Source organism: Bactrocera dorsalis, chromosome 1 (assembly GCF_023373825.1).
Source record: "Bactrocera dorsalis isolate Fly_Bdor chromosome 1, ASM2337382v1, whole genome shotgun sequence".
NCBI classification, from domain to species: domain Eukaryota; kingdom Metazoa; phylum Arthropoda; class Insecta; order Diptera; family Tephritidae; genus Bactrocera; species Bactrocera dorsalis.
In genome coordinates this window covers 83,332,245-83,404,333 of record NC_064303.1, presented here as the reverse complement: position 1 = coordinate 83,404,333, position 72,089 = coordinate 83,332,245, and the positions used below count along the sequence as shown (strand labels likewise).

Sequence of the window (72,089 nt, the reverse complement as noted above, 5' to 3'; positions counted from 1 at the left end):
TGTCTATGTGCGCTGCGTGTGGCTGAGCGGATTTTCAATTTGACGCTGGTTGTAAAAAGTTTGAATTTACCTTCCGCTGTTTAGCCAACTAAAAGCGTTGACATAACATAAACCGACATTGCAGCTGCAAGCACATACACATACGCGACTGGCGGATGTACAGCTGTAGGAGTGTGTGTGTGTGTGTGGCGTTGAATGGAAAAACAGAAAATTACAGCTATTATGGACTGCTGCAGGAATACGTGAGCGCCAAAGTTAGAATTAAGTAGCAATAGTGCGTTCGCTGCATTTTTGCTGCGCTCGGGCTTGCTGCGCGCTGCTTTTATTGAGCGAGCAAAGTTTTTAATTTGTTTCGAACACTTTAAATTCATTTCCGATTTTGTGTACTTAATTAATTTTAAATGCGTATTTAATAGCTTTGTGCCCGCGGCAGCGGCAGGTGTGCATGCAGAGGCGGTGAAGAGGTAAATATATACATACACATGTGTACACAACACACTTGCGGTTGGCAGCAACAAATACTCGTATATGTGGGAGTGTGTATGTGTGTTTGTTGCGCGGGTGCGTTTGAACTTTGCACCGTTGCTTGCTTTAGCGAATTACTCACGTGCTTAGTTAAGTCACTTAGTAAACTTAAGTTTGTGTATATTGAGTTGTGCGCTTTGAAAGTGTATGTGTGTGTGTGTGCATGAGAGCGCAATTGCGGCACTAGTGTTTGTTTCACACCAGCTTTCATGCCACTGAGAACACGCGACGCAGCAACACCTATTTGCGCTTTGACTTGCTCGCAGCCTACAACAACACCAACCACCAACTATATATTTATTTCATGCAATACAAAAATAAGAAAATGGCGCACTCTAGCATGGCCGTCCTTACCTTCACTCCTTGGAAAGGCTCTTACTCGGCACTTATGCGAAGGTGTTCCGTGCTCACACGTTGCTGTATGATTAAGGGGCTGTGCCTTCACCCCTGGTATTGTGTACGTCTGTTCACCATGTTCACCTGCTTTGAATAGCACTTTCTATTACGCGCTTTGATTGACTGTTCGGCTTGCAGCTAGTCGACTAGCTGCGCCTCTTTTAGAAAAAAATATTCGCCTTTACCTTCTTCCCAACTGAACGTGGCGTGCTGGTGACTTACTATTGATAAACACATTTACATGCACAGCTTCATACATATCTACATAGTTTTATATATAATCCATAGTCTCATATATATTCATATGAGCACTTTGTGGTTGTTTTTTAGGTCAAACGTGCTCTCTCTGTCTTCCACCGCTTCATATATATATGGAAAACCCCTCATTTGAATGTATGTGTGTTTGTGCAATTTGCCTTTTGTTTATTTATATTTATGACCAGAAAAACATATATTACTATGTTTGTGCGTATTTATTTACGAGCAAAACTCTGCTTTATCACCACATAATCCTATATGTAGTAAACATTACAACAAAGCTTGGCAAGTGTTGGCCGCCCACAGCCTTTTAAGACACCTTCTACTGCTTTGGTTGACATTTGTTGCCACTTCTTATCGTTCCGTTTCTTATTTGCAGACTCAGGAAGTTGTTATACTAAAAACTTTACTCCTGAGGGCTGTAAAATACAAAAGACAAGCGTTCGTTCAGACAAACTTAACCTCAACAACCGCATAGATGTGTACACATACACACACTTATGCGCAAATGTTTCTGTAAATACCATGCAGAAAGTGTTGGGACAAGTGGTCCATTTATAAGACATTGGATTAGTCCATAAAATGCTCCAATGTAATGCTGTAGTAGACCAATTGCTTGCTGTGTGATCTTTCTTAGGGTTTTTAAATAAAGGGAAATCCAACGCAGGATAATTCTTGCCAACAGGTGCAACTTTAGTGAGTAGACAATGATGAGGTAAGATGCTCTCTCGACTAACAAAGACCAAACTGTACTCGTATAAGTCACTAATTATTCCCGTCCTGCTGTATGGTGCAGAGACTTGGACCACGACAACATCTTATGAGTTGACGTTATGAGTTTTCGATATAAAGGTTCTGTGGAAGATTTATGGTCCTTTGCGCATTGGTAACGGCGAATGTCACAGTCGATAGTGCGATGAGATATACAGCGACATTGAGTTTAGCGAATCAAGAGACATCAGCTGTTGTCCCTGTTGTCCCTAAAGGGGTATATTCGGTTTTCCACAAAGTTTGTAATAGACAGAGGAAAATAGAAAGTAACCCAAAAAGGAATATACTATATTTGAATAATCATCATGAAGAGCTAAGCCGATTTAGCGATGCCCTTCCATCGGTCCGTCCGTTCTCATGGATTATTCTTCAATTCAATATAGAAATCTCCGAAAATTTTTCAAATCGGACCAGTACAGCATTAGCTGCCATACAAACCATCCGACAGACAAGAGCTGCGACAGTCGGGTCTACGTAACCGGAATGGACCAGTGTTTTTATCTGGCCAAGCACTGTCGACTCGGCAGAATTCTGCCGCTACAGCAACAACAAGCAATCAAAATCAAGTTCTTGTTTGGAAAATTTTTGTATTTGTGAATTATATTCTAGTCTTGCATCTAAGATAATGTTTTTTCCTGCTTTTTTTTCCAAACCTCGCAAAGATGAGATCTTAGTATGTCACTTTTTATCATGTTTGAATAAATTCACAAATCAGTCTTATTTTCTGACCGAACAAAGAGTAATTTTTCTGGGTACTCCTTGAAGTACTTTGACCTTCTGCATGTTATGTAAAATCATATTCCAAAATCTCCCAATGTTAATTATAACAACATATTTACATGAAATATGGATAACTCTGATTATTGTGGAGTACTTTTCCCATGCAAGCATGTAATACTCGCCGTTTCTGCAGGGTAACGTGGACATAGTCTATTATCTGTATATATTTATAATATATGTGTGTATAACTACTTTGTCCTTACTTTTATGGCTCGCCAAATGTTGATACTGTGCACAGTATTCCCAAAGAGAATTTCGCTACATATTTTACCGTTATTATTGCTGTGTTTATTGACCTTCTTTTTAGAAAGTAACAATATTGCTTACGAAAGTTACGTCATAATTTATGAATAAGGAAATTTCTAATTGTAAGAAATAATAAAAGTCTAATGAAAATAATTTATTATATAGTGATATAATATCGAATGGTGCATGCATGAGATGTTATGCGCTCCGTCAACACCTCTTACTCTACCGCGAGTAAACCTCTCGACCTCCATCCGTAAAACCTCGATCACCAGCTCCAGCAAATCGGAATAGGATTCTCGTTTGTCGACACCTATTTTAATAAAATTAAATTTTATAACATAAATTTAAAAATTATAATTCCATCAAATTAACCAAATTGTGAAAATAAAAACAAAATTTTTGGTTTTATCAAACATAAATTTTGTGTATTTTTACTCATGGTCGGTGCAAGCGATAACTAAAAAACTTCTAAAAGTTCGATAAATAAACGCGTCAGAGATATAAAATTGTACACTGGAATGAAAGGGCTTTATAAGAGTCGCTGGGCGTGGCACCTCCCACTTTTTGATGAATCTCTTGGAACGTGTTCAACCGATTTCAATCAAATTTGGTAAGTGACACTGCCCCATGTTAGAGTGCGAACATAGTGCGAACTATACCCTCAAATTTTTGTAAGCATAGTACCTTTGAAGTGTGCCTCTTAATGACCAAGTTGTCTATGTAGGACCAAAACTAATCAAGACCCCATGTACAAATGGGTCGACCTTAGCTCTTATTATGAACTTTTTATTGAAAATATCTGTGAATCTGTGACCATATATATTGGTCAGTAAGCAAGACATCCTAAAAATTTATGAACGTTTAATATTGTATATATGTATCTACTATAGTTAAATGCGGAAATTGTGTGAAATCGGTCTACGAATTTATCGCTACTTTTACAAATCATATGCTGAATATGTCGGTCAGTGAATGAGTCCGTGATATAAATGTAGTGCTGGTTGTAGCGTGACGAACAACTGACGAAGACTGTGTACTCACCTTAAACTTGACGAGAAAGCAATGACTTAACGAAACACGACAAACGACGGCTCGGACAATTTTGAAAGAAAAGACGAACGGACAGTACGAGTTAGACCGCAGCGGAAAGAAGAAGTAAAGAAGTTTGCAAAGAAGTTCTTTTAAAACTAAACCTAATTCTAAATAAATATTTTTCATAAAACCTAACACTGGTTTATTTGCTTGGAAAGGCGCTGACAAGGTGAGAATTCCTACATAACTATACTATATATGGTATACTCGTATGTATAATTGCTTGCAAATATGTTCTCAAGCATTGTCAAGAAGTCAGCTACCTCAGATGGTTTATCCGTTGAGTCTAATTTTCGTTGACTGGTTCGAGCATTTCGACTGTACTCTGACGAATGACATGAGTGGTGTTTTGGTCCAAGGCCTGAATTGAAGTGAATGAATTGTGCGCATAGACTTCACGTATCCTCGCAGAAAAAAGTCTAACGGTGTGATATTATACGTGGTTAATCGACCGGCACAAAACGTGAAATTATCTGTTTACCTAGGAGTTCTATCAATATTTGTAAATTTATTGATTGATGCGGAAATGACGACGTCTTGTTGAAGCCAAATGCGACAATTTTGCTTATTGACATACCCTTTGAGCAGACCTCATCGCTCATGGCTCGAAAAGTCTGATATTTTTGGAACTTTTCAAGAGCCCATAGAATGAAGCGATGTCGCTCGGGAATGTCGAGCGGCTGCTCTATTTTTTTCACTGTATCCAGCAGCATGTGGTTTATTCGGTCGAATTTTGTCCAACAATGAATGCTGGTCGAATAGCACGCTCAGTATGCCGCTAATGTTCACCATAAGTTGAGCGAATCACGCGAAAACATATTCTTTACAGAACACGAGTTTTCGTAGTAAAGTTGAACGATTTGTAAACATTGTTCAGGCGTAAGGTTTCCCATGATAGAATGCCAGAAAAAAAATTATAATCAAAACTTTTCTCAACTCAATAAATTAAATTTTGCCTCTACGATTTAGTTTACTTCATATATGAGCCCCCTAAAGCACAAGTGGTATAACTCCACTTTTTCTTTTGTCGAGATATTAAAGGGTTTGCTAAAAGTTGTATATAAAAATCAATATTGAACTTTTGGACTACTTTTTTCAATAAAACTTCAGAAAAAGGTCTTATTTAACTTAAATTGATGTTTTTGAAACTTTTTGTCCATTAACTCTTGTTTTATCGAGTACCGAAAATTAATTATACCATTTGTGCCATCTAATTTTTCATGTATTATCAATAAAACTTAAATTTATTTTATTATTGACAGTATAATAAGTGAAAAAAAATATTTTTTTATTCATCGTCACTTTCTTGAGATTCTTTCTGAAGTGGCCAACATCTTCAGCAGTCTCTTTAGTAACAAGCCCCTCGAAATAATTGTGGTGTACTGGAGGGATGTATATAAAATATCTTTTGAAATAGGCCGAGATCTTGTGTATAGCTTACCCTGATCAATGATGCAAACATTAACCGGTCGTCCTTTTTTTCCTGCTGGCTTGAAATCTAATGTTGAAAACGGCATATCTTCAGATAGAGTTTCCTTAAACAGGATTTTAAATGGCTTACTTTTTGTGTAGCGTATCTATTGCATTTTCAGCCACGATACAGGTTGGCCTTCGCAGTCTTTTTTTTCTTTTGGTGATTTTTTTTAGGATGTTTCCGACTGACAAAAAATTATCGATCGTCATAACTGTCACATGAAAGGCATTCTTTTTCCTTGACAACGCAATAGTTCTATACCAGTCGTCAGTTGTTGCGACTTACCAAAATTTTCAATAGATGCAAAGTCACAGTCATTGGGGAGGAATGAATGCATGGACTTTTGGTCCATCATTTCTACATTATTGTCTGGACTTTGGACATATTTCATCAACGTCATAACGATTTTCCTGTTACGGTTTTGACCTGTGCATGTGTCGCAATACATAACCACATGTTTGGCTGCTGTCGATCTAAATTTTGTGATATTTAATTAAACATGATGAAATTTCTTGTGAACCTTTAGAACCATTTACTTCGTCCCAACAATACATGAACCCCAATTTCGTTGAAAGTTCATGGCAACCTAAATTGTATACGTACATATTACGTGTGTAGTAGGCCTGTTGACACACCAATTTCGGGAAAGGCAGGGACTTCTCCAAATCAAAAGAGAGTCCACCTGAGTCCATCTAAAGAAATTATTACAAAAAAACACTGAGAATAAGTCTTTCTCCCATGAAATTCACTGCACGAATGGTGAATTTGTCAATTATACCACTTGTGCTGTCAACGAATAGGCGGCAGCATTCACTGCACTAGTAATTTCTGCTTTTTATGAGGTTGCTATGGGAACTAGAAGCTACCACGTTATTGCATTAAATAGAACACATTTTCCTCAATACAGTACCATAGCTAACTCAAAAAAACAAAAAAATGGAGTTATACCACTTGTGCTTTAAAGGGCTCATATATGTGTCTAATTTGAAGATGAATTTAATCTAATTTTCGATGACGGGAAGAAAAATGTAGTTGTAGAACTATGTGGGCCTATGACTTATAATATAAATTAATAAGATACAAATTAGTTTGTAAATCATACCAAACCTGTCGTATATCCGTGGCGTTGAGCCTTGCAAGTTGCAAGAATATGAAATGTTCGGTTACGCCTTTACTTAGCTCTTATTTTCGTGTTTAGAAAAACTTTCTCCGCTAATACTCCACTAAGTTGTTGGAGATGTGAGAGGCTGCCTTAAGCTACAGAAATCATGATTGTGAACAAAACCGTAGAAAGTGTGTAACTCCGAGGCAAAATATCTTCAGCAACTCTTTAAGTTCGATTTCTATTGCATCGTGGGTGAGTTTACATTACATTCTTCATTCATTTTCTAACCGATTTAATCGAAAGAGCTTCCTTTCTATACAATATGTTAATTGCAATCGGAATCAAGTGGAAAACTTGTCCAGTTCATGCGATAACTTCAAAAAATTTGGGATGAATATTTAACGAAGGTGTAGGTGTAAAGGAATTGTTTAAATTTTTCGTGCCACAAAGTCTATTTTGGTACTTAAATATAAATATGCACATATTTATTATAAACTTTAATGAAAAGTAGCACATTAAATTAAAAATTCTGAATTAATTGCACTTAAAACACATCGCGCACACACGAAAGCGCCGCCACAGCAGTCTTCGTCTTTCCTAACGCAGCGTTGGCCTTGCGCTTATATACCAACTGAAGTGCGGTTCGCTTTGTCTCACTTCTCCCGGGCGTTGGCAACTTTCACTGCTGCAGCGTCTGCGTGAACGCGTCTTTGACAGCTGCCAACAAAAGCTTTTCCAACTGCGAGCATTCGCCAGCGGAAACGGTGCCAAGCGCGGAAGTGCGAGCGCTTGCGAATGCATTTGCGGTTGCTCGGCGCTGCTCGACTACTGGCTGCTTGGCCGCACCAAGGCAAGACGGCGCATGCGCTGCAATGTGCTGCGATGTGTGCGCTGCAGTGCGCTTGATGCTCATTATGCGAGCGGCACAATAATTTGATTAATGACCTGCCTGGGGGTCCGCGCCGCGCGCACTTAGCACACAAAATGAGTGCGTCTTCTAATATTTTATGTCACTTCAAATGCATTGTGCAACGGCAAAGCCGCACACTTACTTAACATCCTTTTGTCCTTGCCACTCTAATGGCCTCCAGCGTCGGTTGGTTGCCTTTTGAGGTTGTTGAAATATTTAAAGCGGATTTGGTTATGTTCTATAATCCAAAATCTGTTGTTTATGTGGTGGTTCATTCGTGTAACAGAGTATTAAATACAAGAATGTTAAAATTTATATCATAAATTAAAAGCGAAAAGAGGCGTTTATAGCGTGCATGGCAAGGCAGCAGTAATGTCATCAGCAACACACTACTGAACTGTGCTTCAAAAGGGGTCAAGGAGTTCTCTGGAAACTGCATAACAAGTCTCTATAGGCGAATCTGCTTGCAGCCAAACCAGGTGATTCAGAAAACAATATTTGGAACGCGTTTGGCCGAAATAAAAAGGCGATATCCAGATGCCTAATCTAACTAATATCACTAACTAATCATCAACAGCAGAGATCTTTGGTGCCAAGCCAATGCAGAAAGAGCCGATGAGTTTTCTCAAAGCACCTTTACTTTTAACGATTTTATTGACGGTTATTAATTGCCAAAGTCAATATTAATTTAGACGCTGCTTGTTAGATACAAATCCCAATCGCTGAACGTGAGACTGTAGAAGTACAGAGGCAGATAAGAGCATTGGCACTTCACCAAGTTAAGAGAGAATTAATGCGTTAGTCTTTAAACGTAATCAGCATGATAGTCGAGATCTTTATTAGCCCAAGCTCTGCTATTTTCCTCCCCAATGAAAATATACTGAGATAATTTTGATTTCAAAGCCTAGCAAACCTGAGCATCTGGTCAATTTACATCCAGATCCGCGCTTTTCAAAATAAAGTCTTTCAAACGAAATGAAAGACTATATCTTCCTATGTTTCGAACATCGTCATAAACCTATGATAGAACATCATTCCCTCTAATGCACTGTTTGTCATTTTCAACCTATATATGTATATAAATATAACTGTCATAACGGACGATATCATTGTTTACTTTTCGGCCATATGTTTTACCCATCGTTATGTGGTTACGGCGGGAGACCTTTGTTCGTGAAGAAGTTTCAACGCAAGTGGTTTTAGGTTAAATTTGAATGCCACCATCGCTCTCGATAATAATGCCGGTTCCAGCGTGGAAGAAATTTTCTACAATTTCAAAGATATGACTGGCCAAACCGGAAAACCACTGACCGTTTACTTGACAATAGTAGATACCGTCCTCAATCGTAACCAGACTTAATCGCTTTGCTTAGCTATCGAATATAGAGAAAGGGTAATCTTTACAATGAATATGAATTGCATGGCGCTGCAATTTCATTCCGAGCCGACTAGCTGTGAGCGTACCACCACCTACGAGTAAAAATGTACTGTTATCTCTTGATAAAGTGTAAACAATAGTGGCATGTGTGTTATTATCATTGCGACACACATTTCAACATTCCGAGCAGTCTCAATATGCTTCATGACACTGGCGAAGGAGTCTGTGAAGCGTCGCTGCGCTGCGTGTAGACACACGCGTAGACACATATGATTGATTGCAATTTGAACAGAAGCAATCAATTCGTAATAAAATTAATGCAACTGAATTAATCACACAAATATGAAGCGAAGGCTGCAATCAAAAGGCAAACCCCACTACATATCAACACATACTTATACGCACACATATGTATACTTTTGTATTATATACAGTGACGAGCAATACTGTAACACGTTAAAGGCGCTTTTATTTCAACTAAGTATATTTCACCAGTTAGAGTTAAAACTCAATTTTTTTTGTTTGAAATGCTGTATATGGACATCATATTTTACCTCTACAGTAAAAGTGCTAACATAAAACAACAATAAATTACTGTGAATAGCGAAAATTAAGAATAACTAAAATGTTACAGTTATGCACGCGTGTCATGTGATCTTTTATTACCGTTATTTTTTGCAACTGCGATAAGCAGGCAGGAATTTTTTAGTTGTTAAGTGATAATTGAGTTGTCAAGTAGCAAACGTGACCATGCAGCCAGAAAATACGCAGAAAATTTTAAAATTAATAAAGGAGGAGCAATCTGTGCGTAAAATAGCAACAGAATGTAAAGTTAGCCATATGACAGTGCACAGGTTAAAACAAAAATATTTTAAAACCTCGTCCAAGAAAAAAGGTGGTCGGCCCAGAAAAATTAACGACCGACAATGCCGCCATCTCGCCCAATTGGTCACTTCGAACAATGCGGTAACACCCGCGGCAGCTCTTAAAGTGCTAAATATCGAAGCAAGTGAGTGGACAGCGCGCCGTTCCTTAAAAAAAATTGGACTCAAAGCATCTGAAAAGAAAAAAAAACCGATGTTGACAAAAAGACATGTGCAGCTGCGGCATGATTTTATTGCAACACACGATCATTGGACTGAAGAAGATTGGGATATGGTAAGTTTAAAACAAAAAAATTTTAATTATTAAAAATATTCACTTAATTTTTTTATTTTAAAGGTAATATGGTCTGATGAGATAAAAATAAATCGTTATCAGTCTGATGGACGTTCCTGGTACTATACACGAGACCCAAACACGATTAAACCAAACCATGTTTCCCAAACTGTAAAACATGGTGGCTGGTCAATCATGGTTTGGGGGTGTATCACCAAAAACGGTATAGGTCGTCTGGTACGCATTAATGGAATCATGCGTAAGGAGCAGTATCTGACCATTTTACAACAAAATTTGCCGATAGTCATCGAAAATTTGGGTCTTGCTGATGAAAAAGTTATCTTTCAGCAAGGCAATGACCCGAAGCACACGGCTCGCCTTGTACAAGATTGGAATAAAAGTTCAAAATTTTCGACCCTTACATGGCCCCCTCAATCACCGGATATGAATCCAATCGAAAATTTGTGGAGTCAAGTCAAGGCGCAGCTGGCGAAGTACCCTAATCCTCCCAAGGGGGTAAATGCGTTGTGGGAGCGGACTCAAGAAGTTTGGAATGCAATACCCCCCGATTTTGTATCGAAATATACAAAAAGTATGCCCAACCGGTTGAGCGCTTTAAAAAAAGCTAAGGGTTTTTGGACCAAATATTAACTTTTTGATTATTATGTTTTAACATTACATCGAGTGCAAAACTGTAACATTGAGCTTTGTTTACGTTATTACTTTTAAACATATTGAATTGTTATTAAATTACCATGATTAGTTACTTTAATAAAGATAAGGCTACAATTAATTGAAAACAAAAATTAAATCATTAAAATCCTTCTTTATTTTTGTTTTCGACGTCATTTTAGAATGGATCACTGTGGGGTGTTACAGTATTGCTCGTCACTGTATGTATATACTTGTATGTATATGCTGTGTATGGATATGAAGATTTGTATAAGTAGCAACTGTTAAGACTACTTGCTACAATAAATTTATGACATCAATATATAAATGGGGCAAAATGAAGAAACCTCGTGTCTCGGCAAGTGTGACGGCAAATATTTAATGCTTGTATTGGTATGTGTATGCATGAAGACACATTCTTCATACGGCGCTTCGGGCTTTTTCCTTCGTCAGCCGTAGGCCGTCAATCAAAATTAACCGTTTGTGTAGCTGTGTGTGCGAGTATATGTATGTGGAGGGTATATAGGAGTTTGTATGTATGTTTGCTATATAAATACATTTCATATTTGTTTGCTTTCCTTTGCTCGGCGTGTGGCCAATGAATGGCCTTTCACTAACGATGATAAATGTCTGAAATTTGCATTGAATGCCGCCTCTTCTTTATGACAATCATTTTTGGGAATATTGCCGAAATTAATATTTTTTGCCACCAAAGCGAAAACAGAAAAAAAGAAATCACATGCCATGTGAATGTTACAAGTAATAAGTGTTATAAATCAATAATTTTTAGATATATCTATATTTTATTTAAAAGTCATTTATTAAATGCTCGAATACTTGAAGATTCTTCTTATATTTTGCGCGTTTAAGAGTAATGTTTGCGTTCGCACTTCACATTATTGCCACAATAATAAGAACTTTGGTAATTTGGCAAAATGAGTAATGTACTGATAGCGCAGTTCTTATATAAATTTTGTCAATAAAAAACTAGAACTTACTCGAAAGCATTTTCTTGCTAATATTTTTCTCAATATCGCCTATTAAGATAGGTAATATACACGATTGGGAGTCGCCTTGTCTGAAACCTCGTTTGTTATCGAACGAGAGGTCCTTCCCGACCTTGACGTAGTTTTTGTTGTTGTTCAACGTCAGTTGACACAGCCGTATTAATTTTACGGGGATACTAGATTCAGACATAGCAGCATTAAGGCAGATCCTTTTCGTACTATCAAAAGCAGCTTTAAAATCGACGAAGAGATGGTGTGTGCAATCCTTCGTCCCGCCGCTTTGATGATTTTCAGACGAGTAATTGCTTATCCAACTTCTTCATGGTCACCATTCCTTGGTATTATTCTTTCACTGCCATTCAGCAGACTGGACAAGTGTTCAATCCATAACTTTCATATGTCACTAGATCACCTCTGAGGAATCTGCAAGAGTATGCTCCAGTGTTGAAACCTTCTGTTAGTCGTCGCATCTTTTCGTAGAAATTTCGAGCAGTATCCTTGTCGGCCAGCTTGTCAAGCTTTTCGTACTTAGAACAGGAGTGCTAGTCGAGTAGAAATCGTTCGACTGTCTGTTGTGATTGCAGCTTATCGCGGTAGAACCTTCCATGTGTTTGTTGACGTGCGTTTTTTGTTGCACGAAGGCAGGTGCGAATTTTGGCTGCAACAAGATAGTGGTCCGAGTTGATGTTAGAACGTGGAGACGTGTCTTCCGTCTATCACAATATGATCGATCTGGTTTGTGGCTTTTCGATCCGGAGTCAGCCAGGTGGCGTTCCGTATGCTGCAGTACTACAGCTGCTCATTTGTCGAAACCACCGATATCAGATTACCTTAGCAAACATTCGACCCAAAAACGAGATATTTTAAAGACATTTGACGTGGATTATTGACTAAAGTAAAACTGCAATTTATAAAGAAACTAGCTGGCCCCGCAGCCATTGTCCTACGTGAAATTATGTGTTTTGAAATGAAAAGATTGAATTTATCATTTCATTTTTTTTTTTCAATGTAACGCAGCTTGATAAACAAAATTTTTTGGTTTCTGTTCCGGTGTACAGAAAAGATGGCTTTCCAACTCGTGTGCACGCCACGTATATCTAGCCGTGTGAAAAACATAGAATTTCCAAACTTATTGCACACACTATGCGACTATCCTTGTGTCCTGTTGAGTGTCATCTCAAATGCAATTTTCGCTGGAAACTGAAATGGCAAATCGTTGGAACTCAAAGAAATTCGTTGAATCAAGCATTCAGCCCTTTGTATTCGATAGCTGCGTCACAATCAGTCGGGTTCCATTACATAGTTTCGGCGCTTGCAGATTGCAAAACATAATAACGACAGATCAAACTTTGAGACGCAAATGATGCGGTGGCATACCAAGCCTCTCCAAAGAATTTAGAAACTCCACTGGATAATTCACGGCGACGTCTTCAATGGAAAGACGATCGGTCGATTTGTATGAGCGCAAGTCTTCCGGAATTTGACTTTGAATCTTCCAGTTTAAGTCAAGAACATCTGTATTTTTTGGCAGTTAATATTGCGCGTGCATTTAAGGAATCATAGTTAAGATAATTTGGCCAATGTCCGAAGATTGGTGATGAGTTCATCTTTCGTGAATTGATAAACCGCAGATGGAATTGATATCAACCGCATCAACCGGAATTGACCCATTTCCAATTTTTAGCGAATACGATGTAAAATGTCTTCGACAATGTCATTTTTGTTCGTATCTCATAATTGACGCGGATTTAAAGGCTGATATGGTGAAATGATTATCGCGAAAAGTGTGGGAACTTCAGTGGCATTCGAAGTAGCTATCGCATCGTCCAACATTTGTTTCCACTGATTATCGTGTTCCAGCAATTTTACTTGCACACACCATACCATTCACAGTACGCAATACGCCGCGTACATTAATCAGTAGCAACCGAAGGTAGAAGCAATCATCGTTTTTTGGGTGGGTTGTGTAAATTCATCCTAATGCATTAGTTGAGAACACACCTGAATGTCCATCTACTGTTCGGTCTTGCTTTCAGCGTAACTATTTCTTCGACGATGCTTTCCATGTACAATATCAAGATATTTCCGAATAGAGCAATGTTCTCGTAAGCGGATCACTGACGAAAGTTGAGAAAAAAACTCGTCAATGTTAGTTTTGTTGTTGGCGGTGTTACCACCGGCTGTAATGTATTCTCTGGGCTGAAATAAACTCTTTGGCCAATCTCCATATTAACTGCGAGACACACAACAATCGGAAACCGTTCATGAATTGCAAAAGTAAATATCCTACAAAGCGCTTTATTGCAGTTCACGTATGGACCGTATCGTTTAAGACCATTAAGCGCCATGTTGCTTCCCTTGGTGACGTACTTACAAACGTATTTTATAGATTACACCAAACTGCAATACTAAACATTGATATGAGTTTAGAATGTGAATTAGACAACAGTGGAGAATATAGTACGATCCATATGTTGTCAACTTCGATATTCACTACTCTAAGTTGTATGGTCGTCTGATGAGCTACGACGATGGAGTGGATATCCATCATTTCCAGTTTGCGATTCCGAAAGAAAAGCAAGCGGATAGTGTTTCGTGCATTTATTGTTAGACATATAAACCGAAAAGGGATTGTAGTGTCCGCAAGGTCCATGAACCATATTGCTTTCCACCACTTCATATAATACTGGATCTTTCACACGTAAAGTTTTCACTGAATAATTTTCAATTGTTCAATTCACAACCTGTCGTAAAGCATCGTAAATCGTAATAGTAATAATTTTTCTCTTGAATAGCCGGAATAAAAAAGCAAGCGATCGATACAATATTTCCAAATCAAAATATTGAAAAACAAAACAGAAATTGAAAAAAAAAATGTTTTTGGAAAAAAGTTACTTTTTGGAATTATCCAATTTGCCGACTTTTCATGAAAAGTATAAGATGTTTTTATTTCTAAACCTTCCTTAATCCACAAAGAACAACCTCTTAAAATTTCATCAATATTGGTTCAGCCGTTCCCTTAGCGTTACTAACGAACAAACATTCATTCGTTTGTATGAGAAAAAGAAAAGGACTGTTTTTAGGGGTTTTCCGGCAATTATTCGAATAATCCCTGAACCTAAACGAATATTTTAAAAATTATCAAATTTCGTTCAGTCGTATTAAAGTTATGAGCGTACATACATTTTGGCGATTCATTTTTACATACATACATATTTATATAGACGAAGATGTAAGGTTGTTTTTATTGTTTTTTTTTTTTTTGAAGAAATGAAATATGGAAATGATTCCTACAAACATGAATTTTGAACAAATGCTTATGATTTGAAATATAATTTTTGTATTTATGAGTTGTATTAAATTTTGACATAAAGAGATAAAAAGTATCCTATGTCCGTCTCCTGGCTCTAAGCTACCTCCCTACCAATTTTCAGCCAAATCTGTTCTGCCGTTCTTGAGTTATAAGTGATGTAACTAACACGACTTTCTTTTATATATATAGATTGTTGAGATCGGATCATTATATTAAAGCTGCCATACAAACTGACCGATCAAAGTCAAGTTCTTGAAAGGAATCTGTTAGATGTAATATATATTTGTGAAGGAATAGCTTCGGTGCAACAGAAGTTAATGCTTTTCTTGTTCTTCTTATGAATATCACTATGGAGTTCTTTTTTAATTCAGAAAAGTGAAAAAATATTAGAATACAATTAAAAAAAAGTTGTGATATCTGCAATTTAGCCAAATCTGTTTTTTTGTTTTAACGAGTACCATACTGGAATTTATCTACATAACATTATAACATTTAACAGCTCTTAACATTTCTGAGTAACTTTTTTCAATATATTAGTTTTGTTAAAACAAAGCGAATAAAATATATTTTATTTCTTATTTGCAGCCCTCAAACGCATTCTTAAAATTCCTGGCTCTACGCTCGAACAAATAGTATGTAACTTGAAATGCTTGAAGGCATACCTATACGTTATCAGTTTTACAAAAAAGTGATCTTGTAGAGTTTGAAACGTCTAGACTTATCAAGAAAACTACAGATTTTTTGTCACATTTTCACAAATCTTTTTCTTATTAAAATGCTGAGAAGTTTTTAAGATTAATTCACTTAAACTGTTACTGGACAACGATACATCGTATTCAGCTTATTGATATCACTTTTGCTCATGCCGCGTCGTTGACCAATAATCTCACCTTCCTCTTTCAATGGTATAATTGTCTTTTCGCCATTTATCGAGAATGAATAAGCATGGTAGTGTAATATACTACCGTAATCGTATTCCTCATCGTAGTCGTCGATGTAATCTTCGTCATATTTCTCGAAATTAAACTCCATACCCTCCTGAATATTATCGAATTCTATGCGCACGTATTCATCGCGATTCGCGGCACTTTGCATATGAAAGAAGCCGAGCGTGTGTAGGAACTCATGCACGATTGTACCGAGTCGGAAGCAGCCCGTGTCCAGAGGATAATCCTGAAGATTGTAATACTGTACGCCATTCAACCAGCCAATGCTCGAGTAACAGCCGCCCGCCTCACCGGTGATATTCACATAATACTTTTGATCTGCGGTGGCTTCCTCAAAGCGAATGCACGAGAGCTCTTCTATGATTTTAATACCGCGTAAAATGTGGTTTCGATGCGCTTCGTCTATGGAACAAAATTTATTGGCGTGATAAGTAAGAAATAATATGAGATTGTCCAATGTTATAATCTATTACCGAAATATCCATCATTGATTTTGTAGTAGACAGTGTTGTTGGGCCAGCGTAGTGTCTCATTGCGGTGACCATTTCGCTGCGAAGGTGCCAAGACAATATCGCCCTGGAAGTAGCCAGCTATTAGCTCAGCATCATCATAGTCAGACTGGCTTAGTGGAGCACTTAGCGTACTCGTAGTGAGCGCCAGTAGCAATATTCCGACGTAGAACTTCATTATCTGCTGCCTGTGTGCGTTTTTCTTCACAATCAAATTTGAATTGAAATTATTTTTTAGTTTCCGTCGACACATTTACTGAGTCAATAAATAATATTAACATTAGATTAATAAGAACCTTCAAGTATACACTTAGTTATTGTTGTTTAATGACTGCGATAATAAAATATATTAATACTTGGCAATGTGCTGCCGAAACTCGTAAACGTGCCCTGTAGGGAAACCACTGAAGTTGAGTAAGGACTATGGAATGTGGGAGCGTTACTTTGAAAATCCTTTAAAAATTCATTCTCTTTTGAGCATTACTTTTAATAACTAGGTTGTAATAGTTAGCTCTTATTTTGTAGCTCCTTTTTGTTAAGGACAGTGATACCATAGTTATGAGGAAGGAAACGAAAACTTAAAATGGATTTTTTTTTTAATTTTATTTGTATATGTACATATATTCGTGGATTTAATATTTATATGCTTGACTGAACACTTTTCGTTTTGGTAATAAAAAATAATATATTCCTTCATTAGGTGTTCTTGTTTTCATTAAAATTTGAGCCCGCAACTCACTGATATCACTATTATATAACACTTCACCCTTTAAAAACTTAGCGATGATCGTGGTTTTTTTTAAGGTTTTCAACAGGACATGGTTTTTGGATTGAGTTTTTACCACTAACACCGGGTATATTGTAAGTCACTGAAGTCGTAGGCTAATATATGGTGAACCAGTAAGGAAGGGCTAAGTTCGGGTGCGAATGCACATTTTATACTCATGCAACTCGCACGAATCAAAAAAACCTTAAGCCTCAAGCCGTGAACCAGAGGATAGCAATCCAAGCAATTGTATATAGTTGAACTTCCCTAACTCGAATTAGCAGGGCTCGCAGCATGGTCTTTATCAGCGATCTCTTTCCGGCCCTCCAAAAAAGCACCGAAACACACCGTTTTTTGCTAAAGCAACATCTGGGTAAGCCGGCCTGATCATATCAAACGTCTCTGTAGCAGATTTAACGAGTTTCACACAGAATTTAATCTGCTCTAACGAACTCTGCATTTTCGGCTTGCACCACTCACAGAAACACGTCGAAAATGTTTGTCCTGACTCTCTGGGTGGAGAACACTGACCAGCCTTTTGTTCGTTAGCTAGGAACGCCTTCTCCAGTCGGTGCGTCCACGCTCCGAAGTACAGTCGCGCCGGAAAAAAATCAGTCCCATTACTTTCTGGACAAAACCTGTCTATAGACTACAAGCAGCAAAAACTCGTAACACTTTGTTCATAATTTTAAAATTCTTAAGTGTTTCTTCAAAACCTATACCGTTGTCATCAAAGCTTCGGCTTACCTCTGCATCAGCATTCGGACGATTGATAATCTGTTTCCGGGTCGTAAGCATAAATCGTAGATCCAAGACGCCAGTAATAATACATGTCATGACAATCTGGTAGTCGGAAAGCATGGTTTCATTCCCGTTCACGCGATGCTGATTTTGAAAAAATTGAGTGATTTTGGCACCAATCGTGCTTTAATTTTTCTTAGGCCCAAATGATATTTTAAAAGAGTTTTCACTGATCGTTCTGATATCCCAACGATGCCAGTAAAATCTCTGACAGTTAATTGTTGATTCTCAGCACCAGTTGCTTTATTATATTGACATGTTCATCATCAGTTGATGTTGATGGCCGTCTTGGTCGTGGTTCGTCGTCAACGCGTTCTCATTTCTCTTAGAATAATTTGTACCAATTAAAAACACTTGTTCGTGACAAAAAATTATCACCGAAGGCCTTTTCCAACATTCTGAACGTTTCAGCTTCAGAGATTTGATTCCGCACACAAAATTTAATCGAAATTCTTTGTTGAAAAGTTTCACTAATCGTAAAAATCGCCTGATGCACTTTATATACTTCAGAAAAACAAGCGTATACTAAACACAAATGATTATTTTCATGTGAAATTTGGCAAAAGTGTCACTGACAGTCATACCAATCTAGAAAAAGAATGTGTATTTCGATGAATGGCTTTTCGCGCGAAATTAAAATAGAAAGTCGTACTATTTTTTGCCCACAGTAATTCTTGTACTAAGAGAAGACCTATTGGGGTACTTTGGAGTATACAAAGCAGTAGTATGTACCATATACAATATATACAAGACAGTCATGCAAGTCCAACAGAAATTAAAGAATTTGGCAATAGTGGATCAGCCGAATATTGTTATTAAACAACACTTCTCATTACTCCTAATAACAGTTATCGTTTTGGTCATATTTATGTCGATGATATCTTTAAAACTGGCTGATCGTAGCTTCACCTATCGCGTATCAGATAATTACTACTATTACTAACAAATATTAACCATAATTTACAACAATTCCATTCACCATTATATTACACGAAGAATTTCTATATATTAACTACTATAGCTGTATATGTTTAGTGTAAAACCCACGTAGTCAGTGGAACGTCAAGTACGGTACGATAACGATGCTGATCGATAAAGGTCATAAATATTCTTGGATTAAAAATTTAACATTGAATTTGTGCGAAATTCACACATCCAAAGCGATAAGCCGACCACAATATAATACGCACTGATAGAAAACATATTTATGATGCCATAAAGCAATTTTGACCAGAGGTAACTACCAAATAATCATTCATTTGTAGTTTGGACTGCTAACAGTCGTGTTTCTTAAACGTTTCTTTTGAAAATTTGGTAGTGTTTGAAAAACCATGAAGTTACTTATGGGTTTCGTGCTTTTGTCGGCGCTGGGCGCTGCTCTGGCTCTGCCGCTGCAATCAGTAGTGGAGGAAGATCCTGAGTTGACGGCTGGTTACTTCGAAGGTGATATTGTTTTGGAACCAAACCAACGCAATGGTTTGCGCAATGAAACTAAGCGTTGGCCAGACAATCTTGTCTACTACAAATTCAGTGAGGGATTCTTTGGTAAGTAATGAAAGAAATTTTTTCTGCTAATAAATCTGGATCTATTCTTTATATGTAACGGTGTTTTTATACTCTTCACTTAGATAATGATCATAAGAATCATATACTACGCGGCATGAAGATCGTGGAGGAGGTATCGTGCATCCGTTTCAAGGAGGCTACCGAGGATCAGTCTTATTATATCAACATCACCGGCTCAAGTGGTGGCTGCTTCTCAAGCGTCGGTTGGGCCAACGGCGTTCGTTCGTATAATCTGCAGATTTACCCCTTGGATACGGGTTGTTTCCGTCTCGGTACCATTGTGCATGAGCTCTTGCATACACTCGGTTTCTATCACATGCAGAGTGCCGCGAATCGCGATGACTACGTTCGGATAGACACGGAGAACATTCAGGCTGGCACCGAGCACAACTTTAATAAGTACGACGAAGACTTTGTCGATGATTTTGATGAGGAATACGATTACGGCAGTGTGTTGCATTATTCGGCGTATGCATTCTCTGCCAACGGCAAAATGACGATAGTGCCTTTGAGAGAGGAAGAAGCCAGTGTAATGGGCCAACGTCGTAGCTTAAGTCAAAGTGATATAAACAAATTGAATATAATGTATCGTTGTCCTTTGAAAGTGTAATACTTACAGTATAGACAATGGTGCAATGGAAGACCAAGTACAGTTAAAAATAAATTTTGGAAACTCCTTTTTTACTTTTGTGAGTTCACAAATTAGATCAAGTGCTTAGGCCTAAACTCCGGTCAGGGTCCAGTAGAGCGAGTAAAATATATGGAAATGTAAGAGGTTAAAATTAAGGTTTGAATAAGCATGCTTTTGTATTAGTTTACAAAACTTTTGAGAAATTTGATTTGTTGGAAATAACGAAAAGGTAGCATTTGATTAAGTTTTACCTGAATAAGCCTCTGTAGAATAAACGAATTTCATTTATTATATAGAATATAACGAACCAAAGTCAATCATGTTAAGTTTGGAGTATGTGGATAATTGAGTGCTTGGCAGCTATTGTTTTACGTCCTAAAATGCTTATGGACAGAAGATCATGGCTAAATCGACTCACCTCCATACACTGATCAAGTATTCGTATAAAAAAATTCAATACTGTTTTCAAGAAAAAACACAGAATCTTCAAATTTAATGGAAACTGTTAATTATCATTCGAAAACCCATTTATTTTTTTTAAGGTTATCCTTTTCAAATGTTGGCCGCTGCTACGTTTCAGGTGGTATGTCCAATTTTTCGTTCTAGCATTTCGACTGGTAACTGGCGAATAACACGTGTGAAGTTTTGTTTCAAGGATTGAATCGTAGCGGGATTGTCCTAAAACCTAAGGCTTTATATATCCCCACAAGAAAAAATCTAACGGTGTGATATCATACGATCTTAGTGGCCAAAAACGTGAAAGTGACACCAAAACGTACTCTCAATAAATCCATTGATTCATACGATGTGTGAAAAGTGGCGTCATCTTCTTAAAACCAAATGTCACAGAGATCAGAGGTTAAATTTCAGTCATCAAACAGTCGATTAGCATGAATCATTTATCATTTTTGAAGAAATATGGTTATTATTCTGGATGAAATGGCAGTTCTTGAATCTTTTCGGGTTGCCCTTTTTGTTTATAAACGCATTGAGCCTATAATGGGCCTCCTCGCTGAACAAAATCTGGCTCGAAAACGTCGGATGTTCTTGGAACTTTTCAGGAACCTATTGAGCGTACCGATGTCGCTTGGGAAGATCGGAAGATTGGCTTCAGTTTTTGCAAAAGTTATATTTTGTACACTTTCATTTTAAAATCTCGAAGTAAAATGTATCAAGTTGTTCAGTCAGGGCGAGTTGCTGCGAACGACACAGAATCGATTCTCCACAGTCTTCGTGTACATTCTCCGCTACGGGTGCTATATTTTCTTCACTGCTTGCTGGACGTGGTCTATTCGATCGAATATTATCCAATAATTGGTCTTAAGATGGGTGATGGTGTTGCGAATAGTTGCTACTGATCTGGACTAAGGTTATGGTAACGATCAAGAGGAACAACTTCTTCAACTTTCGATTTTGTGGAGTAACTTATTAAAATTAACGAGACTGACAAAATAAAAGTTTGGTTATGTCACAGATCCTTACACTTAACTAAATCATTTAATGATTGCAGCGCTTGAAACAAAGAACTTTGTCTTCATAGTAATGCCACTAGATGAATAAAGTCGGTCTGTGCTACTTCGTAGCAGAGCTCGGAAATAAATTCTATTGCTTTGCTTTTGCAGTGAATACGGTTTTTGTTGAGGTCAACATTTTTTGTAAAACTATTTTCTTAAATTGTGAATTGAAATCAATAACACTTGCCCATATAAGTAATTGAAAAAATAATATAATATAATAATATTATAGGCAATAACTTTTATTGGAAATCTTTTTCGACACCCAAGCTAGTTCACGCAGCTGTTTGCTGATATTTCTCGGATGGTGCTGAAGAACATCTATTATCAAGATTTTGGAAACTAATTTTCATAATACAAATTGAAGGGTTACCCAGAAGTCCGTGAGATCACGTTGAAAATGTAACTGATATCGACTTCAAAACAGAAGTTGAAGATATTGGTAAAATTTAAAAATACTTTTAGCTTTGACGTTACTCCATCCTTGTCGAAAGCAGTGGTTTAATGAAAAGTAAACTTAGCCGCTTTTAATATTAAACCAAAGATGACGCCCAAGTTGTATATAAAGCAATCTAAAAGCGCTCATTCCTGAGTGGTTTTGATGAAGTGTTGGTATTTGGTACATTGGAATACGGAGAAAATTTGTTCGGCGATTCGAAACATTTATCAGTTGAAATGAGGACATGTCTGAGTTTGGTAATGCTTTTGGTGATTAGTACAAGTCGAGCTATACCAGTAGACTCAGTAAGGGAAGAAGATCCCGAACTAACTGCTGGCTATTTCGAAGGTGACATTGTGTTGGATGCAGCGCCGCGTAATGGCATGAGTAATACAAGTCTCTATTGGCCCAACGGTATTGTGTATTATAAAATTTGGGAAGGATTTTTCGGTAAAGAATCTCATACTACTTCACTTTATTAACCTTTGTTTTTTTATTAAACATTTTCTCATGTTGCTATTGTATGCAGATCTAGTACAAGAAACTGTTATTAAAGGCGCCATGAAAACCATAGAAGATGTGTCATGCATTCGTTACATATTGGCCGACGATGACCAGCCATATTTCGTCAACATAACAGGCAATCCTGGCGGCTGTTACTCTACGGTTGGCTTTACTGACGACATTCAAAAATATAATTTAGAACCATTTCCCATAAATCAGGGTTGCTTCCGTATCGGAACCATGATTCACGAAATGTTACACACACTCGGTTTTTATCACATGCAGAGCACTTTTAATCGGGACGAGTATGTTCAGATAGTCTCCGAAAATATTAATCCGCAATATCTGCATAATTTTAATAAATATGACAAAGACATGGTTGAGGATTTTGGAGAAGCGTACGATTATGGTAGTATTTTGCATTATTCGCCGATTGCTTTCTCCGCAAATGGTGAAAAGACTATAGAGCCATTGCAGGAAATACCTGTGGGTTTAATGGGTCAGCGTGTGACTTTAAGTGAAGGTGATATAAGAAAGTTGAATAAGATGTATAACTGTGTTGAGAAAGATTAACACGCGAATGAGGGTCCATTGAAAAATAAGTTAATCGGGGTGATGGCTGATTTAAATAATAATTACATAAGTGAGCATATGTTGTCGGTACCAAGTTTTATTATGTTTGGCCATATTAGCGATATTTATATAACTGTATTACTTTTTGGTTAACTATTAAACAAATATATTATTGATGCAATTATTTCGAATAAATTTTAAACTCTCTGCATATATATATTGTTAAACCTCTTAGTTCGTTATCTCTAACCCATGCAAAGGGTTGCTCGTATGCAGCCTGGAAAAAGTGCAAAATGCTTTAAAGAAGTTAAAAATTTCAGGAAAGTGCAAGAACTATATCGAACAAGCACCAATCCAAGGGGGTGGTTGTTTTTGTAATCTCAGCAGGTTTAAATATGCAATCAGCCTTTCTAGCGGTAAACTCGCATTCTACACTGGTCACTGCAAGCTGAAGAAGCACTTACTCTTACTCACTTGCCGGTGTTGAGACAGGGAGCCTGAAACACCAGAGCACCTGCTAACTGACTGCACAGCAGTCTGCAGACGCAGGTTAAAGTCCCTTGGATCTATATTTCCAAATAGGGATCACATTACTTCGCTGGCACCTAGCAGAATGTTGGACTTTATCAATTTGCTGGAACTAGGTGAGTCTTTGTGATTACGGAGAAAGCACAACAGATATGCGACCGATTAAACCGAGCGACCTGCGTTGCATTTCTCGTTTATCCATCAATCAATCAGAAAGCATAAAATCCGATGTTTTCGAGCCAAATTTTGTTGAGCGCTGAGGCCAATTTCTGGGTCAATGGTTATATAAACAAACTGAAGAGAAACATTAATTGAAAGAATACTTCGGCGGGCCTATAATTTCACGTTTTGCGCCAGTCGATTGGCCACCAAGATCGTGTGATACCACACCGTTAGACTTTTTCCAGTGGGTATATGTAAAGCCTTAAGTCTTTGCGGGCAATTTGATGCAGGCGTTGGAGCAAAACATCACGCGTGTCATTCTAGTTACTAGTCGAAATGCTCGAACGAGTCATCGAAAATCGGACTCAACGGATGGATCATCTGAAACGTAGCCGAGGCCAACATTTGAAAGGGATAAACTTCCAAAAATAAATGCCAAAGAGTGTTCTTTCGAACTTCCCATTAAATTTAAAGTTTTTGGGGTTTTCTTTAGGAAAAATAGAGAACATCGAAGTGGAGCACTGATTCAAAAAGATCCGGAACTAAATTCATTGAAGGTGGCACTGTGTTGGAATTGCTACAGCGAAATGGTATCTGTGACGAAACTTGTTGTTGGTCCAACGGTGTTGTCTACTGCAACTATACTGAAGGGTTTTTCAGGAACTGAGCTCGTTTATTTGCGCTTGGGATCTCACAAACAGAAAACTTTTAAATAATATGCCATTCTATTCAGATTAAGCTCAAGAAACTTTATTAATGGTGACATGCAAACCATAGAAGATGTTTCATGGATGCGATTTGTAGAGGCCGATGATAACAATCCACATTTCCTCGGCATAAGGAGCAAGTCTTCTGGCTGTAGTTCGTCTGTGGGTTTTCAGATCAAGATTCAAATATTAACGTCTCTGGCTGTGCGGACTTAGGAAAATACAAACGGAGCAACCAGAATAGAGAACTCGAAGTCGTTCGCATTGCAGTCAAGCCTACGCAACGTGAATTGGCACGAAATTTTACCATATAATTAGTTGACTATTGCATTCTTCTAGCGCTTTTTCTTTGACTTTCATTCAACATATGTGGGCCTGAGAATAAATGCATGCCAGTAAAACTAACATATGTCAATATAAATAATTAGAATAATCGGAAAATACTTCAGTAATCGTAAATGCCTTGAGAATACACATGTAAACCAAAACCTAAGCCAACCAAAACAACTGCGATTGGTCTCCAGTACACTCCGAAGCAGAAGTTAAGCAAATATCAGCAATTTCAAAGCAGGTGGTAAGTATATATATGTACATATTTGAATCGATGTTGAAAGCTATAGTTTATTGCAAGTATATTTAGTTTCTTTTAACACTACACTTAGGTAATTGCATCGGCTCAATTTGTATAAAAAGCAATCTAAAAGTGGCCGCTCACTGCAGTAGTTTAGGTCAAGAACTGGCGAACATTACTAAACGGATAAAACCTGTGCAAACATTTTTAAAAGCAACAATGAAGACATTTCTGAATTTCGTGCTGCTATCCGTGTTTAGTACAAGTCGATCTTTACCAACAAACTCGGACAACAACTCGACGGAACAAGATCCTGAAGAAAATCCAGGCTTATTCGAAGGTGATATCGTATTGAAACTCTCGTCGCGTAATTGTATGCGCAATGAAGAACACCATTGGCCCCGTGGTATTGTCTATTTTAAGTTTTCCGAAGGATCTTTTGGTAAATAATCTCATCCTATTTTCATTTATTTAATTTTTTCGACTCAATATTTTACCATTTTTATCCAGAGGAATTACAAGAATTATTTATTAGAGGTGCCATGAAAGCCATTGAAGAAGTTTCCTGCATCCGGTTTATAGAGGCCGACGATGACCAGCCATATTTCCTCAACATAACGGCCATGAGCCGCGGTTGTTATTCAACTGTCGGTTTTTGGAACAAGGTTCAAACATTAAATCTAAAATCTTACCCAATTGGTAAGGGTTGCTACCGCCCTGGCACCATAATGCATGAATTGTTACACACTCTCGGCTTCTATCACATGCAGAATGCTTATAATCGTAGTAAATATGTTCGAGTTGTTCGAGGAAATATTAAAAAGGGCCATGAGCATAACTTTAAAAGATACCCCAGAAGAATGTCTTCTAATTTTGGTCAAGGCTACGATTATGGTAGTATAATGCACTATTCGTCTCGTGCGTTTTCGATAAATGGTAAAAAGACTATAGTGCCATTGCAGAAAGTATCGAAGGGTGTATTGGGGCAGCGCAATGGTATTACCCAATCTGATAAAAAGAAGTTGAATAAAATGTACGGCTGCAGTAAGAAAAAGAAAAAGTATACACATGAATGATTATAAAATACTGTGCTTTTATATATAATAGAAATAACAGTGCTTTTGTACTTTTCTTTATCGGTGTCAGTAACATTTACTCAGAAATTCAATAAAAATGTTTGCCATATTTGAAAGTGAGAGCTCTGCGAAAATGCTAGAAACTAGCCAAATTAAAAAACTTTAATTGGTAATATTGACCACAGATCATCTTAAACCTGGACTTATTGCTGGGCTTTCTAAAATCGGAATTTTTTCGCTTCGTTTGTAGTCCAGACATTGTCTTGCTAGAAAGTCCAATTAACTTCGTAAAGTTGACCTGCGAATCCTATCAATTCAATATCGGGCAAGTCTAAATACATTAGTGCATTCATGTTTGTCGATATGTAGCATTTTGAAGTTCTGTCTTCTTAACGAAAAGCAACCATAAAATTAGTCGTGCCCTCAACGGAAACAGCTGAATTGAGGGTTATAAGTATATGTAGTATATGTATATGGTGACAATATTTCTTATAACCTTAAAGTCGAAATTGAATTTCCGTCGCTGAAGACCCGTTACGTCACATTTCATATTTGACTATAAATCCGAAACTTTTGACAAGATTTTTATTTTTCTTTTAAATTATTTACTTACTATTTTTACCAAAAGCTAATTGTTTCAAACCTGAGGAAAACAGGGTCTACCACTACATTGTGACATGCATGAACGAAATACAATTATCAGACGTACATATCGCTCATTTGCTGCAAGACCGGCATAATTCAAAAAACGTGATTTTTGAGTTAATGCTGCAGAATTGTTCGTTATATCATACTTCATGTTGAGTGAAAAATTCATATGAATACCTCTTATATGCTCCGCTTAAGAAGAGGTGTAAGGTTGGAGTCACCGTGTAAGGTTGTAGTAAGTTGAAAACTTTAAACGCGTTTTCTGGCGAATCGATTTTTTTGACTTATGCCGGTCTTGCAGCAAATGAGCGATATGTGGCCCATTGCCACGCTCACAAAATGTCATAGTACAGCGAGAAACCATAAAATGTTTTAGTAAGCCGCAAACTAAGATATAAAATTGTAATTTGGTATAGGTTATCTAAGTATGGAGCGGCATCTATATTTAAAACTTCTTTAAAAGGTCTGCTTGGCTCTAGCCCCAAATAAGTGTCATATAAATATATTAGAAGCCCTTAAAGATTATAAAATTAAATTGCACAGTCGAGCTGGTGGTTAAAGGGTTCATTAAAGTCGGTATAAAAACTTGGCAATAGGTAAGCCACCGTACATCTTAGCCAGAATCTTTTATCTCAGGAAGTATTTTACAGGAAGAAAATGGGCGAAATCGGGTTACAACCACGCACTACTTTCTATGGAATATAATTTTCTATTCCAACTGATTCTTTCGCTTTTTAATATACAAATCAAACACCAGTAGAGTTATTAGTACATAACTTTGCAAGAAAATGCTTTCGAGATATGATATCTCATGTTTAAAAGTTTTAGAAACCCATAAATTTTCAAGTCCCCGATTGCCGTTTACTGCATATAATAATTTAGTATTATAAATATAGCAAACAAAAAGCAGTATACTCGTATTATAACTAATCTAAGTGAGTCTAAGCTCGGTAATATAAGATAATTTATATTCCTCAACATTCGATGAAAAAGTTTTCATAAAATTGTGAATTCAGCTCTACAGTTCGAATGATTTTCTCCAGGGGCAGATTGAAGAAGTAGCACGGTAGGGAACTGCCTTGTCTGAAACCTCGTTTGGTATCGAATATCTCGGAGGGATCCTTCCCTATCCTGGTGGAGCTTTTGTTATTGCTCAACGTCAGTTAACACAGCCGTATTAATTTTGCGTGGATACCAAATTCAGACATCGTGGCATAGAGGCAGCTTCCTTTCGTGCTGTCGAAAGCAGCTTTGAAATCGATGCAGAGGTGATGTATATCGATGATCTTTTCACGGTATTTTCCAAAATTTTTCGCATGGTGAACATCTGGCCAGTTGTTGATTTTCTAGGCCTGAAGCCGCGCTGATAAGGTCGAATCAGTTTGCTGACAGTGGGCTTTAATCTTTCATACAATACGCTCTATAGAATTTTATATGCGATGTTGAGAAGGGGAATCCCACGGTAGTTTGCGCATATTATGGGGTCTCTCTTTTTGTGGATTAAGCAGAACACACTTAAATTCCAATCGTTGGGCATGCTTTCGTCCGACCATATTCCATAAAGAACCTGATGCATGCTCCTTATCAGTTCTTCGCCGCCGTATTTGAATAGCTCGACCGCCATCGACCCCTGAAGTTAATTAGCAATAAGAAAAAGGTCTTGAATAGTTTTAAGTATTTTTAGTTTTGGTGTATTTGTGATTTTAAAGCTTTTTTTTATACAAAAAAGTGCAAAATTTTTTTTACTGTTATGTATATTTCAAGGTACGATAGCAATAAGAATACGGTATTTATAAGCTAAGCCAAGCTTAAAAATGCTATTGACCAGTGTAACTAATTTAAAGATATGCTTTTCGCTGTGAAAATCAATAAATCGCTAATATGGCATACGAAAACTTTGTTGGCACATGCAATTCGAAATGGAGCCTATGTAAGCAGCTGTGTGCTGATTTGCCGTGAGCAGATTTCAAGAACCTCTAAAGTCAAATTTTCTAAAAAAATGTATGAAAAAATTAGGGGCCATATTGGATAGCTTATTACTAAGATCAAAAAGCGTTTATTGCGCATTCGGTGTTCTAGTTCGCAGGGAAAATTTTACTGTTATTGGTTTCAAAGCTGAAGATACATATATCCAAATCTATGTCGAAAGCTATAGTTGAATGAATTTGGACTAAGTCACTTTTAATAGCAAATCAGTGACTAAACTTATTTTCTATAAAGAGCACTGCAAATGTGGACTTTAGCTTATATAGTTTTTATTCATTGGCCTATACGAACCTACATTTCTACATTTTGGAAAATTTTAAATATTGATGAAGTGAAATGAGGACATTTCTGGTTCTGGCGCTGCTTGCGATGATTAGTGGAAGCCATACTCTGCCAACAGTTGTACAGTGGGAAGAAGATCCTGAGCAGACTCCCGGCTTCTTCGAAGGCGATATCGTCTTGAGACCGAAAAGCAGAAATTGTATGAGCAATCCATCTCAACATTGGCCAGATGGTATTGTCTACTACAAGTTTTCGGAAGGAATTGGTATATCAAGTCAGTTTATTTTTTGATTGAATAATGAACACTGTTTGTATTCAGATGATGTACGAAAGGATTTCATTAGAAACGCGATGAACATTGTTGAAGAAGGTTCGTGCGTGCATTTCAAAGAAGCGGACGACGACCAGCCGTATTTTGTCAATATAACGGGAAATCCTGGCGGCTGTTATTCAACTGTTGGTTTTGTGGAGGACATTTCTATATTAAATTTACATAAACATGACTTAAATACGGGATGCTATCGAACCGGTAAAATAATTCATGAATTGTTGCACACTCTCGGTTTCTATCACATGCAAAGCACTTACGATCGGGACGATTATATTCGGATAGCCTATGAGAATGTTAAGCCAGACTTTGTGCATGACTTTGCAAAATACTCTAAGGACTTTGTTGAAGACTTTGGTGAAAAATACGACTATGGTAGTATTATGCATTATTCGCCGCATGCCTTCTCGGCAAATGGTGCGGAAACTATAGTGCCGTTGCAAGAAATACGGGAGGGTTTAATGGGTCAGCGCGAGGCTTTAAGTACAGTTGATTTAATCAAGTTGAATAAAATGTATAAATGCCCTGAGTTGCAAGTGAAAGACTAAGAATTGGAACATCCGTATAATATATGACTATATACCTAGATGAAAACCGATATATTCCAAATCTTCTAACTAAAAGCTTTCGTAGTAATTTGATCTCTTATTTTAATATAAATAATTATCCAGAAATATAACAAACACTCTAAAAGTCTATACAGATGGCTAGAAAATGAACTCTGAAGTTGGTGCGGGAATGTACCATCCAGAGTTAGGCATAAGAAAACCTTTTAAGTTTAAGTTTTAAGTTGATAATAACTTCGTAACGCATATCGGCCAGAAGTGTCTTGGGAAGCAGCGCGGAAGTATTGCCAGAAGTAAGGAACTTCACTCCTACTGAGCGTCAGGCCACAAAAGCATCGTGAGCAATGAAATTGTGGACGAGATTGCCAAGAATGATGTACGGTTAACATCCGAAAACGTGATCAACGTTGGTAAACCCACAAATTGTCTATACGACGTATTCAGCAGAAACATGTTAAAGAAAATCAAAACCCAATGGAACGAGCTACTTGTATACAAAACTGCAAATGTTATGTGCAAAGGCACTCGATAAAGAGACTGTAGGAACATGATGAGAACACTAATTAGTCACTGTCTTGTGACGACAGACGCCCGCAGGATGGGCCTGACAGATCGAGAAGATTGCAGGATATGTCCAAAGCATTTGGTGTCCCCACGGTATGATACACTGGAGGAGGTATCGAAAGTGAGCCCCAGAGTCGCGTCAAGCGCCGGCATCCGAATGGATGACTACTTATCTTAGACCTAGCAACTGAATCTGGTATCGCAAAGGAGCAAAACTGGTTTATGGGTGGCTTATTGGCCTACGAGATTAACTTAATCAAACCTATCATGGTAGTCTTGCTCCAATTCATTTTACAAACAAAATTTCTAAGGCTTGTACAATCGATAGGGATGTGTTGTGCTTTTTTACTCTCTCTTGCTTTTACTCTGTCGTATATAGCTATTATACTTAGTCCCTATACTTCTTTTTACATAAAAAGTGGGTATGCAGCTCAATCTTTAGTTGAAGGGCTAAGAATTTTCCCAAAATTTTAATCCCTTTAAAATATTCACTTCTCGCACATATTACTCGAATCCCAGGAGTAAAATAATTTGGTGGCGTATTTTTAAAAGAACACAAGGTCACAAACAAGTTATTTTAACTTTGTGAGAATGACAAAGCAGGGACCATTAAGAGAGAAATTATGATGCGCTGACCATACGAAGCTGATTAAGTTGTCCGCGTAAGCTCATTAAGTATATGAAATGAAAGCGAAGGCGAGGATTGTGTGAGCTGAAAATGAACAAGTGATAGCAATTAAAAATCCATTAATTTAAGCCAACCCATAAAGCCTGCGTAAACATGCTTACGTACTGATGTATCCGAAAGCAAGAGCGCTGGAAGATATTTTTGCAAAGTGTATGCAAACTCTTGAATACACAAGCACAGGAAAGCATTGCAAACACGCGCACTCACATAATGTTGCGCAAAGTTCAGGAGCAAACGGAAACGAAATGATTTTCGCAAAGTATTTACGCCAGCTCGGCCTTGCCATTCAACCATTCGCTGTATACTCACAGTCCGGTGGCATTGAGCACATATTTAAAGGACGTGGACCACATTATGAATATTTTTCTATAATGCATATTAAATTGAATTCCCCTTGGCGAAATGCAATCACCTTTCATTAAAATTTGTGAATTGAGAAGTTTGGCTTCGAAGGCCACGCCGATAGATAGTCAGTCAAGCCAAGTTTCCTGAGAGTTTTTCGGTTAGACGTAAATTCCAGAAGTTAACCCGCTATTAATAAATAATAACAGGCTATCAGTAGCAGAAAAAGCATTCTATTTGGGATTAATTTTAGACAGGAAGCTTTCCTGGAAACCAATTTTAGATGCTAGGGGAAAGCAAGTAGCCACAGCACTTTATACCTGTAAAAGGATTGTGGATCTAAATGATGTAGGTATACGGGTCTGGTAGTCAATAAAGGGAAAGAAATAAGTGGTCGCGGTAATGCATATAAAGAGTATCTAGTACCGGGTTTTCCAAAAGGTATCATATGGTTTCAAGGTGTCGTTTTGGCCATTTGTAATATGTCATGATTTTTAATTATATTTGCTTTGTATTCAGTAATGTTTACACTTTCATCATGGAATGACATACGTAAGAACAACGTTTAGTAATTATTCAATTTTATTGTCAAAACATTTGTTTTCAAATTGCAAATTTTCTTGCGCTTTTGCCACTTTATGTTCCAGCGTTGGGACTGCCTCAAACCACAACCTGGCGGATTTTGTGGAAATGATTTGGGCTTGAATCCATAAAAAATTGTTTTCACTGAAGAACTGAAGCCATTGGACTACCCTAACTTCGTAAATGGGTTGATTTTGCTATGGAGCAACTTAAAAATGATAATGATTTCTTTAAGTAAATCATCTTCTCGGATGAGGATCACTTTCATCTGAGTGTCGGGCAATGGAACGTCCGCTCCATCGTCATCTATTGTGGAATCGATTTTCACCATTAGCCATCCACAATGCGTCTCGCTTTCCTCTACAACTGGTTGATTGTAATGTTGCGAGGTAGGCAGTCTGTTTTCTCTATGGCTACGCGGCACTTCTCATCGTACCAGCTGTTTTGCATTTTCCGAAGATAACTGGTTTCGGTTACAGCTGTACGTAAGGAGCTTGAAATGCCGTTGACGAGTTCTCTCAGAGAACAGAGGTGCAAGTCGAGTAGAAAATCGTTCGGCTGTCTGTTATGATTGCAGCTTCGCGAATTTTAACTATCCTTGTGTTTGTTGGCGAGCGCTCTTTGCTGTACAGAAACGGGTGCGTGTCTTGGCTGTTACAAGATTGTGGTCCGAGTCGATATTAGGACTCGGTACCATATTTGGTTATTTCGTTCGTCAGTAAAAGTATGGTGACAATGAAAAGTCCCAGAGAGAGTAAAATATAATATTACTACGAAAATTATATCGAAAGTTAGAAGCATTTAAAATTGGAGTATTGCCCTCTACAGAATTTAATATAAAATTGAATTTTATTAAAAACATGTGACTTTCTTTAAAATGGTACGAATTGTTAATTGTTATTATTATATAGGCCATAAAAACTATTAAATTACCAAAAATATTTCTAACTTTACAATACGAGGTTCCTTGAATTTGTGGTAACCTGCACAGTTGGAATATAATTGGTCGAAATTCCAGACAACCTTATTTTGTACATAAATACGTTTACAATTTCAGTGGCAAATATTCGGAAATTAACAGTACTTGCTGCTAAAAGCAAAACAGATTTTGGCAAAATATTTTCTTCAAGAGCTCACAGAGAGAATTAGGCGTGGCGGCACCGCAAAACCGAGGAAGACATGTAGACTGCAGCAAAACGCACACAACTTTGCAATGCAAAAACTTAGTTAGAAGCCAATTTTTATTCCAGAACTCGTGTATGTGTGCCAGTGTGTGCTGAATGCTAAGTAAGAGCTGCTTAACCATATTTTCCAATTGAAAAATATTCACAAGTAATAAATTATATTTTTCGTTACGCACATTTGCACTCGATGCCAATAAGCCTCACACATATGTCGGCCTTATTACTCGCATATAGGCGAAATTGTAAGCGTGAGTGTGTGTGTGTGTGTGGGAGCAAGTGAGCTGTTGGCTGCATGTGCATGGCTGTCCAGTGAAATTACCATTTGGAATTTATTTTTTATCACAACCAAAAATTTATGGTTTTCACAGTATTGTAGGGCTGTGGCGAAATTTTCTTCGTTGCTTTGTCGACTTGCTGCAGCAACAGTAATAGGAGTTTGGCAGTGCGGCAAAGCACATTTGCACCACATAAATTATCTGAAAATGAAAAGCGTTGCATTAGAGCATCGATGGCTTTGCTTTGCATCTCATATATGAATAAATGTGCTTTACATAAAGATATATACACGTACAATGACAGAAGAGGGCCGTGTTGTTGTTGTAGTGAGTGCAATTTACGCGCTCATTGTGGCTCATTTCTAGTAAAAGCACTGTCGGCACAGTGAAGCCGCTTCTGATTTCTGATGATCTATAAACATTAAGCATAACTCCGTTGGTTCTGACTTCCTTGACTTGATTAAATGCTATATATTTTATTTTACTTTTAAGGTCGCTGTAATCAAATATCACTGCCAGAAGTGATACTAACGTTTTTGTATAGGGTGGATTGGATTTGGATAAAACAAATTTCGGATGACAACTTGGCCGAATAAAATCCGGGTCAATTCCGGTAATGTAAACAACCACCTGAGCTCGGGCAGCCACTTGAATATAAATAACTTTTATACAATTTCGTTATAGATATCGTAGTCGACTAAACTATAAATTATCCAGACAATACTCTTACATGTTCAACATGCGAGTATGTTCTGTACGCTAAGGGTCCCGCTTAAGGCTAATCATTTCCTTTGCATGTCCTTCAGTATGGTCACTTCTTATTTCAATATACTATGATGATATGTAAAATAGAGAGAATCGGAATTCACTACATTGTGAATAAGGGGTTTGAACCACGGTATTTATCCAGGATGATCATCAAGATCAACTGATGATCAACACGTCAATAAAATAGAAAAATTGGTGCTTGAGAATCGACGATTAACAGTCAGAGATCTTGCTGGCATCATTAGAATATCGAAAGGATCAATGAAAACCATTTTGAAAGATCATTCGGGTCAAAGAAAAGCGAAAGCAAGATTGCGTTCAAACCAAGATGTCATGAAACGTATTATTACTGGTGATGAGTCTTGAATCTATGGTATGCTTACGACCCGGAAACACACAATCAATCGGCCGAATATCGTGGCAAAGGTGAGCCAAATCCGAAAAAAAACTTCGAAGCAGGCCAATAGTACGTTGAGGTTACGTTGATAGTTTAGGTAGTTAGGTAGTGATAGTTTTCTACGATAATCGAGATGTGGTTCACTCTGAACTCCTTCCGATCGGCCAAACTGTGAACAAGGAATACTATTTCAGTGTTATGCGTCATTAGCCGAAGATATTCGTAAAAAGAAGCCGCAATTATGGATTGAAGACTCAAGGTTTTTGCGTTGCATAATGCATGGATTTTCAATGAGTTTTTCTCGTATTTTTCAATCAATATCGTGCCGCAACCACCGTATTCGGTTGATTTAGTTCAGTGTGACTTCTTGCTATTTAGCAATTTTAATAATTATAACGAATGCTCGGGGAAACCATTGTGACTCAGTTGAAGGCATTAATAATAGTATAAAGCCAGACGGAAGTGCTAGAATATTTTATCAGGTATATGGGAGAAAGGGGCCTAAAAAATGCTCTCTGTCCATCAAAGGTAACTTTGAAAACCCTGATTTCAGTTATATTGGAGCTAGGGGAAGTTTGGACCCGATTTTATCCATTTAAGGCACAAATTTGGACCGTTTTAAAACTGAATTTAGATATTATCTATTAGGTATACGGAGGATAAGAGAAATATTGACCAGATTCAACCCATTTTTAACATACATGCATACTATTCCGAATTCCATTCACTTATCTCAATCCTTGACGAATTTTCGGTAAAAAGTCATCCATAGGCACTGGAGTTTACCTTTTCGGTATATGAGGGCCTTGGCAATTGTAATCTGATTTCGAATTTTTTTACACGATCTTAAGGCCACTATTTGTGCAAAGTTTTATCCCGATATATTCATTTGTTTGATTTGCAGACTGAAAAGTGAAAGAGTCAGTTGAAATTTAGAATTGTGTTATATGGGAAGTAGATGTGGTTACGCAGTCTGTTTTCGTCCCTTTCACGTAAAAATGTTAGAATAATGTTTTGTGATGAATATAGTTGAAATTTGTAATTGATTAATACTTTTTTTTGAAGTATTTTAAGTTACAACTGTTATGAGGGGACTGGGTGGGTTATCAGCCGTTTTCTCCTCTACACACCCTGTCGCAAGGGGTGCGAAAATAATTTGTCCGGAGCAATTAGGGTCATGTCATATGGTTTCAATAGTTTGGAAGGTATATACTGCAAATCTATTAGGGTCGGGGTCATAATACTTTTAATTTTTACTCAATTTATCACTTGCACAGACGGACGGACAGACAGTTACTCAACATTAAACTAGTCAAGTCATCCTGCTCATTTATAGATATTTATATGTAAGCCTTACTCTTCAGTGATACAAACAACAGTTCGTTCAACAAAACTACAATACTCTGTAGCAACATATATTCGAGTATAAAAATAAAATGCCAGAAACGTTTCATTCGGCCTTTAAGTGAGAATTTGTTACTTTTATTATTCTGAAGTAATAGTTTAGTCGCTTCTAGTTACATTAATAATAATGGCATTTTATTAAATTCCATATTTTACATATAGCGACACACTGTACTCCTAACTCCTATATTTTGAGCATACTTTTAGGCGCCATCGAAGCTGCATAACAACTTCAACAGCCAATATACGCCCGTTGCCATTGGCCTACCCCAAGCGAAACTCAGGCGCTACATATTTGAACATTTTAATTTTACATAAAACACACAAAGTCAGGCAAAAGTGCGACTGCGATTCAGATTGAGACAAAGTTTAGAAACCAAAATAATAAAAGCCGCAGAAAGCGTAGCTCGACTGCCATTGCCATTGCCGCTTGCCACACCGACACTTCGAGGCTATGAGTGCGAATGCGATTTCGGAGCATGTCGAAGCGGAAGTTGAAATCAAATTTATGGCAATTTATGGCTTGACATATGCCATCAAAGCGCGCGTGTGTGTGTGTGTGTGTCTGAAACAGAGTGCTTATGAATGCCTTCAAGTTGGGCCGACAAAACACTGGATTTGCGGCGCTCTTGCTCTTGCCACAGCCGCACTACAATCGCTCACACTATCAGGCAGAATGCCGCAGTACTTATCTGCACGGTTCATGTGTGTGTGTGCATGTATAGATAGAGTTTGCTGCTGACGTTGCAAGTTGCCGACGCAAGCTCATATTTACATAAAATATATGCAACAGTGGCTGAAAAAGCGTTTAAACACACCAACAAATACTCACACAAGCGCCACACACTCACTCAAAAGTATGGTTATGTGCGTTTTTGTTGTTGCACTACCATCTGTGTGCGCACATTTGCACTTTAGTAAATTCACACATTTACGAGCGTCTATGCGCTGGCTTATTGTATTTTTGCGGTCTCTAACTGTAAATTGAAAATAAGACATTCAGTTTTCGCATAAATTTCATACATTTCGGCGTGTAATGCACGCACCCACATACACACATACAAACACTAGTTACATGTCAGCGATATTGAGGTATGAGCGCCTTGAACAATTGTTTTCATGCGACGCATTTGAAATCTCTCTGCCATCGCCCAGCCACTTAGATTTTACGAAAGCCATTTTTAGCTATGCTGGAGAGATGTACGCATGATCCCTGATTTAATAATGAATAAAAAATAATAAAGATGGTTAAAAAATTTAATAAATGAAATTATTTGAGGGAAATAAATCTAAATCTGAAATAATATTTTTAGTAAAAAACTAGAAAAACCTTAACATCGGCTACACTTAAGCTTTAATACATTAACAGGTGAATTTTTTAGCATAAAAGTGTTATAAATACTTCTTTTTAATTGGATATTATAGCATTGCCTTGTACAATAATTCATGCCAAATTTCGTGAAGGTACCACAAAACAAAAACGTTTTCCATACAAGGAGTTCAGTTTCATCGGCCAGATTGTATAGCAGCCATAAGCGATGAGTGTTCGATATTGACGGTTCCGAATGTCTCCAAATGAGGTGCTTCTTGGTGTGCAAAAGACGTTTGCAAAATTTCAGATCAATATCTCAAAAACAGTGGGACTAGTTTGTGTATATACAGACAGGCACGGTTAATTGGCTCACTTTGTCATGCTGTTCACTTATATATACATTTTATGGGGTCTCGGAAGTTTCCTTTTGAGTGTTAAAAACATCGTGGCAAACTTAATTTATCCTGTTCAGAGTATAAGAATTGCACCAAATTCCTTTCAATCAAAACTAGAAAAACTTTTTATAAGTAAAAACTGTAAATTAAAGCCACTAAAGAGTAAATAGGGAATCAGTTGCACTTGATAACGGCAGCCTATCGTCGAGGCATTGTAAGGCGTTAAAATTAATCTTTAAGGCTCACGAATGCATTTGAAAATAATGTTTAGGTCATTGTCGTAATGAAACCGGCTCTTAAACACGACTGCAGTTGATCTCTAAATTATTTTTGTACACAAATATACCCATAATTTCTTTTATTTTATGAAGAAATTTTTATTTCCTGATTATTATCTTTTGTGACCATTTAATAATGAATTTGGATTCTTCCCAGAGTAACATATATTTCCATTATGAATCAGTCGTTTTGCTGTGAAATCGCGTGCAATCTGGGCTGTCTTTACTATGGTTTCCGTAGTCCTTGTGTTCCTATCTCCCCAATCCTTCTGCGAACAGTTGTGCTGTTGACTGATAATAAGCCCTCTAATACAGCCCTTTCATTAAGTCAGTTGAGTTAGCAAATAAATTTTAATTTCCATAATATTTTGTACAATTGTAAGTGTTGGGAGATGTTTTCAGGCAAACTTATTAAAACTCATTTTCTTATATTTCTTACTGGATTGTTACATTAGTAGTCATTTTAATTTATATTATTATTGGGAAACATTTTCATAGTACACTCGTCAACTTACGCTTTCAGCACACTCTGGAGACCATGTTCTTAGCCAACTTTTGTTCAGATCTTTTTTTATAGATCTTTTAAAAGAAATCTTGGAGAAAGAGAAATTGAGCGGTTCTGAAATCGGTTTAATTCGTCTCCATTAACTATGGCTTTGCCCCTGTAGCAATCTCAAATGATGTAATATATTATATAAAATAGACATACTTCTTAAAAGTACCTCAATCCGACAATTGTTCGTGAGCTCAAACACCTTAATGTGAAGAAGGTTTTTTTTTATCGCACCAGCACTCGTTACAATGATACTGGTAGCATCGCAAAACGCCATGGAGGTGGTCATCATAAGACTGCAACGTCACTTGAGATGGTTCGGAAAGCGAAGAAGCGACTTGAGCGAAATCCAAGACGAAGAGCCAATCAAATGGGTAAAGAACTGAAAATATCCGACTGCAGTATCCAACGCATATTGAAAAATTAGCTCAAGGTCATGCCTTACTAGTTCCGAAAGGCTCATGATCTCACACCGAAGCAGCAACAAGTAAGACTTGAGAGAGCGAAGCAGATGCTTCGCTTGGCCGAAAGCGGTCAAATTCCGAACATTGTGTTTTCTGACAAAAAAATTCTTCCAATTGAGCAATCCGTAAACTCTCAAAACGATAGGGTTTACTTGACCGACCGTTCATACGAGAATCTAAGTCATCGGTTGGCCACTAGGAGGCAGCACCCGCCACAATATTGATTTGGGTCGCTGTCACCGCACATGGGCGCTCAACGAGCCTGGCGTCAAAGTAAATGCGATATATTATCGGGAAAGTGTTCTAAAGGCTGCTTTGAAGCTGTGGGCAAAGAAACATTTCGGTCGCAAACCATGGACGTTTCAACAAGACTCAGCACCGTCTCACAAAGCGCGAGTGAACCAAGAATGGCTGAAAAACAACGTTCCGAACTTCATTACGAACACACAATGTCTCTCGAATTCAGCAGATGCGAATCCAATGGATTATTCTCTCCGGGCTATTTTGGAAAAAATGGTAAAAAATACATCAGTTTGGAGATGCTAAAGAAAGTCATTGTCCGTGAGTCGGAAAAAAATACCGGCAAGTCACATTCGGGCAGCTTGCGATTCGTTTTTTGACCGTCTCAAGGGCATAATTAATGCAAAAGGTGGTCATATCGAGCAAAAGTGAATTGGCCCTGAATTTATGATTATGATTTACTTTATTCTGCCTTGGTCAAATGTTATTTTGGAATTTAATTGTATCTATCTTTGCAAGAAACTGCGGGAAGCTTTTTTTTGCAATTGTCAAAAAGGATGAAATTCAGTATTTTTGTATGGTACTATATGTTGTAGTTTTTCAGTTTTTTTTTGTTTCGTTAAGCATTTTTTTCTTTTGGTTCACTCTGTTAATTCTTAATTATCACATGCGAGCATTACTAAAATATATAAAGAGTGATCTATTTCGAGGTTCTCTACTTTTTTAAAGAAAAAACACAGAAATGTCAATGACTCTTTGGACTTCAAACGTATTTTTTTAGGCTACCCAGAAGATACTTGGTCAAAGACTGGAAGTCGTAAGCTGCTTGAGCCATATGTAAAATAATCGGTTCTGGCCAATCCCGAGTGAATGCCGATCAGAGAACTTTCCTCTTTTGCGTAAACTTCAACACATGGCTCCATCCTCCATAAGGAGTTTGCATTTCTTATATCTTCTCAGAATGGCATTAAACTTTTCAAAATATACTTTATTTTCTAAAGTTGATATCGAGGATTGTATTTGTTCCACAACCCGGATGGAACAATACTTCGGGTTTCGAATTTTACAATATCATTAATAAGGCGAGAAAGTTCTACTTTATATGAAGTCTGTAAATAAGCGGTGTGACTTAAACAACTCCTGGGAATTTCAAATGACATCATCATCGTCGTTATTAACTGATTCTACAATCTACTACTATTTTCAGCTCTTTGAAGTAATCAGAATAATAAACAGCAACTTTTGAGCACGTACCCCAATGTGTTACGCATGGTCATGGCGGTAGAGGTACCAGGCAGAATGCGTTGAAATTCATTGCGCCTTAATGGAGCCTACAAAAATTTATTTAGTTAAAAGTTCTAAAATCCATGCGAAAGACAAGTGAAATGCGTTTTTAGGATGCATATGTAACTTGGAGCGCATTACCAGCAGCCAGCAGATATGATGCTGTATCCGTAACAATTAGTAGGACTTTGTTATACTGAATACCTGAGTTGATCGAAATAGAAAGTATACGAATTAGCAGTTGAACGTCCTGAATTGAATATAAAGTTTAACTTACCGTTTGGCCAAAGTAAGTACAAACTGTTGTTAACACAGACGGCTCCACTGGTAGCATTGGCAGCATCAACAGCCGCAACATTGAATAAATAACTTTTCGTTCGTTCGTGTAAATCACTCGCCAATACTTCGACCAGTCATTGCTTTGAGTCTGCTGCCTCGTCTACAGATATCCAAATATATTATAATTATTGGCAGCTTTTGTTTTTAGCTCAGTTAAGACTTTGTTGTACAGAAGAGGCACGTGCCTCTGCCACAACTTTGATTCACAGGGAATTTGATAGTTGACATATTTCGAAAAAAAGGTTTAACACATGTATTGCTAATCTTTTTTAACGGTATATTCGGTACGAGGAATGTTTCACAAAAATCCATAGTAAGTGGGGGTAGGTTAGGTTAGGTTAGGTCAGATGGCTGAACGATGATCGTACGTGGACTCTGGTATATGTAGTCCTTTGTGAAGCCAAAGAAAATAAGAACTCATGTGTTCAGACAGATTGGCAAAATGATTAGTAACCAATATAAATTTGCATAGGCGCTTAATTTCCTCATATTAATTTCAACTCCCTCTCAAACGCGGGACGATCAAGAAAGTAGTGTTAAGTTGTTTCCACCTTATCTTCTTCTAAACAAATTCTACAAACGGTATCTGGTAGGATTCCCAACCTTACTGCATGACCGCCAATAAGGCAATGGCCTGGTAAAAGCCCCACAACTAGGAAGAGTAGCCTCATTGAGGAAAAATAGATCACTAGATCTTCTGCGATCAATCTAAGGCCAAAAGAGAAGACACTCGATGCTATTGACAGCGAGGTTAGGCACTCGTCCACCAACCCATTTCTAAGCAAATATTTGCTCTGATAATTTATATCTCCGAAAGAAAAACGTTTTGTTACATTCCTGATCTATACGAAACACAATTTCCGTTAAAATAAGAGAGCATTCCTTTAAATATTTGCATTGATTTTAAGTTTTATTATTTATTTTAAGTTAATTAATAGGAAAATTACTACTATACTTAAAACTAAATAAATTAATAGCAAGTAGATATCACAAATATGTTAAATATAGACATAACCCATTAGTTATATTACTTATTAATTGATCTATAATATTATTGAAGTAGTGGATTTTTAGGTCAGTATGGGACACTTGTACATGATATTAATTTTGTTTATATCCTTTTTACTCAAATGTTCTCGCTGACCGATAACCGCCGTCGCGTCCAACGGCACTATCGTATCTTTACCATTCTTCGAAAATGCGCCGGGTCTATAATGTAGACAGCTGTCATAGTCGTAACCCACATCGAAATCGGTCACAACTGATGCGTCGTATTTTTCAAAGTTTGGCTCTTTACCCGGCACAATATTGTCGTAGACAACGTCTATGTACTTATCGCGATTGCTATCACTTTGCTGATGATAAAAGCCCAGCGCGTGCATGAACTCGTGCAATATAGTGCCCGCTCGGAAGCAGCCCTCACCAATTGGATAATTCTCCAGGTTCATTGTCTGCACTTTGGCCTGATAGCCAACAGCGGTGTAGCAGCCACCCGCCATGGAAGAAATTGCCACGTATTGCTTGGATGTTTCACTGGCCTCATGGAATTTTAAGCAGGTACGCGCTTCCAAAACCTCTATGGCGTCTGAAATGGCTTGGCGATGAATTAAATCTGAAATAAAAGGATAAAAATACATTACAGCATTTGGAAAAATGAAATAAAAAAACATCTAATTTCCGTCTTTAAAATTAACCGTTTTGATGGTTTTGATTACAAGAGAAACACGTCAGCATTGATAACTTCTGAGAGAGGGATACACGTTGGGTATTCCAATTGATTCTCAACATTAAGTCAGTGCTAAAAAGAGCACATGGGGTGATTTCACTTAACCCAAATCCGGCGGATTCAGAGACCAACCGAGGTCGGATCAAGTAAATGCAGCATGTCATTGAACGCAGACCATTACAAACATATGAGTATTGTTTAAAGATCCTTCCGATCCGATACCGACTTGATGGTATGGTAGTATCGAGGGGTTTGGTACCTGACGGTAGGTGGTTTAGTTCGGGTTAAAGTTACTCATTGACTTGAGTTTCAGGATTTCGATACTTCCTCCTCGTAAAAAAAATATGGGAGACAATTCAACAGATCGTCATCATAGAGCGTAATATTGTCAGCCTTTGGCGCCTCTTTCCCTTTAAAACTTTTGGAAGAGAACGTAGATTACACAGCTCCCAGAAACATCACGGAATTCCCAGTCTCAGGCTCTTTACCGAAAATATGCGAAAAATTATCCGGAAGGTTTTAGGGTTTAATAGAAATCAAGCGTGGATATATCCAAACCTACAGTCTACTAAATGCCCAGTTTTATAATTAATGTAATTAAAATATTATTTTGAGTTTAAACAGTTATTCTCATGCACCCAGAAACAATCATGTCTCCAAATACCCGGCTATCGGTACACTTTTTCAGTAGAAGTGGAAGAGAGGGTGAAACAATAAAACGCAATAATACGGATACATTTGCCAACAATTTAGACAATTATTGTGTGAAACAGAGATCCAATGGACCTAGAAGTGACGGGGGATAGTTCACAAGGTCGTTGGGAAATAGATTGCCAACTAGAAAATTGTAAATGTAAAGTTTTAATTGAGATATGGCATATGTTTTCGACATTTGTATCTTTGTTTACTTCAATGAATCCACATCTTTCAAAACTGTTTTATAAATACATTATACAACATCTGTTATTTTGTCTAATGTTTCTGATTTTTGTAACGCAAAATGAAAATAAATATTTAAAAACTTCAAAAAATAGTAAAACTTATAAAATCAATGACAGGGTCAAGAATTGTGAATTAAAATATATCCAAAATCGATCTTATATCTGGGGCAACAAATTCACTGTAGACCAGTGCTATTGTGTTATTAAAAAAATGCTGTTTTCTTAAATGTTTTTAAGTAGAAACAAATGAATATGTTAATGGATGCTAAGCGCTTTGCTGAGGTCAATTTATAGCGGATGGGCCAACTGTAATTCAATAAGAAATAAGCAAATTCTCGGGTGAAAATATTTTGCTTTGAGGTTCTTTTATCTTCAAAACCAGCATTCTATTACTTTGTTATCCTATACTCTTAAGCAGTGACCTCATTTTCACGCGAAACATTAATCAATCTTCATTTTAGTCTTACCCCTTCACTAGGCGCTATCAAAGTCGAAATATTTGACAAAACCCATGCGATTTAAAATGTTGGGATCATAAATGAATGGGATATATAAATATTTACTGCCTAGTATGAAAGTGAGAGAGTTGCACAATGTGCGTTTTTCATATGTCAACTTCATTGACGTCAAAATAAAATTTGAAAGACAAGAGTACAACTACAATGAAAATCACAAATTTTGAAAAATTTTACTGGGTTACCTACATATTTGGGTCGTAAAGCTTTAATTGTAAATTCTAAAAAATTCAATGATCTAATTTTTCATTGATTTGTGTCGAACTGACATTTCGCATAATTCCTTTGAGTAGAGGATCTCAAAGCACCACCACTTTGGGGTTGTTACTGAACCCGGTTTGCTTGATAGTAAATTTTTGAGTGCGTCCAAAATGTTATTACAGGCTTTTATTTCGGAGGAAATCTCTTTTATCTGGACAGACTTGTCTTACATTTTTCTTTCTTAATCCTTTCTATACACATTTAACACATTATTATTCTTTGCACTTACCAAAATCTCCGACAATTTTGTAGTACACAATACGATTTGGCCACCGCTTGGTCTCGTCAACCAAACCATTTCGGCCTTGCAGCGGACTTCTTAGCACACGTTCTTGATCCGCCGTTAAGATCATATCGCCTTCAAACATGCCCGCTATCTCTTCAGCGTCCAGCGATGTTGATACGGGCTTGCCACAAGCGAGGTTTGCGCTGAGCAGAACACCAAATATCGACCAAATAAGAATTCTTACAAGTCCTACCGCCATGATTTTAAATTATTTGCAAAAATTTAACACTTGCAATGCGTTTGTTTGCAGCTCGCAAAAGTAACTGTCTTTACTATCCGTTAGCTGGTCTATTCATATTTGCGAATTGGTAAAATTTCCTGGGCAAATCGGCTAGATAAGATAGCCGCACAATTCAGCGGTCACTTTACATTGTGCGCTTACGCTTATTTGTTGGTATTTATGTCTGCCGACACTTTTATTAGATATCAGATAATGATTTTCAAATTTACGAGTATAATCATATTTTAATTTCATGTGAGCCAATATGAGCAATACATGCCTCACGCAATTATTTACAGCGCCTCATATGACGGCACCTCGCCGTTCAATTAATTGATTATCTGGCGTTTGGTTTGAAGTTTAAAGTTTGATAAGCGTTCGATATTTCGGGAAGCACTATTCTCCAACTTATTAATGGTGTACGTCTCGTATCTTCGTATCTGCTTTCGAAAGACGTCACTTTCGTGCGGACACTGGTGGTTAAAAGGCGACCATAAGGAATTCAATAAAACTAACATTTGATATTGTGAAATGTTATATCTGAAAGCTAGTACTTAAGTAAACTTCAAGTACACTATGTTTACTTAAGCACTACCTTGTTCTAATAAAAAATGTGGTAGTATAATCGTAATGTACAATGTAGTTTACAGCGATAATTACAAGTTTAGTTAAGCGACTAATTAGCTGATTAGCGAGCTTGTTTTAGTACTTGTAAGTGTGGGCATATCTCAATAAAGTCTCTTTAATTAAAGACTATTTGAATGATTTCAAATATTTGTGAGACAACGTTTTGAATGGCAATGTTACCTTTGGATTTATGCCACTTGATTATTCGTTTCGCCGCTTTTAGAGTGTTTGCAGGAAAAAAGTGCTTTAAACGAGATGCTTATGAGCTTAAATCGTTAAAATATTGGCACTTGATAAGCTTTCATTACACTTAGCAAGTACGCATAACTTTCTGCGCAAATTTATTTAGTCAGTTAGACGATCGTAGTAACCCTATAGACAAAGAACTGTGACAGCTTCTTTTGAGACAACTTTTTCAACAGAAAAATCATTCGCTTTTTTTCCATATATAAATTATAAGGTGGGCACATAAGAACATACAGAACATCCTCACCAAGCTCTCGGAGCTTCTGGAGAGTCACTAGCACTATGTGTGGCCTGGCGAAGCTCTAATGGTATAATATTCCTCTCGGTATTGGTCAGCACAGACCGTTTCTGGACGATTGTTAACTTCAAACAGTTCTCTTCTATACAGTACACGTTCAAATTAAGAACTTGGCCGTAAAGCAGCTGCATAGTTTATTTTGAATAGCTTCAGATCATATATCATTGATAAGTAAGATTATCGGAATGTTTGCAAAAGTGATTTCATTCATTAAAATTTTTACAATTTTCGATAGTTTCGCTAGTTTTATGACACATCGTTAGACCGCTACCGATTTCCCCTTAGTGAAATTTTAAATAGTACAGGCTGAAAAGTTACTGTGTTGTCTAGACCTCAGTTATTTCTGGGATATAGAACCGAACCCGGAATTGCGAGGAAAACTCAGCATAAGCCCCGAGAACATAAAGTTGCTCGTGTTTGATGAGTAGAGCCGGAGTTGTGATTAAAAGCGTGACCGTTCCTGAATGTCCATATGATTTCATATATATTTCACATTTGGTTAACTTAGAATAGAGTGTGGCGCCAAGGTCATTACCATATTTCTACCAACCGATTTAATTAATATTTAGCATATGAAATGCAATAGGATAGTGACGTTTTAGTTTTCCAACGTAACGTCTATTGAGAAAGCTGTTGTATTTATAGAAAATACATTGTTTATATTATTCAATACTTGCTCCAGTCTTCCGCGTTGTCTATTATAAAGGGTGATTTTTTAAGAGCTTGATAACTTTTTTAAAAAAAAAAACGCATAAAATTTGCAAAATCTCATCGGTTCTTTATTTGAAACGTTAGATTGGTTCATGACATTTACTTTTTGAAGATAATTTCATTTAAATGTTGACCGCGGCTGCGTCTTAGGTGGTCCATTCGGAAAGTCCAATTTTGGGCAACTTTTTCGAGCATTTCGGCCGGAATAGCCCGAATTTTTTCGGAAATGTTGTCTTCCAAAGCTGGAATAGTTGCTGGCTTATTTCTGTAGACTTTAGACTTGACGTAGCCCCACAAAAAATAGTCTAAAGGCGTTAAATCGCATGATCTTGGTGGCCAACTTACGGGTCCATTTCTTGAGATGAATTGTTGTCCGAAGTTTTCCCTCAAAATGGCCATAGAATCGCGAGCTGTGTGGCATGTAGCGCCATCTTGTTGAAACCACATGTCAACCAAGTTCAGTTCTTCCATTTTTGGCAACAAAAAGTTTGTTAGCATCGAACGATAGCGATCGCCATTCACCGTAACGTTGCGTCCAACAGCATCTTTGAAAAAATACGGTCCAATGATTCCACCAGCGTACAAACCACACCAAACAGTGCATTTTTCGGGATGCATGGGCAGTTCTTGAACGGCTTCTGGTTGCTCTTCACCCCAAATGCGGCAATTTTGCTTATTTACGTAGCCATTCAACCAGAAATGAGAAATGATTATGTAGACCATAAATCGGACGTAAAGCGCGAAACACATTTCGAACCGAACACTGATTTTGGTAATAAAATTCAATGATTTGCAAGCGTTGCTCGTTAGTAAGTCTATTCATGATGAAATGTCAAAGCATACTGAGCATCTTTCTCTTTGACACCATGTCTGAAATCCCACGTGATCTGTCAAATACTAATGCATGAAAATCCTAACCTCAAAAAAATCACCCGTTACATACAAGAAGACTGACAGCTTTGATGACAACTTGCAATTAAATTTACCGCATTTTCCACAGGAAGCGACTTTCGGTGATGTTGGAGTAGACGAATTAAATTTGTTGTTGCCGTTGAATATTATACATGTTGGACTTCAATGGAGCCTTATTCTCTATCCACCGCTGGATTGGTGTATGGTGACTGGCCAATCTCAAGTAACTATATGTTTTTCTTGCTTCCATTTAGTCCAGAGTCTGCTCCTATTGAATTTGAACTTTGTAAAGATCGAAATAACTGAGCGAATTGTTCGCGTCAGCCATGGCAATTGATTATTGCTAATTTGCCCAACAATAAAAAAGAAAATAAATTTAATATTTAGTAAGTACTCAAATTTAAAAAATCTAACAATGACGTCAAATTGGGTATAGAGGCCGTCGCTAATAGAAATATTTTTCAATTTCAATAGTGCTGATTCACAATAACTTGAAACATTTCCACTGATTCATTGGTTTGATCTTGCAAACTGTTGTTGCAAATGGTTGCGCTGACGAAACATCACCGGTTTATGTGTGTGGATATGGTGCTTTGTAACTGCCGTCATCCCTTTGCCATAATATAATATAGAATTTTAAGAGATGTTCATGAACCTTTAAAAGTTCAACGTAAACGAGTTTTTAAGTAAGTTCGTAGATTCAAAGTAAGTCAGACAGGTCAAATTAGCCAATTTTGTGTTATTATTTATTTACGATGCGTAGAATAGGGAGCAATTTTCAATATTGTTGTTAATTGATGGCTGTAAAACCTATCGAATAACTGTACTATAAACTGGCGTAACATTCAGAGCTTATCGTGTAATCGGCCAATATGGTAATATCGACGAATACGTTCGTTTATGATATCATATAATCATTAGTAGATTTGAATGGGCATTTATGAGACTACTTACATTATGGGTTCTTTTTTTCTTAATAAAAAAACATAATTATAATTGGTGGTGAGTTAATAATGTTGCATAATTTTAGGATTAAAGAAAAGTGGAGTTGAACGAGACGTAATTTAATAAAATAGGATAGTTAAAAAGTCTATATGTTCAGGTAGCTTGGCAGAGGGATGATAATATTGGAATTATAATTGTAATTAAAATATTTTTCAGCGGCCACTCAAGCTGTTTTAGAAGCGTTTACTAGCACATTGATATATAGTTTAGATGTTGCAAGAAGAAACTAGGGACGCTAGATATTAATTTCATTATCTTTAAAGCAGTAAAAAAAAACTTTTTTTGAAAAGTGGTCGTGATCTAGTTTTTCAACAGGCTAAGTCTCCGTACATATATATGTTTACGTTGTGAAAATAGAGCACATCGGGTAATAATCTCGCCAATTCATATATAACGTTCTCTTTTTAGATTGCTCAACCCTTGATTTAGTGCTTCGCTAATGCACAAGAGACAACATATCCTCCATTTTTTTTGGTGCCATGCTCTTGACATTTTCTATAGTCATCTCGATCCGCCTCATTTTGAGGGCGGGAGCCGCCTTCAGACTGTGACTGAGTAGGAACTTTAATTAACCTTATTTCTGATCTGTGGCTTTCTATCTGGCTTTTGCAGTTTCACATCCTGTTAGATCTTTCGATTCGTGTTTTGATTTTCCCTACCATGCTCCTGCCCAGATCGTTCTATCGACAATGTGTGTTGGTCACGTTACCTGATGACTGCTGTATACCACTGTTGGACATCTTGTCTACTATCTCATTGCCATCGATGTCTTTGTGACCTGGCATCCTGCGAAATGAGATCATTGCATTGTTTGAGACCTGGCTGTGTATGTAAATGTGGTTTTCTAAAGTTAGAAACTCAACTTTAAATATATTAAAGTGATCCGGCCGCTTAAAAGGTTGCCTTATATCTAATTTCGGACAGTATATTGACGCAACAACTCCGTCTCCTTTTTCGAGCCATCTGTTTCTGCCTCCTTTTCAGCGAAGATGTCTATATGTGAAGGTTTAGTACCATCTCAAGAGTCTAGACGAAGGCAGGATTGGAGTCCACCCGATCCTTTCGTTGGGACTATTATTGCAGCCACTTGATTTGGCTCCTCAATTAATATTTCCTCAAAAATCAGGCCGGTGAGAAGGTAACCGTCAATGGCGACCTCGTGATCTCGGGGACATTTCGTTTCAAAAACACGATCCCACTTCCCACACATCACATCGTCATAGCCACGGCCAGCATTTGAAAGAGATAATCTTCACAAAGTAAATACCAAAAAAAATTCTTTCGAATGATAATAAACATTTTCCATTAAATTTGCAATTTCTGTGTTATTTCTTAAAAAAAGTAAGGAAACTCGAAATGGATCATCAATTAGTTTCATCATTGTGCTACTATGGTTCTTCGCTGGTATGTGTTAAAAAGAAATTCACATTTAAAATATCTACAAGAAAAGAGCATTAAACCTGCAAGTCTATGCCAAAACGGAAACATTTCTGCCACACATAATAAAAACTAGCTTTCGTTGTTGTTCTTCATATAAACACTAGTTAGCTATTTAAATTACAACCCGAAATTTTACTGCATAAATTAATTTTGTTGCAAGTTGTTTACATGCACTCCAAATTAATTATATACTATATGAAAGTTGTTTTTCTTGCTATACGGAAGGCAAAATATAAAAAAAAGGGATTCTTGTTAACATGCTCTTCCCGCAAAGAGCATTTCCTCGTTAAAACGACGACTGGAGTTGGCCTAATTGCAGCCACTTACCCGTACATATACGGTATGCATATGTGTAACTGTATATTCACCTGTTAACGGTAAGCGAAAAGTGAAAAGAGTCAAAAGCCAACAAGACACCGCAGTCACCACAGGTAGACAGCCATTATGTGGATTATGAAAGGCACAAACAAAGCGAAGCGACGACAAAAAACTACATGACACACCAGCTCACACAGGAATGTACATAGGTATTCATATATATATATACTATATATAAATATGTTATGGCAAAAATATTTAATATGACTATGTGGGGATTAAGCAACCGAAAGACCGACCAACCGAAATACACTCATAAGACCACCAAACAAACAAGCAAGAGTGCGGAAGCAAAGGATAATACAAGTACAACAATGCGCCGTTACAGGTATAAAAATAGCATTAATGTTGAGGGGTGATAGCAGTGCGCTACTGTGGCAAGTATTCATAATAAAGTAATAAAAGGCACGCAAAAAATCCATACAAATACCACGCCTTCATTGCAGTAATTGCATTCAAATGGGCTATTATAAAGGGAAGGAGATGAGGACTGGGAGTTCATATGACCGCTCCAACATTGTCATCTCGTGAGAATGTTCCCTGAACCGCCCTTGGACTAGTGCAAACATTTTATTGCGATAATTAGGAGCAGCAAACAAAGGAGGTGACTTTATTTGTCGAGAAATGGTTCTATGTGGATTACCGTGAACTGGTTAGTGTTCTCAGTAATTAGGAAGAAACTAATATCTTGGTGTTAAAAAAGCATCAAATTTGTAATACAAAACACATATTTCGACTGAGTCCTTTGATGAACCCGTTTCGTGGAGTTAAAAATCATGATTCGTCTTTTACGCGGTTAAAGCCCAGTTTACAACAGCGTGCCAGTCGTTTTTCCTTTTGCCTGTATGGTGCCAATTGGAGATTCCAAGTCCAAGGTCCTTCTCCACCTGGTCCTTCCAACGGAGTGGAGGTCTTCCTCTTCCTCTATTTCTCCCGGCGGGTACTGCGTCGAATACTTTCAGAGCTGGAGTGTTTTCATTCTTTCTGCGGACTGGAGTAGTCTGCGTTGCCGCTTTCGCTTAATTCTCGTACAGCTTCCATTGAAAGCGATATTTGCCGTTGCCAATGCGCAAGGGACCATAAATCTTCTGAAGGCGCTTTCACTCAGAGGATACTTGGTCTAACACCGGAAGTCGTGAACTGCTTGAGCCATATGTAAAAGAATCGTTTTTGGCCACTTTTAAATAAATGGCGCTCATAAAACTTTCCTTACTTGCATTAACTTCTACACATGGCTCCATCTTCCTAACTTTTATTAATATATCTTTATTTATTGAATCTTCTTTTTCAAATCCAAACGGTAAATAATAAAATCTCAAATCTAATTAGAAATAGACAAGCCAAGGTTTTGGTTGAGCCTGTTTGTTGATACGTTGCTCTTTAGAAGGTTGGTAGATTAGCGCTTTTCCAGAGCGTTTGATAAAGGACTGTAGCAAGGCATTAGCTAATTGATTTGGAAGATTACGGAGTTTAAATTCACAATAATTTCTGCTGGCTTCTACTTTTTCTTTAGCATATGAATTTAAGACCTCTGTGAATGCTTTTATTACCCTCTAGTTGAATACCATCAGTGTTATTACCGTGTTGTATAGCAGAACTTCGTTTTCAAGGCTAAAAACCAGTTAAAATTGCTGGTTTTGTTCATGTTTTCTCCGTGGGAGCCTTCTGTCCAAGTGAATGCCAAGGTAAGGCACATCATTTGCTTGTGGTACTAAGATGTTATTCATTTTAATCGATTGACACATTTTTGGCCTTAGTGAAAATGTAACAAGCTTACACTTTTGTACATTTATTCGCCAGTGGGCCGTTCTTCGACCAAAGCTTAAAGTTCATCTAGCAGCCTTGACTTACTGTAAATCTAATATTTTTTAAATAGCCAAGGCTCCAACTATTTATGTAATTCGAAGGGAAATAATATTTTAAAAAAGACCACACTTTATCGAATACCTGAGCTACATCAAAGGCTTACATACGTCAATAATTCTCAAAAAATCGATTTTTTTTATAGGTTATTATTCTTTATAGTTTTAGGCGTATTTCTGTGAAAGTGTAAAAATTCCCTATAGATACAAAGTTATGGTTCAAAATCAGACCGCCCCACGAGAGTTTAATGCACACAGGTAGCTGTCCTTCGTTTGAGGCACATGAAATTTTAAACACGTCTTTCTCGAAACTACTTTTCCCGTCACGGTCTGCATGATAACAGTTTTAACATTTTTTGATGCGATTTTTTTTTTTAATATTTGAAAATGTTTTCTCTATAGTCTGTCGGGCCGGGTTTTCGATATTTTTATTAAAAAACTAGCTGACCCCGCAGCCGTTGTCCTGCGTGAAATTATATGGTTTGTAATGAAAAGAAAGTTAAATTTCTCATTTCATTTTTTTTTTCAATGTAACGCAGCTTAATAAATAACATTTTTCGGTTTCTGTTCCGGTGTACAGAAAAGATGGTTTTCCAACTCGTGAGCACGCCACGGCCGTGTGAAAAACATAGCATTTCCAAATTTATGCCTCACACTATGCGACTATATTTAGGTCCTGTTGATTGACATCTCAAATTCAATTTTCACTGGAAACAGAATACGTTTGAACTTAAAAGAGAAATCCTTAGACCTCAAAAGAATTCGTAGAATCAAGCATTCTCCTCCTTGTATTCGATAGGTGCGTCACAATTAGTCAGGTTCCATTACACACTTTCGGCGCTTGAAGATTGCGAAATATAATAACGACGGATCTTACTTTGAGACGCAAATGATACGGTGGCATACCAAGCCTCTCAAAAGAATTTAGAAATACCACTGGATAATTCACGGCGTCGTCTTCATACGACCGATCGATTTGTATGAGCGCAAGTCTCCCGGAATTTGACTTCAAATCTTTCAGTTGAAGTCAAAAATATCGGTATTTTTGGCAGCTAACATTGCACGTGCATTTAAGGAATCGTAGTTACGATAATTTGGCCAATGTCCGAACATTTGTGATGAGTTCATCTTTCGTGAATTGATAAAGGAAAGATGGAATTGATATCGAACCACCGGAAGTATCAACCGTTATTGTACCATTTCCAATTTTTAGCGAAGACGATGTAAAATGTCTTTGACAATGTCGATGTTTATATCGAAAATTATGCGAACGTCATTTTCATTCCAGTGATTAACGTGTTCCAGCATTTGTAATTGCTGGCTTACTTCTCCAAAACTTTCACATATTCCCATATACCATTCACAGTAAACAATGACTCAAATAAAGTTGAACCGCGTACATTAATCAATAGCTACCGAAGATAGAAACAATCGTCGTTTTTCGGGTGGATTGTGTAAATTCGTCCTAATGCATTAGTTGATAAGACACCTGCATGTCAATCTACTGGTTGGCCTTGCTTTCTGCGTAACTATTCGACGATGCATTCCATGTACAATATCAAGGTATTTCCAAATAGAGCAATGTTCTCACAAACACATCACTGACGAAAGTTGAGAAAAAACTCGTCAATGTTAATTTTGTTGCTCTCGATGTTTTCCACTGGCTATACTGTATTCTCTGGGTTGAAATACACTCTTTGGCCATTCTCCAAATTAACTGCGAGACGCACAACAGTCGGAAAACGTTCATGAATTGTAAAAGTAAATATCCTACAAAGCGCTTTATTGCAGTTCACGTATCGACCGTATCGTTCAAGACCAATAATCGCCATGTTGCGTCCTTTGGCGACGTACTTACAAACGTATTTTATCGATTACACCAAACTGCAATACTAAACATTGATATGAGTTTTGAATGTGAATTAGACAACAGTGGAGAATATAGTACGATCCATGTGTTGACAACTTCGATACTCCCGCCTCTTAATTGAATGTTAAATGTTCTGCCGTTGTCGTCTGGTGAGCGACATCGATAGAGTGGATATCCATCATTTCTAGTTTGTGTTTCCGAAAGAAAAGTACGTGGATACTGTTTCGTGCATTTATTGACATGAATCTTATTGGTTTTCATCACTTCGTATAATACTGGATCTTTCTTTGCATCAGGAATTGCCGCATGATTGAATGATTTCATCAATTTGATCTGATGTAATCACCTTCCACCATCCAAAGAAGAATGTGTGCGTGCGGCAAACCTCTCTTTTGCCACTCAACAGGGTACATCTAGCATCTAACAGCACCATATATGCGTTGCTTCAAGATAATGTCCATCGAAGCTGTTGCTTGAAAAGTCTTGCTGTGACATCGTGACGATCGCTTTCTGATTGATCGCGACCCATAATACCGTACGAATGTCATCGCATCCTGGGAGCACTCGTTCATGTGCCTTGGGCTGCTAATGTGTTGATGCCAAAAAGAACGCCGACCGATATTAGCGCGACCTCTTCATGGCATCGTGACAAATTTCAATCTATAATTGATCACTTTATGTGAAAAACACATAACATTTTCACTGTATAATTTTAAAAAATTTTTGAAGCAAACGCCAAATTTGAAAGATTTAAATAATTGAAAACCAAAACAAAAAAAATGAATAAAAAATGTGTATGGAAAAAATTAACTTTTTGGAATTGTTCAATTTTCCGACTTTTCCTCATGAATGACATACAGGTTTTTATATTTCTAAAACCTTCCCCAATCCACGCAGAACATTCTCTGCAAATTTCATCAAGATTGGTTCAGTCGTTCCCTTAGCGTTGCTAATAAACAAACATCCATTCGTTTCTATGGGAAAAAGAAAAGGGCCGCTTTTAGGGATTTTCCGGCAATTTTTCGAGTTTTTTCTCCGCATAAACCATCCCTGAACCTCAACGAACATTTTAAAAAAAGAATTATCAAATTTGGTTCAGTCGTATAAAAGTGATGCGCGTACATACATTTTGGCGATTCATTTTTATTTATATACATAGATTTTATAAACATAATTAAAGTGTGACATTTATGGGATAAAACGCATACTTTTTTTCTAAATTCCGTAAATTGGAAAATTTCAAGGATAAATGATGCAGACGTGGAGCTACTTTTTTTTGTATTTTAGGTCACGTGATATTTTATGTATGTACTAATTTTTGTAAAGAAAAATTAAAATACATTTTTTTATAAACTTTAAGTACCAATAAACATTGTATAAAATTTTTTTATAATTATTTCTATTGTTATCCCTTCTGAAAAGAGTTTTTCTTTTAGCGCATTTTTGGTGCTGCTGGACGTATGTATGTAACCCCTCAAGGAATATTGCTCTCTGTCTTTCTGTATGCCAGAAATAATTCTACTTGTATTTACTTGCTGTGCAGCGCCACGTTTTGCACGAAACGCAAATTGGGGCTTTGGAATTATATTATTTTCGTAGAGAAAAGGACACATCTTTGATAGTAACACTTTTTTAAATATTGTTCTGTAAGAAGACGCCTGTGTTGAGGCTATTCTCTTTTGATCTATCAGGATGATATCCGATTTTTTCTGTGAATATCATCCCAACCCGAAAATTGCATTAAAAAGCAAGGAGAACTTTACTACAGCAATATTTGGTAATTCCATTAGCATTTTTGGAGTAACTTTATCCTGTACCATGCCTTTTTGCTATCTACTCTTACAAAGTATAATAGTTTGGTTCACTTAACCGTTATTTTTATCACTTAAAACTAGTCGACTTAGAGATCATGATCAGGATGACGAGATGAGTTGAAATCCGTGTCTGTGGCTGTTTGTCCGTCCATCCATGCTAACGGAATGAAACTTCGTATATGCAAAAAAAAAATTACGAGTTTGTAGATGTACATACGTAGACGGACCACTGCTACGCTCACAAAACTAAGCACTTAATTAAGATATAAAACTGTGATTTGGCATGGGCGATCGCAGTGGCAAGGGGTAATTGTAGGCAAAAGGTTTAATTCGAATAAAGCTGTTCACGCTCCTAGGTACCGAATAAGTATACTCCAGTTCCTATAGTTGACTTTTTACCCAAAATATTGATCAATGTGTGACTTTGTACCTCATATAACGATCATTGAACTTAAAGGTTCTTCTTCTTAATTGGCGTAGACACCGCTTACGCGATTATAGCCGAGTTAACAACCGCGCGCCAGTCGTTTCTTCTTTTCGCTACGTGGCGCCAATTGGATATTCCAAGCGAAGCCAGGTCCTTCTCCACTTGGTCCTGGAGGATGGAGTCATGTGTAGAGGTTCACGCAAGTGAGGAAAGTTCTCTGATCGCCATTCACTTGGGAGTGGCCAGAAACGATTCTTTTGCATATGACTGAAAAACCAATTATCGAAAATGCCGATTGGATAGCGAAAACCGTCGAGCCCGACCGTCAAGTAAGTAACGTTTGGATTGTCCATGAACAAACCTTGGCATAAAATATTCCTTGGTACCATTTAAATAAGGCCAGATATAAAAAGAAGCTCAACTCAACTTCAAACCAAAGAAGTTACCGCAAAAAACCTCAAGTGATCCATAAGAAGTAGTCAATCGTTTAAAAGTGTCTAGCCAATAGGACAGGAACTGAGTTCCATCAGGACAACGCCAGAGCACACATATTGATAGCATCTTGCTAGAAGCTTTGAGAGCTTGGTTGGCACATTATTATGCTCTCTTATAGTTTGAGTATAATATCAAGTGCTTACTTCCTGTTTCTGTCTGCTCCGCATGACTTTTCTGGTGAAAATTTCGCCTCAAAAAAGTTAATGAAAATCGACAGACCCAGCTTTTGCCAATAAAGGACAAGGGTTTCTATGTGGGTGGCACGATTATATTTCACCATAAGTGGGTATTTCTAACTATGTTATGTAAAACAATCAATTTAAAGCAAAAATGAAGGAGTTCTTATTACCATTATTATTTTGGCTTTTTAAGTGATGATGATCCATTTCGAGGTTCTCCACTTTTTTAAAGATAAAACACAACAAGTAAGGAAGGGCTAAGTTCGGGTGTCATCGAACATTTTATACTCTCGCATGATAAAGTGATAATCGAGATTTCATTATCCGTCATTTACATTTCGAACTTGACCTTCTTATGGAGCCAAGAAATACGTATACCAAGTTTAATCATGATATCTCAATTTTTAATCAAGTTACAGCTTGCACGGACGGACAGACGGACGGACGGACGGACAGACAGACATCCGGATTTCAACTCTACTCGTCACCCTGATCATTTGGTATATATAACCCTATATCTGACTCTTTTAGTTTTAGGACTTACAAACAACCGTTATGTGAACAAAACTATAATACTCTCCTTAGCAACTTTGTTACGAGAGTATAAAAACTTCAAATTGAATGATTATCCAATCGCTGAGTCAAATTTTCGTAGACTCGTTCGAGCATGTCGACTCATAACTGGCGAATTATACGTGTGATGGTATGATCCAAGGCCTGGAACAAAACGAGAATATCCGCATAGACTTCAGGCTTTATATATCCCCACAGGAAAAAGACTAACGATCTCATTGGCTAATCGACCGACTCAAAACGTAAAATTATCTGCTCACCGAAGTGTCCGCTCAATAAATCCATTGATTGATGCCATATGTGGGAAGAGGCGCCGTCTTGTTGAAACCAAGTGTCGCCGAGATCACGAGCTTCAATTTCAGGTATCAAATAGTCGCTTCGGCCCACAAACCATACCAAATCGTACTTTTTTCTGGATGAAAGGGCAGCTAAAATTTTTATGTTTAGACAGTCATTTTTGACAACGCAGGTACTTTGAAACTTTGGATGTGCTCATGGGGTTCATAGAGCTGAGGAACTATTTATGATTATTTAATAGTATAGACCAGACAGTTTGCAGCTACACTTTGAAACATGGGTTGTCTAATGCTTACATATGCGCGACTACATATGAGTCATGAGCATGTCAGTCAATGCCACAGCACAAAGGCAATTTAAGGCTGCCGAACGCTAAGCCGAGTATGTCGTTTGGCTATGAACTATATGTGAGCTTGCATAAATGGGTCTATTAGATATGCAACTACTGCCATCTGCATCAACAGTGCAAATATTCGTTCCTAAACAAAGGCGATGGCACACACTTACATAAGCATGCCTGTAGACCGTACGAGATACGCAGGTGTATGCAGGCAACGCTCGGCATCATCATTAAAAATGAATTCATCGCCTGTCGCTCTTTGTGGCTCAAACGAAGTTCGCGTAAAAATCGACTGAAACAGCGCAACTGAGTCGTAAACGATCCATCCGAACACATGTGCTACCAGAGAAGCACTTCTATACCAACACTTGCGCTCACATAGCTACTTATAATTTTCCGCCTGTGCGGGGGCGCACGACTTTGCGCTAACCCTTTGACAAACACTGAGTTGTTGTAGACATGGAAATTATCTGCGTTTAGTGCGAAAGTAGTGTTTACCCGGAAATGAAAGGCAGCGGCTGATGTTGAAGACAGTGCGCGCGTTGTTGTTGCTATTGCAGTTTGTCGTTGAATTAGAACCGAAGCAACAGTGTGTCAGCTTATGTCATCAGCGGTCTGTTCTATAGCAGTAAGCGTGCTAATACTCATCATAATGGGATCCATGGCTTCATAAAGGTGAACATGTGCTACATTCAGTGCCTATTGCTTGATGCGCTAAGTACTTTCTGCATACCCTGCAGAAAATAAGACTGCATGCTCGATAAATGTAAAACTTTTCCATACAAGCTATTGATTCAGTTCGTTAAGTTTGTATGATAACTACATGCTATATCTTTCCGATATCAGTGTTTCCGGCAAATGAGCGGTTCCTTGCATCGAAAAGGACGTGTTCAAAATATTAGATCGATGTCTCAAAAACTGAGGGACGTACTTGTATATACATATCGCTCATTTGCAGCAAGACCGGCATCATATTTAGATGCTTTTAAATATAATGGAGGATGTCACGTAAGGTACTCTGAGCGCTATTCAGTTAGAAGTGGCCACAAACGGTTCTTTTACATATGGCTCAAGCAGATCATGACTTCCAGTCTTAGACCAAGTACCCTCTGGGTAGCCAAAAAACATCCGTTTGAAGACGTGCTGAGGTGAGAAGGTGTTTTATCCCTCCCAAGGGTTGTGCGCTGGGTTTGGGACCCGCCACGATATTACAATGAAAAGGAAACAATAGACTCGGATAAAAAACCCCCTTTTGGGCCCTCTCTCGTCGAACAAAAACTAAATTCTACAAGTCACTCATCATCAACGTTCTGCTATATGGTTCAGAGGCATGGATGATGACAACATCTGATGGGTCAGCATTACAAGTTTTTGACAGAAAGGTTCTTAGGAAAATGTATGGTCCTTTGCGCATTGGAATTGCGGCGAATACCGCAGTCGATGGAACTACATATGAGCTGTATGAGACATACGACGACAATGACATTGTTAAGCAAATCAAGAGACAGCGGTTACGCCGCCTAAGTCATGTCGTTATGAATGAAAACACCCGCGGGGGAAGCAGAGGAAAAGGAAGACCTCCACTCCATTGGAAATAACAGGTGGTGAAGGACCTGGTTCCACTTGGAATATCCAATTGGCGCCAAACAATGAAAAGGAAGAAGGCCTTGTAAGCTCGAAGAAGAAGTATGTATTTATAATATAATGAAATATTGTATCATGACGTATCTTAAACGAAAGAGACATTACGGTAAATTTGTCCAGCGTTTTAGTAGCCTTTCCTTACGAATATTGCTATAGAGATTTTAAAATAACCCCATGCCAGCTGCGACCTACATATTTCTTTTGAGCCTCTAATATCTTTGTCATAACTACGATTAGGGGCGTGGCGAATAAAAAGCAATTTATTTTCACCTAACGGTAGTTTAAAATCATACCCAAGAAAAACTGTCAAATTATTTCCTAAATAGTAACGCACCCATATATGTGCATAGATATAAATATAAAAACCTGTTGCTGTTTCTAAATAGCGCACATTAAGGGCTGAGTATGTGGGCAACAGCTGCTCTCATTATTTTGTTTACCTGCTGAAATATTAAACGCTCACTGCTGCGGGTGCGTATGTGTCAGAATATAGTTGTGTGTATTTTGATGATGAAGTAATGAGCGCAATAAGCTCGACACCCAAATTACCTCCTAAAATTTACATAATGATACCAGTAACCGACCACCAACAACTCTTCTGCAGGTGTGTCAACATGTTGCATGTTTTTTTGGAAAAAGGAAAAATTGCCAAATAATAGAGATACGCTATACAAATATCTTCCATATGTGTGCAACGCATGCGGCCATATGGTTTCATATAAGTATTTAAAATGCAATTTGCAATCAACGTTGGAAAATTCCAAATATGCTAAGAGTATTAAAAATTTCGCAAATGACTGAAACCCTGTTGGAAAACATTTTTGGTTGAAATAATAATGCAAGATGGCTATTTGGTTGGTTCATGTCGTAATACGAAAGAAATATTTGACTTCAACAATAACCGCTTCTTTGTGGGATATGGTCGAACGAAAGCCGACGATTTGGATTGACCCATGAAAAGAGTATTGACACTTCGTTAATTTTTAAGCCGCCTCCGACAACATAGAAGGACCTCTCCGAGCCATAAAAGACGACTCCCTACAGTGCAACTTCTTCAATCTACTACTGAGGAAATAATAATTCGAGCTGCTGATCTGAATAGGGAATGTACAGTCTTTTATAAGATTCTGCTTTCTCTAGCCGGAATAAGGAAGCGAAGCAAATGGGTCTGGTAGCGGACAGGCGCAAGAATATTTTTATAAAAAAACAAACGACAAAATTATTATGTTGTAAATAAAAACTATGTTTGGATATTATTATGGTAAATTTTCTCAGTAAATGCAGAAAAGGATCCCACTCGAAGGCAACTACAATAAACTACTTCGTATAAAGCTAATTAAGGCTCCAGATCTTGGATCATATAATTACTGTGCAATTCATAAATATTGCCAACTTTATATTTTCAGACTTCATTACGCTCTTTCTAGCAAATTTTAATCTTTCAATTTTTAATTTTTCAATATAGTAAAATCAGGTCCTATGTAATCTAGGGGAAAAGGCTGAATGAATGCCCCAAAATATTGTCACTGAATTATAACACTGTTATGATGCATCGTTAACAAACGCCACTAATATTATGTGTTATCAATGTTTCTATAATTATATGAATATTAAGCTCGAATTCACATTAAATATAAGCGGTGAAAGCCCTTCCCAAGGATCGCTTGAGGTCTTTAAAAACCAGTAATTATTTTCCTTTCAAAATTTTTCTCACATATGGTGCCTCTTTTTTCGTAAAATGTTCCTCCGTTTAGGACGTTGATAACAGCACTCACAGTCCTGTTGGGAGAACGCTAGCAGCTGCTGCGTCACAACCAGCAAAAGTAACGGCTTTTTTGGCTTTTCCCGCATGAACATTTGAATTTAATACACCGTTGCCGTTGTCTGGCAGACTGCATGATTACCTTTGTTAAAGCAAATTAAATTCACATTTGTGCATAAAAATGAAATTGTCATAAGTAAAACATCACATTTAATTGGCATTTGTGCGAACCTAGGTGTTTTGACATAATGTGAACGTTTATGAAATGTTTCCATAATAATTTATAATTTGATGATGTCGGGACTGACAATAATAAGCCTGATGTTAAAAGTAAGAGAGGATATTGTAAAATTATATTGCCGAACATTTCTTCTAAACGGTGATTCATTTTAATGTTTTCCACTTAAAAAAAAAAATGCGGAAATTTCATATTAAATATTATCAATCGAAAGAACATTCTTTGTGCTTATTTTTTGAAGATTATATTTTTCAAATGTTGACTCCTGGTACGTCTCAGATGGTCCATCTGTTGAGTCCATTTACCGATGACTCGTTACATCAATTCTTCTTGCCCAAAACGTGAAATTATGAGCTCACCGAAATGTTTTCTCAATAAATCCATTGATTGATGCAAAAAGTAGGAAGTGGCGCCATCTTGTTGAAACCAAATGTCGCCTAGATCACGAGATGCAAATTCAACTTCAGGCATCAAGTAGTCGGTTATCAAGAAGCGATGGGGCCATTGATGGTTACGCCCTCACCGGCATCATTTTTAAGGAAATATGAACCAATGATTCCACTGGCCCACAAACCGTTGTTTTTTATGTATAAAAGGCAGATCTTAAATCTCTTCTGCTTGCTTTTCGTCTCAAATGTTGCAATTTTGCTTGTTTACATACCAATTGAGCCAGAAATAGGATTCATCGCTGAAGCAAAATTTGACTCGAAACGGTGAATCTTCTAGGAACTTTTCAAGAGCCCATAGAGCGAGTGGAGGCGAACCGCGGCGAATCGACTCTCCAGCTATGACTGTTATATTTTCTTAACTGCGTGCTGGACGTGATCAAATCGGTCGAATATTATCCAATAATGAATGCTTGTTCTCAATATGGGGAAGGGTGTTGCGAACAGTTCGCGCAGTAGACCGATTCAAAATCGAAAGCAAAAAATTTTAAAATTCATTATTCGAGGAATTGAAATGGATACTTTATTAAGCTATAATATAGGTCAGAGACTCTCTTAGTTTCTTTGTCATATTTTACTTCTTATCAGCTAAATTTATATCAAATTCATCTTCGAATGGGATGTACATATATGATATAAATTCAATCAATCATTATATTAGAGATATTAGCTTTGCCCCATGTCTAAGCCAATTGTATTTATATTCAGTGCTAAAGCCCACTTAATTTTTTGGAAAACTTGCCCACTTAACATCATGAAAATATCACACATCACCTAGAGAGTTCGAAGTCATTTGGAAAGTTGGAAATTGGTATATAGGGTATATTGGGAACAGTGAAAGGTCTGGGCTGTTTGCAAAAACTTTTGATATACTCGAGAATATACTATAAAGCAACTTAATAAATAAAAGCCCATGCGCTGACCGACATATTCGGCATAACATTCGTTAGGATAACGAAAATCATTATGTGTACTATACGGGAGTTAGAGTCATTCGTAAACTAATTTCACATTTTTTCGGCATTAGTATACAATATGAGTATAGAGCTAATTGTTAGGTTATCTCTCATGTATCTAATTATTAGCTCCAGTAGTATTGTCCCAACTTTATCTATTTTTGGCAATACCACATACTATTAAAAGGGAAATATAGTCTCTGAATTTCAATGAGATGCCTTAAATTTGCAGATTTTCGTGTATTTTTTCTTAAAAAAGTACTCGACAGAATATTTTGAAGTTCTTTGAACATTATAAGGTATATTTTCAGCTATATTTTAAGACTCTTTGTTTTACAAAAATATCGAAGAATAACGGTGCCAAAGAAAAAAGTTCTTCAACTGCAGACATTGTTCCGGCCGACTGAGTAGCTGAAACAAAAATTCCAAAAGGTTATTTAAGTCGAAGGTTTTTCCTATACAATGTCCTACGATTTTTGAAAAATATCAAAACAAAGTGGCGTAGTTATGAAAAATATATAGTTTTTTTAGTTAAAAAAATAATATTTTTGTATGTCAAATTAACAATTTTTAATCAAACAACAAGGTAGCAGGTCATTGAACAGTAAATATATTTAAGAAAACTCAGTTTCAGTTTTTAATAGTCGGTCAATTTCTCGCTGAATTATGATATCAGTTTTGAAAAATGTCGTTTCGAGAAAAACGCGTTTAAAGCTTCAACTATCCGATTTAAACCTGCGAGCGGTCGCTCTTTAGAACGCTGTCATTCAAAAACTATTTAAGATACTTCGATTTCGCAGGATATTTTTGAAAATTTAAACTGTCGAAAGAGCAAAATAAAAATTGATACCATGCTATCACTAATAAGACGTACCTCATACAAATAATTATATGTGCATCAACTTTTTTCTAAAAAAGAAAAGATTACAAAATTGCAAAATATTTCTGGATATGCAGGTTTATTTTTATTATTACATAAAATGTAAAAAAAACAAAAAATAACAAATTTCGAATATTTTTTTAAACTAAAAAACGAAATTTAAGTTCATGCTTATAGTAAAGATTTATATGTGCATTTTTCTATTTTTGCCTGTAAATCTTATTCATTTGAGTTCAACTAAAACACATCTCTACTTTAATAGTCAATAGTTTTGCCCTTATTTTTTAAAACTAAATTAAGCCGCTTTGGCATAGAATTAACTAATGACTGTAGAATAGTTATGTCAATATTGGCCCATTCTTGCTCTATGGCTATTTTAAGGTGACGTACTGTCTCAAACCGCCTTCCGTTTTGGAAAACACGTGCAGAGAGGATCCCCCAGAGCTCTTCGATCGGATTTAGGTCCAGACTTAATGCTGGCCATTGTAATACGAATTTGCCTGTCATTAAAGAAGCGCTTTGTAACCTGTGCCGTATGGATTGAAGCGTTATCCTGCTGATATGTCCAGTAATCGCCATAAATATTGCCAGAAAATTCTATCAACTCACTGTCCAAGAGATTTACATACATACTAGTATTAATTTGAGTGGATATATAGCATATAGGTGTCTTTCCATTGAAGCAGATTGCAGCCCATACCATCAAGGTACCGCCTCCAAAGCCTCGCTTGTAGCAGGAACGTCATTCCTGACGTGAATCTCCCCAATATTTCTTGCAATGATCTGGGCCTACCAAATTGAATTTTTTTTCGTCACTAAACACCATATTCTGCCACTCTTCGGCCCAGAATTGGTATTTATTTGCAAACTGCAAACGTGCTATAATATGCCTTTGCAAGAGCTTTGGTTTAGGTACCATGGAGATGTGTTTGATAAACTTATTTTCATGAATAATTTGAACAATTTTATTCCTTGTTATTTGCAGTCTTAACTTGGTCCGTATTTGACCGCTACTCATCGAATCCACTACTGTTAGCCGTCGAATCTTCCGTTTGCACCGATCATCAATGTTGGTTTTCCGTCCGCTGCGTCGCTCTGTACCATAATTGGTGGGGTTTTTAACAAATCTTGATATACAGTTTCGATGCCGCTTTAGTCTGGATACAATCTCGTATATTTTGGAACCGCTTTCATGCATTCCTATATATATTCCTTGCTCCTTGGCTGACAAACTAGTACCACGAGGCATTTTAGGCTTAAAGTTAAATAAATGTATTAAAATTTCAAATAATTCATCAAGTTAATACACCTACAATAGTTTTGCAAACAAATTTTCACGCAAAAAGATTTATCCGCGACAATATCAGCAAGAAAGATCAGCTAGTCTGATTTTGCACATATAAATATTTACTACGCAATACCCAATGCACAAGCACATTCTTAATGTAACGGTACAACGAAAGAGAGCAGAATGAAACAATTTTCGTTGCATATTAACGGCAACATATCAGCCGTTTATTCTACATTCACCAAAATTCAAAAAATACCACTGAACAAAAAATATAAACAAAATCAAAAATGCACATATAATTACACTGTGATAGTCAAAAAAAAAGACAAGACCAAATTCGGCGGTTTCCTCCCATTTCGGGTCCTACGAATCGAACTGCATCATTACTTTTTTGAGTTACAATCATGGTTTCATACAAAAATTTTTGTTGAAGTTTTTCATCAAAGTGGCCCATTGTAAGAGAAAGGCACATTTTCTTCGGTCTCTAACTTTTTTAATGTTGACTTTTTTGGTAAACTTTCTTTGGCAAAGCTTCTCAGAATAAGTCCGTCTTTAAGTTCTTAGATGACTGTAAACCCCCAAATCAATGTGTTTTGTGTCCTTATAGCCAATATGTCGAAAAAACTGAAATTTAATTAATTTTTTTTATGTTTTTTCCCTCACGTTTCGTCAATATTTTAATTTACCCTTTGATACTTATACATTAAGTGACATCTTGTAATAGTAAGAAACTTAAGCAAAGACAACGTTCTGAGCAAACTAACCATTAGAAAAAAAACTTAACAAAATTTGTATTTTTTAAAAAAGCTACACAACTATGTTTGTGTGCTGTTTTATTTTTTTTTTATCTAATAAGTGTTATCAATAAGTATCATAAATTTGTAACAATATTTAAATTAAATTTAATAAGACTCACCTATCAATGTCCAACACAAATCAGCAATCAACGAGTCAAGCAATAACAACAAGTATCGTTTGAAAGAAACGTTAAATGCTTGCCTAAGAGTCAAAATTTAAGCATAGATTGCAGTAGTTCGCGGAAAGAACATTGTTGTAGTGCCTTGTATATTAAGAAAATAAATTAAAATGAATAAGTCTCCAATTGGCCTATCGTTGTTCTGCTACGTATGTGGAAAATTTACAAGCCCTCGGAGTAGACGCCAAAATATCTTCGGGAACTGCCGGGATCTACGAGGAATATTAGGATTTGCCCGTTATAAGAGACGTAGATTGGGTGCCAAATACCATTTGCACGCAATGCAACAACAACCTGCATAACTGGTCAAAAAGACTGTGCCTAAAAATGGGGTTCGGCATCCCGAAGATTTGGATAGATTCACAAGGGCATCATACTGGTAACTGCTACGCGTGTAAGAACAAATTTGCAAGTCTAAAAAAAAAACACAGTTTACAAAAGTGTTCAATCTGCACAGCTGCCAGTATCTCACTCAGAAAATGTTCCAATACCAAGACGTCCAAGTCCAATTGACAGATATATTTCGCCAACATTTTCCACCGAGCCTACAGATCTACTCTCAATGTATAACCCAACCGAAGTTGAAAGCCCATGTCGTCACTTGGAGATTTCCCAAGCCCGTTTGAATACGATGGTACGACAGCTGAAATTATCGCAAAGACAAGCGATTTGCCTATATTGTCTAAAGATGTGAAGGTGTATGGATACCGCAAAAGACAGCAGGAGCTTTTAGATTTCTTTGAGGTTAATGGCGACAATACTTTTTCGTATTGTAAAAATATTCCTGGTCTTATGCAATACATGAACTGTGAGTACAAATCAGATCAATGGCGCTTGTTTATTGACTCGTCGAAAAATAGTTTAAAAGCAGGATTGCTGTATGTAGATAACACAATCCAATTGCCATAAGCTCCAACATGGCCCCGATATAAGAAAACGTATGAAAAACGCAGAATTCGGAGAACTTCTAAGGCCAAATGAAAAAATTGCCTGGAACTCCGTTATGACCGTTATAAACCATTGCTTAGGAGTGCACCGGTCTGAAGATTGGAAAAAATATGTGGATGACATGGTGGACGCTTTTGAAGAAATAGGTGTGAATATGTCCTTAAAAATTCATTTCCTTTACCATCACAAGAACCATTTTGAGCAGCAAGTTCCGACTGAATCCGATGAGCATGGAGAAAGATTTCACCAAGTCGCCGCCCCCCTTGAGCATTGGTACAGCGGCAAAAAGCTTGACTCGTTGCTTGCTGATTTGTACACAATAATCATGTATCAAAGGGTAAATGAAAATATTGACGAAACGTGAGGGAAAAAACATAAAAAATATTAATTAAATTTCAGTTTTTTCGACATATTGGCTATAAGGACACAAAACACATTGATTTTGGGGTTTACAGTCATCTAAGAACTTAAAGACGGACTTATTCTGAGAAGCTTTGCCAAAGAAAGTTTACCAAAAAAGTCAACATTAAAAAAGTTAGAGACCGAAGAAAATGTGCCTTTCTCTTACAATGGGCCACTTTGATGAAAAACTTCAACAAAAATTTTTGTATGAAACCATGATTGTAACTCAAAAAAGTAATGATGCAGTTCGATTCGTAGGACCCGAAATGGGAGGAAACCGCCGAATTTGGTCTTGTCTTTTTTTTTTTTTTTTTGAAAAAAGTTATCACAGTGTTATTTGTATGAGGTAAGGTCAGCCGGATGTTTGCAAATCTTGATTTTTTACCCGTTTTTATTTAGTTTAGACACACATATGCATCGTTACTAGAAAAGCACGCTCAATTTTATTAACATAACTCAATATATAAATAGATGGATTTTAAAACTTTGTAGACGATTTCGCTCATTACCACACGGTAATATAAGAATGTAAGCGTGTATGTGATTTTTTCTAAAAATGCCTCTGAGGACAAAGCATTTAGAGCAAGCCACAAATTTATTAAATCGGCTAATATCTACTCTATAACAACCAAGACCTAACCTAACTATAAGTGAGCAGTTCCGTGGGTCTTTTATGTTCCACTCTGACCCAAAGGCTTTCGCAACCCAAAAAACTCTGGTTACTGCAAACGCTTACAGAACTCGCGCGCAGCGTAGAGATTCAGCTTGCTGTTGCACGAACCTGCTCATTTCCAACAAAATGGTGATTTGGATAAGAGTGTCTTTTCTAGTGAGCACATCGATTTTACAGATTCTAACGATTCCGATGCAATATCTTGTTAGGTAGGACACTGCTTGACAAACTTTCAGCGCACAGTTTGCGAGCAAATGCTCACCTTACTGAAATAACCTGTACTTCAGACAGTAACTTTACAACATCAACAGATAATGTATTCTCACACCTTGTGCTCTTTCAGTTTTGGGTTTATATGTTACCTTCTTCAAACAGTAATATTTCAAATGCTCTCACGTGACTACATAAATTATTTAAAATCACATAAGTGGTAATCAAAAAGCTCATAATTTTACATATTACTACCAAAGAGAGATTGCTCTCTCAAGCCAAACTATTTCTATAGCAGCTTAAAGATTATAGTTTAAGATGTTAAGATTGCACTAAACTATCTTCCAGTGCCTCCTTCCGAGAATACTATTCAAGTAAAATGGTCTTTGCCAATATGAAAAAGGTTCAGCATTTTCAATTACTGGAAAAGTGGGTTTTAGACGGGGTTTCCCGTATTATCGAATTACAAATTATTTGTTGGTTTCACTTAATTTCCACACATAAATATGTATACTTTTTATTCTCGAACCGGTTGTTTGCTATTTTTCGGTAATTGTTGTTTTGCATTTTAGGATAATCCAGTCGGTAAGCCTAAAAGGCCAAGCGATCCACCCGACAGCGCACATAACATATTCAAATTGAATGCAAATAAGTTGTTACTGATCCGCTTGTCGCCATTTCAATAAAGCGCTTGTGAGCGAAATCGAAAAATGCTAAACGATGAAAGCGGAGCTTGCGGGACTGCTGCCGTACTCACATCTACAAGCGAGGATATTTATTACAAGCAAGCACAATTTGTGTATATGTGGATGTTTTTGTGTGTACTTTTGAGTGTATTTCGGTGTATGCGCATGCATGTATGTGTATAAAGGGTAGCTATTTTTCGGCTTGTTTATGCTATTTACGCTTTTTCATGTTGTTGTTATGATTTTGCGAAGCGTGTAACCGGTGATATAGCAACGTCAACACGAACATCAATGACAACGGCAATGACAAAATGACAGTCCACGAACAGCAAAACAGACACACAAACCTGCTGACACAGGCACATAAATGGCCATATAATAACATATACATACATATATAAATATGTTTTTACACGTGTGTGTTTGCCCAGAAAGATACAAGGAAGCTTGTACGGGTTGAAATGAATGTGTCTGTGCAAGGGTAAACCAGCTGACATATGAGCCACATACATACATACACACATAAACCGGATGTAGAAGGGCATAAAAAAAGTGCATACAATTTTATGGCTTAACTTTTTGCGAGCATGAATTTCCAGTTAATAGATTCCATACAATACAGGCTAGGCATTTGCCTATTTTGCCGTGAACGCACAATCACAATCACACACACGCACACAAACACACCAAATTTATATGTTACATATTATCATTATTGTTTTTGCTTTCGTAAATGTGTTGTTGTTGTGCTTTACTTTAGCGGATTATAGCAAAATGAAGACATTGATTTTGCTTGTCGATTTAACGTGAGCTCAGCCATACACGCCTACACACTGACAACTTACTTACTCACAGATATTTGTATATATACATACAGTGAAAAAGTACCCGGAAATTGTAAATAATTATTTTGTCGCCTTCAAAGTAATCCCCACGCGATGTAATACATTAATAACAACGACCTTTCTAGTCCTTGAAACACCTTTCATAAGCACTTTTTGGGCTTCAGCTCCTTCAGTGGATTTTGTTTTGTCTCTTCGATTGACGGATTCCACGTAGCCAAAGAGACCTGTTTACGGTACTATTTTTGAAAAATTCGGCTTTACCGGGTTGAGTCAAGCAAGAACACGTTTCAAATCCAATATATCCATCAAAGTTCTCTTGCCATCTTTCTAGCACTTGCCTGAGCACCATATCCCTCACTTTTTAATATTTTCATCAGTTGAAGAGGTCGAAGATCGTCCAGAACGAGGCACGTCTTCAAGGATCTCTTGACCGTCTTTGTGGAGAATTGATTTACAATTTCCTGGTGCTTTTTGGTCACAATGTGTGAATGCATATGAATATTCAAGAAATACGCTAATCGCCAACGTTTGGTACAAAATTTGTTTATATTTTGTCTGTTATGTCTTAATACTCTTTAATGGCCAAATAAGTATAATAAGTATATGTTTTTAGTGTATGGAAAAGCGCTTGATATTCTTGGAACAAGCTAACTTAAATTCTAAGAAAGATTTGTATACATTTATTACACTACACTTGTTACTATCAAATAAAGCGGTAGACGTTAGTGAACATTTGCCGATTCGAACACAATAATTTTTCCAGTAATCTCGACAAATTATGGTATTATTCCATTTCTGGTCGTGCTGGATATATTGTTTTTACTTTTTACTTGTTTTACTGTACACGCAGCTATTCAAAATACCGTTGTATGAGGGTGATGGAATCGACGTAAAATTGTGCATACTAATATACTATGTAATCTTTCATACACTAGTTCAGATTATATCCTAAGATGAGATTACCTTCTACAAAGTTGTTGTAGGAAAGGGAGGGGCTACTCACAGCCACACCCGTAGGTTCCAAACTGGACTGATAGATACCGATCGGAAAACTTATTCAAAGATTGTGCCGTTGCCTCAAACAATAATCTATATCAATAACCAGTTCAAACGACAATCGGGTATAAGCACCCGGAACGTATCCGGGTTTTTTTCGGCCAAGGACTGACTAACTGAGGAAAAATTCGACACCAGTCGAATGAAAAATTTCTTGAAGTTATATCGTCAAATGAAAAAGCTATCCATAAATGCACGTGATTCCGATAGTTCATTAATGGTGGAACAATATCGACAGTAAAAACAGCGCCTTTTTCAAACATTTCGAATGGGAATTACTCACGGTCAACGTTTATACTATATATGTATGTATGTGGATTATGTACGCAGCTATGTTCTCTCCGTTTTTTATTGAAAATGTTATTTCATTGTGAGAAATTGAAAAGGAATTA

General features: G+C 37.2%; 6 protein-coding genes across 6 annotated transcripts; 4 read left to right on the top strand and 2 right to left on the bottom strand.

Moving 5' to 3' along the window:
* Positions 1–15,874: 15,874 nt before the first annotated feature.
* On the bottom strand, positions 15,875–16,797 carry LOC125778422 (seminal metalloprotease 1-like). The gene is made up of 2 exons (XM_049455820.1): positions 16,509–16,797; positions 15,875–16,437 (listed from the first exon to the last, which is right to left on the bottom strand). The coding sequence occupies exons 1-2, from the start codon at positions 16,795–16,797 to the stop codon at positions 15,893–15,895; spliced, it is 834 nt and encodes a 277-aa protein (XP_049311777.1). The 3' UTR covers positions 15,875–15,892.
* A 2,557-nt stretch (positions 16,798–19,354) lies between these two features.
* Positions 19,355–20,361, top strand: LOC105222068 (seminal metalloprotease 1). Its single transcript, XM_011199254.4, has 2 exons — positions 19,355–19,656; positions 19,740–20,361. Exons 1-2 carry the CDS (start codon positions 19,443–19,445, stop codon positions 20,285–20,287), a joined length of 762 nt encoding a protein of 253 aa, XP_011197556.2. The 5' UTR covers positions 19,355–19,442; the 3' UTR covers positions 20,288–20,361.
* Positions 20,362–22,410: 2,049 nt separating this feature from the next.
* On the top strand, positions 22,411–23,553 carry LOC105222070 (seminal metalloprotease 1). The gene is made up of 2 exons (XM_011199255.4): positions 22,411–22,711; positions 22,791–23,553. Exons 1-2 carry the CDS (start codon positions 22,498–22,500, stop codon positions 23,336–23,338), a joined length of 762 nt encoding a protein of 253 aa, XP_011197557.1. The 5' UTR covers positions 22,411–22,497; the 3' UTR covers positions 23,339–23,553.
* A 1,878-nt stretch (positions 23,554–25,431) lies between these two features.
* LOC105222071 (seminal metalloprotease 1) lies at positions 25,432–26,530 on the top strand. Its single transcript, XM_011199256.2, has 2 exons — positions 25,432–25,748; positions 25,817–26,530. The coding sequence occupies exons 1-2, from the start codon at positions 25,526–25,528 to the stop codon at positions 26,380–26,382; spliced, it is 789 nt and encodes a 262-aa protein (XP_011197558.2). The 5' UTR covers positions 25,432–25,525; the 3' UTR covers positions 26,383–26,530.
* A 2,743-nt stretch (positions 26,531–29,273) lies between these two features.
* On the top strand, positions 29,274–30,324 carry LOC105222072 (seminal metalloprotease 1). Its single transcript, XM_011199257.2, has 2 exons — positions 29,274–29,563; positions 29,618–30,324. The coding sequence occupies exons 1-2, from the start codon at positions 29,353–29,355 to the stop codon at positions 30,172–30,174; spliced, it is 768 nt and encodes a 255-aa protein (XP_011197559.2). The 5' UTR covers positions 29,274–29,352; the 3' UTR covers positions 30,175–30,324.
* Positions 30,325–42,144: 11,820 nt separating this feature from the next.
* On the bottom strand, positions 42,145–45,291 carry LOC125778370 (seminal metalloprotease 1-like). Its single transcript, XM_049455615.1, has 2 exons — positions 44,934–45,291; positions 42,145–42,873 (listed from the first exon to the last, which is right to left on the bottom strand). The coding sequence occupies exons 1-2, from the start codon at positions 45,187–45,189 to the stop codon at positions 42,332–42,334; spliced, it is 798 nt and encodes a 265-aa protein (XP_049311572.1). The 5' UTR covers positions 45,190–45,291; the 3' UTR covers positions 42,145–42,331.
* Between the last annotated feature and the right edge of the window lie 26,798 nt (positions 45,292–72,089).

Bases quoted from the DNA above. Each gene is read 5' to 3' on its own strand.
- LOC125778422 (XM_049455820.1), bottom strand. From the start codon at position 16,797: ATGTGTCGACGGAAACTAAAAAATAATTTCAATTCAAATTTGATTGTG. The intron at 16,438-16,508 runs GTAATAGATTAT...TTTGTTCCATAG, and splicing joins AATCAATGATGGATATTTCG to ACGAAGCGCATCGAAACCAC.
- LOC105222068 (XM_011199254.4), top strand. From the start codon at position 19,443: ATGAAGTTACTTATGGGTTTCGTGCTTTTGTCGGCGCTGGGCGCTGCT. The intron at 19,657-19,739 runs GTAAGTAATGAA...CTCTTCACTTAG, and splicing joins ATTCAGTGAGGGATTCTTTG to ATAATGATCATAAGAATCAT.
- LOC105222070 (XM_011199255.4), top strand. From the start codon at position 22,498: ATGAGGACATGTCTGAGTTTGGTAATGCTTTTGGTGATTAGTACAAGT. The intron at 22,712-22,790 runs GTAAAGAATCTC...TATTGTATGCAG, and splicing joins AATTTGGGAAGGATTTTTCG to ATCTAGTACAAGAAACTGTT.
- LOC105222071 (XM_011199256.2), top strand. From the start codon at position 25,526: ATGAAGACATTTCTGAATTTCGTGCTGCTATCCGTGTTTAGTACAAGT. The intron at 25,749-25,816 runs GTAAATAATCTC...ATTTTTATCCAG, and splicing joins GTTTTCCGAAGGATCTTTTG to AGGAATTACAAGAATTATTT.
- LOC105222072 (XM_011199257.2), top strand. From the start codon at position 29,353: ATGAGGACATTTCTGGTTCTGGCGCTGCTTGCGATGATTAGTGGAAGC. The intron at 29,564-29,617 runs GTATATCAAGTC...GTTTGTATTCAG, and splicing joins CAAGTTTTCGGAAGGAATTG to ATGATGTACGAAAGGATTTC.
- LOC125778370 (XM_049455615.1), bottom strand. From the start codon at position 45,189: ATGGCGGTAGGACTTGTAAGAATTCTTATTTGGTCGATATTTGGTGTT. The intron at 42,874-44,933 runs GTAAGTGCAAAG...CTTTTATTTCAG, and splicing joins CAAAATTGTCGGAGATTTTG to ATTTAATTCATCGCCAAGCC.